General features: G+C 40.7%; 6 protein-coding genes across 6 annotated transcripts in view; 3 read left to right on the top strand and 3 right to left on the bottom strand.

Annotated features, from left to right (window-relative positions):
- The window catches only part of ldlrb (low density lipoprotein receptor b), a 19,484-nt gene extending 11,486 nt beyond the window's left edge, over positions 1 to 7,998 (top strand). Inside the window, exons 10-18 of the mRNA XM_089005803.1 lie at positions 1,242 to 1,469; positions 1,537 to 1,655; positions 1,735 to 1,874; positions 3,137 to 3,278; positions 3,353 to 3,505; positions 3,593 to 3,787; positions 4,952 to 5,026; positions 5,113 to 5,270; positions 6,576 to 7,998. Of these exons, the coding sequence (XP_088861929.1) occupies positions 1,242 to 1,469; positions 1,537 to 1,655; positions 1,735 to 1,874; positions 3,137 to 3,278; positions 3,353 to 3,505; positions 3,593 to 3,787; positions 4,952 to 5,026; positions 5,113 to 5,270; positions 6,576 to 6,614 (1,249 nt within the window). The 3' untranslated portion in view covers positions 6,615 to 7,998. The remainder of the gene's footprint in view (positions 1 to 1,241; positions 1,470 to 1,536; positions 1,656 to 1,734; positions 1,875 to 3,136; positions 3,279 to 3,352; positions 3,506 to 3,592; positions 3,788 to 4,951; positions 5,027 to 5,112; positions 5,271 to 6,575) is intronic.
- A 5,698-nt stretch (positions 7,999 to 13,696) lies between these two features.
- Positions 13,697 to 22,475, top strand: ap1m2 (adaptor related protein complex 1 subunit mu 2). The gene is made up of 12 exons (XM_089005785.1): positions 13,697 to 13,905; positions 15,361 to 15,517; positions 16,415 to 16,482; positions 16,578 to 16,708; positions 16,794 to 16,941; positions 18,162 to 18,288; positions 18,354 to 18,496; positions 19,823 to 19,894; positions 19,995 to 20,153; positions 21,370 to 21,495; positions 21,651 to 21,726; positions 22,273 to 22,475. The coding sequence occupies exons 1-12, from the start codon at positions 13,864 to 13,866 to the stop codon at positions 22,296 to 22,298; spliced, it is 1,275 nt and encodes a 424-aa protein (XP_088861911.1). The 5' UTR covers positions 13,697 to 13,863; the 3' UTR covers positions 22,299 to 22,475.
- Positions 22,476 to 23,076: 601 nt separating this feature from the next.
- cdkn2d (cyclin dependent kinase inhibitor 2D) lies at positions 23,077 to 27,189 on the top strand. Its single transcript, XM_089005923.1, has 3 exons — positions 23,077 to 23,231; positions 23,423 to 23,581; positions 26,332 to 27,189. Exons 2-3 carry the CDS (start codon positions 23,447 to 23,449, stop codon positions 26,683 to 26,685), a joined length of 489 nt encoding a protein of 162 aa, XP_088862049.1. The 5' UTR covers positions 23,077 to 23,231; positions 23,423 to 23,446; the 3' UTR covers positions 26,686 to 27,189.
- A 2,895-nt stretch (positions 27,190 to 30,084) lies between these two features.
- LOC148892741 (volume-regulated anion channel subunit LRRC8C) lies at positions 30,085 to 36,690 on the bottom strand. Its single transcript, XM_089006022.1, has 3 exons — positions 36,585 to 36,690; positions 34,977 to 35,135; positions 30,085 to 34,471 (listed from the first exon to the last, which is right to left on the bottom strand). Exons 2-3 carry the CDS (start codon positions 35,115 to 35,117, stop codon positions 32,183 to 32,185), a joined length of 2,430 nt encoding a protein of 809 aa, XP_088862148.1. The 5' UTR covers positions 35,118 to 35,135; positions 36,585 to 36,690; the 3' UTR covers positions 30,085 to 32,182.
- A 2,128-nt stretch (positions 36,691 to 38,818) lies between these two features.
- On the bottom strand, positions 38,819 to 52,690 carry keap1b (kelch-like ECH-associated protein 1b). Its single transcript, XM_089006035.1, has 7 exons — positions 52,599 to 52,690; positions 48,571 to 49,565; positions 45,453 to 45,698; positions 44,400 to 45,076; positions 42,892 to 43,097; positions 42,644 to 42,820; positions 38,819 to 41,471 (listed from the first exon to the last, which is right to left on the bottom strand). The coding sequence occupies exons 2-7, from the start codon at positions 48,874 to 48,876 to the stop codon at positions 41,257 to 41,259; spliced, it is 1,827 nt and encodes a 608-aa protein (XP_088862161.1). The 5' UTR covers positions 48,877 to 49,565; positions 52,599 to 52,690; the 3' UTR covers positions 38,819 to 41,256.
- A 2,284-nt stretch (positions 52,691 to 54,974) lies between these two features.
- On the bottom strand, positions 54,975 to 60,554 carry s1pr5b (sphingosine-1-phosphate receptor 5b). The gene is made up of 2 exons (XM_089006847.1): positions 60,420 to 60,554; positions 54,975 to 58,500 (listed from the first exon to the last, which is right to left on the bottom strand). Exon 2 carries the CDS (start codon positions 58,310 to 58,312, stop codon positions 57,080 to 57,082), a length of 1,233 nt encoding a protein of 410 aa, XP_088862973.1. The 5' UTR covers positions 58,313 to 58,500; positions 60,420 to 60,554; the 3' UTR covers positions 54,975 to 57,079.
- Between the last annotated feature and the right edge of the window lie 10,272 nt (positions 60,555 to 70,826).

Raw genomic sequence — 70,826 nt, 5'->3', positions numbered from 1 at the left:
TCTGCGTTGTACATCTTGGAAGTTTTGATATTGCAACAGCAACAGATGCAAGCAGACACATCATTAATAGCTGGTTGCCTTGCTTGTCTTTTAATTTCAAATTGAACTGATGGCTTTTGCGGGTTATTTGTGGAGCCTGATTGATGAGAATTTTAACCTTGCAGTCTACACTCTGCCTTTGAACTATCAAAGTTGAAACCAGTCCAAATTTCACTGTTCTCTATCCATTTTGTGACTCTTTGTCGTCTGCCTGTCTCTTTAATGTTTAAACCACCTCCCCTCACTGCTGCGTTCTTGACCAATCACGTGACTTTAAATGAAGACTGGGGGCGGGGAATAGAGGACAAAAAAAATGTCGGCAGCCATTTTCTTTTAGGTGAACGGGCTCGTTCGCGAACGACACATCACTCATTGTGGCAGCTCCGTGTGTGTCCCGAAAAATAGTTTGTATGCCAAGGTAAAATTTTCATAAATTTAACATTTGTAAACCGAAAAGTTCATAAGCCAAGGGGTTCGTAAACCGAGGTATCACTGTATTTTCCAACTTCTATATGGAAAACATATTTTCCATATAGAAGGTGCAAGGTCAGCATTTGAAAAAAAAATACAGTATTTTTTTTTAAACGAGCAATAAAATTACAATAACAAATATCAGCTTTATGAAAATGTTTTAGTCTTATAAGTCAGGTTTACATTAAAAAAATGGCGAAATGAACCACAAATTAACGCATTCACTGCCAGGAATTGAAAATATGACGTGGAGTGCCATTCCCGAATTCAGGTTTTTTTTTTTTTTTTTTTTTTTTTTCATGCTTAGGTGTCGATAAAGCACTGGCCATGGCCTCTGGCAATGTTTTTCCTTTCTACAAGGGGGCAGAATTTCCCTGTTTTCCATGTTAGCACTTTGTTTTACCTTCATCTGTTGTTAAAGCGCTATAGAAACCAATATATATTGCATTGTAAATTGGACAGCCCCCCTCATTTCAAGCTCATATAACTCCAGACCCATATAATTTAGGAATTACCTCTTTTTTAATGAAAGAAGAGAGTGTAAGGTTTCTTACGCTGCATTGAATGTTTATGTAGTCCTAAAACTCAATATTCTGCGGGCCCTGGGATTTGAGTGACAATGACAAAAGCAGTCAATGAGTTAATATGAAGGAGAAATTATCTTTTTCACTGCGATGTTGATTTGAGTTGAACAAATCGTTGAGCCACTTTCCCCCCACGCCCCCCTACAGCTCCGAGTTCGACGTGGGTGCCCACTCCTTCCAGCCCACTGTGGTCATCGACGATGGAATTGAAGCCCCGGAAGGCCTTGCCGTGGACTGGATCCACGGCAATATCTACTGGACCGACAGTTCTTTGCGGCACATCTCCGTGGCGACAACAGACGGCCACAAGAGAAAGACGCTGATCGCTGATAACCTTCAGAAACCGAGAGCCATCACGGTGGATCCCCTTAACAAGTGAGTGCGTTGAAGAGCTCCGTTGGGGAATGTTACCGAACACGATTCAAATCTTTGTCTTTGACAGCTTCATGTACTGGACCGACTGGGGAGAGAAGGCCAAGATAGAAAAGAGCGGCTTGAACGGAGCCGACCGCGTTGCCTTGGTAACAGACAACATTGCCTGGCCTAATGGAATCACCCTCGGTAAGCTTGCATCCATCGCTTGGTCACTTGAAGTGCGTTCAAATGAGCCAATCAAGATCAATCCAATGTTTCTGGTCAGACCTTGTCAACCAGCGTCTCTACTGGGTGGATTCAAAGATACACACCCTGTCCAGTGTGGATGTGAATGGCGGGACCAGACATACGCTCATTCTCAGTGAAGACAAGCTCTCTCATCCGCTCTCTTTGGCTGTTTTTGAGGTTTGTGAAGAATAGTTTGTTGACATTGTGCGGTTTTTTTCTGAGCTCACCACATAAAGAAGACCTCAGAGCCATTTTTACTTACTCCGACATAGGAAAATGCATCTTTGTTTTTATTTTATTTTGTTTTATTTTGTTTTTTATTTTTTTTTTGTATTTTTTTTTTTATTTTTGAATTTTAATTTATTTATTGGCCCCACATTTTATGAAATTCTATATTATATGACCCCCAAGAGAAATTGACTCTGTTTTTTTTTGTTTTTATTTTATTATTTGTTTTTATTATTTTTTTAAATTTTGTATTTTATTTTAATTTAATTTAATTGATTTGATATATTGGCCCCAAATTTTATGAAATTCTATATTGTATGACCACCAAGAGAAATTGACTGTTTCATTTTTATTTTTATATTTTATTTTTTGTTTGATTTGATTTTTTTTTTGGCCCCGAATTTTATGACATTTTGAATTATATGACCCAAAGGGAAATTGACTCTTTATTTTTTTGTTTTGTTTTTATTTTATTTTATTTTTTATTTTTTTATTTTTATTTTTTTAATATTTTATTTGATTAGATTTTTTTTTAGCCCCGAATTTTATGACATTTTAAATTATATGACACAAGAGAAGTTGACTCTGGTTTTGATTTGTTTGTATTTTATTTTATATCTATTTATTTATGGATTTTTAATTTAATTTAATACATTTTATTTATTGGCCCCAAAGTTTATGAAATTCTGTATTATGTGACCCCAAGAGAAATCGACTTTTTTATTTTTTTATTTGTATTTTTTTTATATTTTATTTGATTAGATTTTTTTTTAGCCCCGAATTTTATGACATTTTAAATTATATGACACAAGAGATGTTGACTTTATTAAATTCTAAATTGTATCACTCAAGGCAAATTGACTTTGGAAGTTAATTCGCATGTGCGTGATCCTTTTTTTTGTAGGGCCCATCTGTATGTAACATGCTTTCTTTCTTTTAACTTTTTTTTCCAGTGCCACTTGCTTATTCGTCTAATTTATAATTGAACTTTTGAGTTCTCTTTTTAGCCCATTTTTCATTTTCTTCAAATCCAGGACTTTCCACCCATGCCTCAATTTGATTACATACAATTTGATTAAATACAGAATGTGCACTACTACATCATTTGGTTCCATTTCAATACACTCCTAATGTTGTGATAACGTGTCAGCAGAGAGACGCACACGTAGTGGTTAAAACACTTTTTTTCTTGTGCTTTTATGACTGAATAGGATAAAGTATTTTGGACGGATACGGCCAACAATGCCGTATTCAGTGCCAACCGAGCGACGGGAGACGACATCACGATGCTGGCCGATGACCTGCATCAGCCAGAGGATATCGTGCTCTACCATAACCTCAAGCAACCAAGCGGTACACCTAAATCACCACGACACAAATAAACAACAACTTTTGTTCGGTTCCTTCAACTTTTTTCCCGCTTGTAGGTTACAACTGGTGCACAGAGAAGAACAGTATAAATGGGGGGTGTGAGTTCCTCTGCCTACCTGCTCCTGTCATCAACCAGCACTCGCCGAAATACACCTGCGCATGTCCTGATCACATGAGCATGGCGCCAGACATGAGAAAATGTGTTGCGGGTGGGTGTCTATTTTTAATTTCAAAACGCCTCAGTGGGTTGTGAACCAAATAGGCACAAAGTCTTATTTTGTCAATTTCTCTTCCAGCGCCAGGCTCAGTAAAGCCTCCAACCATAAGCAAGCAGAGTGAGCCAGACGACCAGGCCGTTACAACGACAACCTCAGCAATAACCACGACGACGGCGACTGCCAAAGCTGCTGAAACAACCATGACTACCTCAAGCATTCGACCCAGGAAACCCGACATCTCCCCTGCACCCCAGCCTTCTACTCCGGCTCAAGGTACACCACACCTACACACATGGTAGCTTCACTCATGTAACTCCTAAAGCACAGGTGTCAAAGCCAAGGCCCGTGGGCCAAATCTGGCCCGTCGCATCATATTATTCGGCCCGCAAAAGCAAATCAAGCGTGTCAAGTGCCATGATGCTCGCTAAAGTTGCTAAATTAGTTAAATTGTTGTATGTAAATTACAGTAACAGTCATTAAAACTTCAGCCTGGATGATCACCAGAACCTCATCCTTTCACCACATCACCCCCGTCCACCAAGAGCTCCACTGGCTCCCGGTCAAATTTAAAATTCTTCTTTATACATTTAAATCTATCCATAATCTGCCACCACCCATACCTATCTGACCTTATTCAAATTTCTATTCCCTCACCTTCCCTCAGATCCTCCCTCCACCTTTGTATGCTCCCCCCCCCCCTCGCCTGTCTCAGCACGATGGGGGACAGGGCTTTCAGCTGCTCTGCCCACAAATTCTGGAACACACTTCCACCCCACATTCGTAACGTCGATTCTCCTCCCATCTCAAACCCCCAAATTGCAATTTATGTGTAGCTCTTTCTCTTGTTTCTATTTATAACTGTATTTTATTTATTGTATTCTATTTTTGATTGTATTTTATTTATTATAATACCTATGCTTGTCTGTGACTGTAAAGTGTACTTGAGAGCTTTGATAGGCGCTTAAAATGAAATTTATTATTATTTTACTCTTGAAATTTGAAATCTAGTTATTCATTAATTTGTTCGGCGTTCTATATGTAATACATGGAGGGGATTAAACATTCTAATGGCTTTCTCAAATTCATAATTCATAAATTTCCTCGAGACAAAACCGTAATTTATAATGTGGCCCGCAGCAAAAAATGACTGACACCCCTGTTCTAAATAATACAATACATATTGATTTATATTGTACTTAAACAACAGCTAAAACTGTAACGAAGCACTTAAAAGCAATTAAATGGTAGAAACATGCAGACTAAACCCTGCCGTCAGGGTTTATGCAGATTATTATTATCATTTTTGTTTGTTTGTTTTTTGTTGGAGTGCGTTTGATGTGGATTGAATTGCTTTGAGCTAAATTTCACATCAAGATGAACACATCCCGAGATCCCAAATTTCATCGAACTGACAGTTTTGTTCTCTCACATTTTCAGTCAACAAACGCACAGATGTCCCTCCAGAGGCGCAGTCGTCTCACACTGCTGCTCTCTACATCGCAATTCCAATTGGTAATCATCGCATCCTACATGTCAATCGTCCCCTTCCCGTCTCACATTTCAAGCCTCTCCTTTCATGCTTTCTTTCCTCGCCGCAGTGGTTATGATCATGTTGGTGTTTGGAGCCGTGTTGTTATGGAGACACTGGCGACTGAGGAACACCAACTCCATTCACTTTATCAACCCCGTTTACCAGAAGACCACTGAGGACGAGATGCAAATCTGCAGAAACTCTGAAGGCTACGTCCATCTTCAGGTAATTCTCATGTTCATTTGAGTTGAAACCAGGAAGGGATAGTTGTATTTTTTTCCGACATTCGATTGCTCATGACTTTCTGTGGTGATAGAACATTGTTTTTTGTGTATGAGAGTGAATGACACGGTTAAATTTCACATAAATCGGAACTCAAATGACTTCAGTACACACCCCCTGGGTGTTTCCGACTTTAGATGCAGCATGTATTTCATTTCCTTTGAATGTACGGTATTTTCCGGATTATAAGGTGCACCCTTCATTTTCTTCAAAAGATGACAATGCGCCTTATATATGGGAAATCTTACAAATATATCATTCATTAAAGGTGCGCCTTATAATCCGATCTGCCGTATACAGTCAAACATCGGTTATCAAACGTTTGTTCTCGACCAATTTGGTTTTAGACTAAAATTTTGGTTTTTTATGTCTCGGTTTACAACCGAAAATCCTTTCTTTGTTCTTCTATTCCCCGCCCCCAGTCTTCAGTTAAAGCTGCGTGATTGGTCAAGAACGCAGCTGTAAATGGGGGTGGGGGGCGGTATACAGACAGACAGACAGACAGAGAGAGAGTTAAGCCATTCTCAAAAAAAGAAAATGGCAGCCGACATTTTTTTGGTTCTCTATTCTCCGCCCCCAGTCTTCGGTTAAAGCCACGTGATTGGTCAAGAAGGCAGCAGTGAGGGGAGGTGTTTTAAACATTAAAGAGACAGGCAGACGACAGCGAGAGAGTGACATAATGGATAGAAAACTGTGAAATTCAGTCTTGTTTCAACTTTGATAGTTCAAAGGCAGAGTGTAGACTGCAAGGTTAAAATTCCCATCAATCAGGCTCCACAAATAACCCGCACAAGCCATCTGTACACCTGATGCAAAAAGCTATCATCCCAGTTAAACAGAACACAATTGATGAGGAACTAGATAAAATTATCGCAGGGAAAGCACCTACAAGGGACTCCATTCCATCAAGCCATCAACGTCCATCACAAAGGTCAATAAAACCATTGTATTATCCAGTACAGTTTATTTATTTAATTGTAATACCATAGCATATGTATTATGCATAAAATAAGGTACAGTTTGTGTAGTTTTAAGGCTTAGAAAATTAGAAAGTAGAAAATTATGTTTTATGGGGACCTGGGAACGGATTATTCTCATTTTAATGGTTTCCTATGGAAAATTTATTTTTGGAATACACACTTTTCACCTTACACACTCTGTCTGGGAAGCAATTAAGTTTGTAAGCCAAGGTATCACTGTGTATGGAAAATATGGCAATTTTCTTTTTCTTTCTTGTTTTTTTTACAGCGCCAAATGCTGAATACGGAGGACATTGACATTGCTTGACCCCCAACGTGCTAAGGACATTCACTTTGACGGTTGGTTGATCGGTTGGTTGCTGATTTTTTTTCCAGCATGAAAATGAAGCTATTTTTGTTTTTCTGGCATTATTTTATCATTGTTGTCACTTTGTTTGTGACCTTCAGCACAATCCAAAGAAGCACTAGACATGAATGAATGAAGATAGGGGGGGGGGGGGTGACGCATGCCACCAAGTCAAACCTCAACGTATCATCAGAATCAAGAATTTCAGAAGACAAAGCTCTTACTTGCACATCTTTTATTTAGTGCGGATCTGAATGTAAAGAAAAAAAAAACACTTTTTGCAACTTTTTTTCATATTTATTCCTGACTGCTGCCTTATGCTACTGTAAATCACCTGATAACATTTTCAACACACAATTATGTCAATGTTGGGGTCCCATAGGATGTTGTGTTTAAATTCAGTTCTGGACAAAAGGGGGGGACACATTGGACAATGAGGTGGGGATGCAGAGAAAATCAATACCAAAATCCATTGCAAAAAGAGATCAACCCGACTTAATTAATCGGATTGGCCGGAAATGATATGGCTTTATGCTTACAGGATTCACACTACATGCGTGATTCAATTTTGAATTCAATTTTGAATTCAAATCAAATACATTATCGCGAAAATATAACCTTGAAACTGCTGAATGTGTACGTATGCAAAATATCCCTTTCAGGTTTTGTTTTGTGAGGTGTTAAGATCTCTTTGAATGAAGCGTAGGTGCTTTACATTCTGAATGCTTAAGCTGCTAAGTTTCCTTTTCACCAAAAAAAAAATGAAGAAATTGTTTTCTATTGAAGATGTCGAATATGACTGTTGGTAATGATAAAATAAGAGAAACTGTAAATCGTCTGGAATTATTTTATAAAGCACTGTTGCCTTTTCTGTGTGCACTAAATATGGGGAAATATTATTATTTATTAATGGGGTGGATATTTGAAGGTTTCTGAATGTTTGGTGTTGGCCATCTTGGCTTCCATATAGTCAAACTATAAATCTGTTATTTGATCTTTTCATAACTGCCTCTTTTTAAGAGAAAGTGCTGTGTGCAGGTACACTTTTTGAGGGGGGGGGGGTGTGATGACAATCATCAATTGTTGTGGATAGTTTTTTTTTTTGTATGACTGCGTTTTTCCCACTGTGAAAAGTCAAGCACGCGTGCTCAGTTGTAAAAGAGAATGTGTCAATTTGCCTATCGTTTACATTGCTTGTTGATTGCTATTATTCTTTGTTAGGTTGCATTTGTCTTTTTTTCAAACAATTCAAGAAGTGTCACTGAAGTAAAATTGTTTGTGTTAGTTTTGTGTGTGTGTGTGTTTTTGCCAGATAAAATTCGCGCTATAAAAAGTATCAAAGCTTTGACTGCATCTGTGAAATTGTTCTTTTTTTTAAAAAAAAGCTTCGGTTCCTCGTGTTCGTAACCAGGCACCACTTTGTGTGTGTGATGGTATGCATAGCATACATCAATGAGACGATTAAAGGACAACCGACACCATTTTTGTATCCTAACTGACATCAGAAAAACGTTTTATAGCATCTAAAATACCCAAAACACACAGGCTGATATTTTTAGTCAAATGCAAAACACCAATAAAAATGACTTGGTGTCCCAAAACTACAGTAAATTCTCGTTATATCGATATCGGATATATCGATAGTCCCGGTTATATCGATACTATTTCTATGCACGCACGGAGAAAATTACATGCAAACAGGGTCGGATATATCGATAGTCCCGGTTATATCGATATTTTTTCGGACTCCCTTGAATATCGATATAACGAGACTTTACTGTACTTCAAAATGACCTCGGAGATGGCGAGTTTCAGAAGGTCCCGCCCCCTTGTTCGTGACGTCACGTCAGGACGTCTTGCCTTGCTCTAGAATCAAAACAATGGCTTCAGATTCGGAGAAGTTGCTTTCTTGTTACTCATCAGTTATGAATATGATTCAAATAGTTTTGAAAAGGAAAGCATAAATGTTTGCAATCGATTAAAGAAGTCCTACTGCATCAATTCGAGCAGTCAGGACTCCAATGTAGCTCCCAGAAAATGCACGAGATGGCCCCCAAGCTCCGTTGGAAATGGGCTGATTTGTCTGCTGGGAATTTGTGTCAACTAGAATCAAATAGTAGTCTTGGTGCAACACACAACGATTCACCATAGCGTTATTTATGTGTTTTCCTTCTAATTTTGCCATCAATAAGGATAATAATTCCATAATTTGTAAAATCACTTCAGGAAACAAAAAAATGGTGTTGGTTGTCCTTTAATGTCATTTCAGTACCCAAATTGCCAAAACAATAGCCATTGCTGCCATAGTGACACAAGTCGATAACAGAATGCCCACTGTCTTAATTCTGCCATTTTCACACACATAACCAGCTTTCTTGTGTTTAATGAGGACTCTAAAGTGCTGGTACAGTACGTGGCAAAATAGTTACCCCCTGAGATGGTTTAAAAAAAAAAAAAGGAATTTTGCAGCTTTATTCATATTTGACAAATGCAATATAAATCAGCATACAGTGATGCCTTAGTTTACGAACCCCTTGGCTTACGAACCTTTCGGTTTGCGAATGTTAAATTTAGGAAAATGTTACCTTGACATACGAGCTTTTTTCGGGATACACACGGAGCCGCCTCAATGAGTGATGTCGTTCGTGAACGAGCCCGTTCTTCTAACAACAAAATGGCTGACGACTTTTTTTGTCCTCTATTCCCCACCCCCGGTCTTCGGTTAAAGCCACGTGATTGGTCAAGAACGCAACAGCGAAGGGAAGTGGTTTAAACATTAGAGACAGGCAGACGACAGTTAGAGAGTTTCAACTTTGATAGGTCAAAGGCAGAGTGTAGACTGCAAAGTTAAAATATCCCATCAATCAGGCTCCACAAACAAACCGCACAAGCCATCTGTACACTTGATGCAAAAAGCTATCCACCTAGCTAAACAGAACACAATTGATGAGGAACTACATAAAATTATCACAGAGAAAGCACCTACAAGGGATCATTCCTCAAGATGGTAGAAGGTGGTTACGTTCCTCATCAAGTGTTTAATGCTGAGGAAACCGGCCACTCCATTCCATCAATCCATTAACGACCATCACAAACGTTAATAAAATGACTTCATTATGCAGTACAGTTTATTTCTTTAATTATAATACCATAGCACATTTATTATACATAAAATAAGGTATATTTTGTGTAGTTTTAAGGCTGAGAAAAGTAGAACATTGTTTTATGGGGACCTGGGAATGGATTATTCTCATTTTAATGGTTTCCTATGGGAAATTAATTTTTGGGATACACACTTTTCGCCTTACACACTCTGTCTGGGAACCAATTAAGTTCGTAAGCCAAGGTATCACTGTATACTGTGTTTTCACTGTGTTTTCACTAGTCAAGCATATTGCTCAGGTATATTTGTTGTTAACTTCTCCTTGATAAAGGTTTTGTGCAATCTTGAGATCAAAATGTCACAATGAGGCAACACTTGATTCTGCAGACATGCCGCAAGTTATACAAGTTGGAATGGTGAGTGCATCCGTGCTATGTTGTCAGTCCGGATCCAGCATCCACATTCCACAACCGATTGTTATGCTACTAGATACAATTGACGATTTAAAAAAAAAATCCATATACTTCATTTAAACGTTTTGCACAAATGTGACCATGCATAATATAGGTGCAATGCAAAGCTTTGCTTTGCATCATGCAACTTGCGTGTGTGTGTTGACACATCCTAATGAGACTGTGATGTCATTCCCATGAGACAATGGGCAGATTCAAAGTATGCTTCACCTGCACCGCCCGCCAGCCCTCAACCTCACCTCATGTCGACGAAGACTCCCCATTGGCTGGCCGACTGGCGGAGTGGGAGGAGACTCATCTCACGCCACTGCGTCAACAAAGATGAAACGGTTGAAGGTCGGGATCTACGTACAATAGTAACAATTGTTCTAATTAGAAACTCACAATAGATGACTGTTTGGCATCCAATTGAGTTAATATGCTGTTTATTAACTCATTCACTGCCATCCCCGAATTTATTCATGAATTGAAAAGCATGACGTGGAGCGCCATGCCCAATTTTTTGGGGTTTTGTTCTCTCTTCTGTGGGTGGTGGGGGTGCGTTTGAAGCTTCGGTCAGACCTCTGGCAATATTTTTCCCATCCACAAGGGGTCATCATTTCCCTTTTTTCCCATGTTAGCACTGTGTTCCAGCTTCAGCTGTTGTTAAAGCCCTATATAAACCAATATGTATGTTTTGCATTGTATTTTGGACAGCTGCCCTCATTTCAAGCTCAGATAACTCCAGACCCATATAATTTAGGAATTAACTTTTTTTCCAGATGAAAAAAGAGAGTCTAAAGTTTCTTATGCTACATTGAATATTTATGTGCTGTAGTCCTAAAACTCAATATTCTGTGCGTCCTGCAATTTGAGTGAAAATGACAAAAACCCTGGCATTGGAGTGGACACATATTTGCACATCGTCTGGTAGTGAATGAGTTAAAAAGAGCCAAATGGGCAAAGGATTTCATAACGCACAGTATCAGCCGGTGGTGGTGAATGTTATTTCTGCATTGGTTTACAAGCTTTAAATGCCGTGCACTTCCGTTGTATTTAACGTTTAACTCATTCACTGCCATTCACAAATTTATTTGGGAATTGAAAGTATGACACAGACCGCCATTCCCGAATTTCTTCGGGTTTTGGTTTTTCATGTCGGGTGCCGATAAAGCGCTGGTCAGACCCCAGGCAATGTTTTTTTTTTTCGTTTCCACAGGGGGGGGGGCAGCATTTCCCTTTCTTCCATGTGAGTGCTTCAGCTGTTGTTCAAGCGCTATATAAACCAATATGTATGTATTGCATCGTATTTTGGACAGCCGCCCTCATTTCAAGCTCGGATAACTCCAGATTCATATAATTTAGGAATTAATTCTTTTTTTTCTGATTTAAGAAGAGAGTCTGAGGTTTCCTATGCTGCATCGTCGGCAGTGAATGAGTTAATACAATAAATGCAACCATTTGTTATCTTTTAGTATTTTTTTTTTTTTTTCATTTTTATGTGCAACATTTTATTATTTCTTTTCCATGCTGTATATTGTTACAGTGGCTTATCATACTAACAAATATATTTTTTTAGGGAAATTAAACTTTGGTTTATGAATCAATGGTGCAGCGGGAGGTGTTTTCGGTTATCAGCTAGTATCGGTTTCACAATGATGCAACATGCTAACATTAGCTTGTCTCACTTCAGCTGCTTTTAACAATGCAGTCTTTGAATAAATCGACTTCAATGCTGACTTCTGCTTCACACCTGTTCTGTTTGTCTTTGGACAGCATTCCTGTTCTCTGTCTTTTTTTCGGTTCATGTGTATTGGTTTTGAAAGAACTTAGAGAGCCTGGCAGCAGCCACACTCAACAGGTAAAATAAAATTTGTAACTAGACTTTAATTTTAAAAAAAGATAACACTATTTGCGTGAAAAGTAAATATTTCAGATGTTTCTAGTTCTATGAAATTAAATCAACAAAAATAAAATTCCGAATTATTGTTTAATTTATCAAAAGTAAATGATGAATCATGTTCTGTGTTTTTGATGACAAATATTCTGCCCCAGCCGGTTTCTCTAAAATAAAGGTGGAAAAAAAACATGATTCACTATTGCACTATTCAAGTCTTTAATCAATGTGTGTTTGTATACGTTTGTTAGTGTGTTTGTCTTATGTTGTCCCTTTTAATCGGAAAAACCTTCTTGCTTCCTCTTCTCTTCTGTTCAGAGCACCAGTTTAATGTGTAATCCGTGAGTTCGATAGGCCTGTTGTTTCTACATTATCTCCGATGAGCAACAGACCAATCCCATGTAGACACAAGGAGTGAGTGAGCAGGAAAGGCATCCATCTGGGCAAACACTCATGCGCCTTTTTATATCTTTATTTGGTGCTGTTGCTGCCTCACTCCATATAATGCTGATAAGGTGCTGGTGCTAAAACCGTGCTGCAGATTTACATCAACAGGATACAAAACTGAAGGTAAAGCACAACGTAAAAGCACATTTTTCTCGTTTAACCACTACAAAATGAAAGAAAAACTTTAATTTGTCTCTCAATGGAAAAAGAGAAGCCAAATTACAACAATCAATAATACAACAGACTTTAAATTTAAGATGGAGTCAAATGACAGGGAGAAACCGGAAGTCAAAACCTATCAAAATAAAACAACTGAGAGCACAAATGCAAAGGCGAATATAAAGTCCATTATGATACCAATCATACACCTCTGATAATAAAAAGCAAGTCATGAGCAGGAAGGATGTGTTTCATTTGTATTTAAGTGAAGAATTCCGATCATCTGTCATCACGGTGCTTATTATGTATGGTCTTCCATCACACCTCGCACTGTAAGAGAGCTGATTGTGTCCCCAACGCTTCACGCTTTTTATTGATGATATGTAGTCAATTCAATTGGAATGAAAGACTTGTGTGCCTATCAAAAGAAGTCACAGTGACATTTTCTTCTTTTTTATTGTTAGAGTTGTGTATGTTTTTTGATTTAAAGGTGGAGAAATGTACAGTATTTTCATAATGGGACATGTCATTCACCACTAGTGGTTGCTAAAATCTAATCAATACGGTCTGATCGTTTCAAAAACATGATTAATGCCATTTATTATGAATTTTGCTGAATCTTCTGAATCTCAAGACGACTAAACACAATTGGAAGTTGCGCTTGTACCATATTACTTATTTCGTTTTTTTCCCCTTGACTACTATCTATTTTTTCAGCTATCCAGAAGCTGAGGTGCATTGTGGTTGTTTATAGACTATATTCTCTTATTTTAAACCACATGGTATATTATTCCAGGTCTACCTGATTCATGCACTAAACAATGTATTTGTGTGTGTGTGTGTGTGTGTGGGTGGGGGGGGGGGGGGTACTGCCCTTAAGGTACTTGTGTTATTTGTGTGCAAGCAGCGTCCTCTAGTGGCCACCTTCAAGCAGGGAAGTCCCATCTGAGGCCCAGGTGAGCTTGGTCAATGTTTCACCTGGATACGATGACGTCGCGAGCCGTTTATGGGAAGCGCAGCCTTTCCGAGCAGTACGTCTAGCAAGCATTGATTGCTTCGATTTGGATATTTTTTCAGTTATGAGATCGATTTACTCACTGTTGTGGACACTGATTTGAAACTTTAAAACTATTTTGCCCGTGTTTGTGAACTATGTCTCTCTCGGCTGTGTTTGTGTTGGATTTGAAGGGGAAGGTAAGATTACATGTCCTTGTTTTGTGTATGTGTGTTATTCAACAAGTGTATTTAATACCAATGTGGCGAAAAATTCTTCGTCTAAAGTGTACGGTTTATGTCGTAACCATCACTTTAACTGTTAAATATTAACGGCGCAGTTAAAATTTAATTTAGCACTCAAAATATTCATTTAGCCTAATTTCTTAACTTCCGGGTTGAGATATAGGTGTCTGTGGAGAACGCCTGCGGCTGATACATCTGTTACACCTCAGACCTGTTAAATACACACCGGTAAACAGTTTGCTCATATTACATCCTAGAATTCTGTAATATAATCCAAACAATAACAAATTCAAAGTAAAAAATGTGATTTCCATTTTGACATAAATTCAAGTAGAGTTGAATAAAATAAAACACGACCTCTGTCATAAATCCCCCCAAAATGTCAAATTATTCCCATAATAATAATAATAATAATAATAATAATAATAATAATAATAATAATAATAGGTGACCCAATAGGCGAGTGGTTAGCACGCCGGCTTCACAGTACAGAGGTCGTGAGTTCAAAACCCGGTCCGACCTCACTGACTGGAGTGAGCATGTTCTCCCCGGGCCGCGTGGGTTTCCGTCGGGTCCACATTCCAAAAACATGCATAGCAGGCTGATTGAACTCTCTAAATTGTCCCTAGGTGTGAGTGTGAGAGTGACTGGTTGTTTGGCTCTGTGTGCCCTGCGATTGGCAGGTAACCAATTCAGGGTGTCCCCTGCCTAGTGCCCGACGATGGCTGGGATAGGCTCCAGCACCCCCCACAACCCAAATAAGGTTAATGCGGTCTGGGAAATGGATGGATTGATAATTAATATTATTATTGTTTACCCATCCATCCATTTTCCAGAAATAATAATACAATGTATGTCACAAAGAAACCAAGGGATGAAGGAAAATCCAGTAAATACTTCTGTCCACATCATCCAAGAATTGTGAGTTACAAAAAAGTCATTAAAATATACAGTGAATTCTTGCGCGTACAAAATTTCAGTGTGATTTCACCATTTCTACAGTGGTAGAATGTCCAAGTTTTCCTTTCTCTTTTTTCCTAACAAATGGAATCTTCTTGTTCTAAGTGTGGAGTTATTGTAGTTCAGTGGACAACTACATGTTTGTGATTCATCACCCTTGTATTCACATATTCCCACATTTGAAAAAAATAATAATCAGGTATTCTTGTTTTCCTCCCAATATGAATTAAATTGACTGTTTTTTTTGTGTATGTGTTTTATATTTTTGTTTTGATTTTCTTCTCATGTGTCTCAATGCAAATCAATTATACCCAGATTTTTCCCTAAACCCTGCAATGAGCCAGAGTCCACTCTCTGACATAAACCAATCAGGAATTCTTAAACATCTCCTCCCGATTTAAATGAAGTTGTCCATCCTGCGAAACCATCTGATATGCTTCTGTTGTTCAGGTGTTGATATGTCGCAATTACAAGGGCGATGTGGACATGGCGGAGATTGACCACTTCATGACTCTGCTCATGCAGCACGATGACGAAGGGCTTACGTGTCCTGTGATGTCACACGGCAACGTTCACTTCATGTGGATCAAACACAGCAACCTCTACCGTATCCTTCACAACCGCTTTTGTTCTATGAAGAACACATACATGTTCAACTGCGATGACTGTATATCAGCTCACGAGGTCCAATAAAAGACACTCTATGACTTAAAGGACAACCGACGCCTCTGGACAAGTTGTGTCCATAATTTGTAAAATCACTTCAAATGACTACTACTGAGCATATTTTACAAAGATTCCACCGCATATAGCTATATTTTACATTTTAATATTGGCGCTGAATATTCAGGAAGTCTTGTTTTTGAGTTGGTGACGATGTCTACCGTGACGTCACGTGTGGAACGAGTCCTGACGGCTCGAATTGATACGGGAGGACTCCTTTAATCGATTGCAAACATTTATGCTTTCCTCTTCAGAACTATTTGAATCATATTCACAAGTGGATGAGTAACAAGAAAGCATCTTCTCCGAATCTGAAGCCCTTGTTTTGATTCTAGAGAAAGGCGAAGACGTCCTGGCGCAATTTCCGGGGTCAAGTTTTGGGACACTTTAACTCATTTTTATTGATGTTTTGCATTTGACTAAAAATATCAGCCTGCGTGTTTTGGCCATTTTAGATGCTATAAAACGTTTTTCTGATGTCAGTTAGGAAACAAAAAAATGGTGTTAGTTGTCCTTTAAATGAACCAAAATCCTAAAACTACCTTTCAGTATGTTGCAGTACACTTCGACACTCTCCAAATGACAACTACAGCTGTTTTTTTTTTCATATACTCCATGCAATCAATGCATTCATCCAGATTCATTCACATAGAGAAATACTTGCTTTGTATGAGTTTACAGTACTTTGCCATGTACCACATGGTGTATTTTGAGTATGCAGTTGTCTCTATGGTAGGTAGCCAGCACTGTGTAAAAGCTCCTTGACTCAATGGTCCTGCAGTGGTGGCGACAACAAACAAGAATTCTAACGCTTCACTTGTGTACTCCTTCCTCTATAAACTTGTCGAGGTAATGTGCATTTCCATATTATTTGCTTTTGTTCTTTTCCCAGTCACATTGGAAAATCAACCAGAAAAGTGATTCAATGCGCACTGCACTTGCAGGTGTTTACCGAGTATTTTAAGGAGCTGGAGGAGGAGAGCATTCAGGACAACTTTGTGGTTGTCTACGAGCTCCTGGATGAATTGATGGATTTTGGATTTCCTCAGACGACAGACAGCAAAATCCTTCAGGAGTGAGGCTCAGCCAGTCATACGCGGATAATCTCTCGATTTACATTGCGTGACAATTGCAGTGGTCATCCTTGTCTTTTTGTGTAGATACATTACACAGGAAGGTGCCAAACTCGAGGTGGCACAGTCCAAAGTGCCGACCACGGTCACCAACGCTGTTTCCTGGAGGTCTGAAGGTATCAAATACAAGAAGAATGAAGTCTTTATCGATGTCATTGAGTCCATCAATGTGTTGGTGAGTTTCTATTTAAAAAAAAAAAAATACATGTGAAAATTAAAATGTAAGTAGAGACGCGCCCCAACTTACGAACTTTCGAGTTACGAACAACGGTACATACGAACATTTTTGCGGGTACGTTATGTCGAAAAATGTTAGGACAGAGATGCCATAAGTTAGTACAGTGATACCTCGGTTTATACACCTCTTTGTTTATTAAACCTTTCGGTTTACAAACATTACATTTATGAAAATTTTACCTTGGCATACGAACTTTTTCGTACACGGAGCTGCCTCAATGAGTGATGTGTCGTTCGCGAACGAGCCCATTCTTCTAACAACAAAATGGAAGTCGACTGTTTTGTCCTCTATTCCCCGCCCCCAGTCTTCGGTTAAAGCCACGGTTTAAGCATTAAAGAGACAGGCAGATGACAGTGAGAAAGTTTCAACTTTGATAGTGTAGACTGCAAGGTTAAAATATCCCATCAATCAGGCTCCACAAACAACCCGCACAAGCAATCTTTACACTTGATGCAAAAAGCTATCAACCCAGCTAAACAAAACACAATTGATGAGGGACTCGATACAATTATCACAGAGAAAGCACCTACAAGGGATCATTAGTCAAGATGGTGAAAGAAGAAGGTTACGTTCCTCATCAATTGTTTGATGCTGATGAAATCGGCCATTCCATTCCGTCAAGCCATCAACAACCGTCACAAAGGTAAATAAAACGACTTTATTATACTATACAGTTTATTCTTTAATTATAATACCATAGCACATTTATTATACATAAAATAAGGTATATTTTGTGTGGTTTTAAGGCTTCGAAAATTAGAAAGTAGAAAAGTATGTTTTATGGGGACCAGGGAACGGATTATTGTCATTTGAATGGTTTCCCATGGGAAATGAATTTTGGAATACACACTTTGCGCCTTACACACTCTGTCTGGGAACCAATTAAGTTCGTAAGCCAAGGTATCACTGTACCTCAGTCGATGTGAATTTATTTTACGACTGTTAGAGCGTCTGTGTTTTACACTTCCATATCCTTACACATCCATTCAGTGTTTGACTTAAACATACATTCCATACATCATATAGCACTATAGCGCATATAGAACTTACAAACAAATGAACCTTATGATCAACCGCTCTTAACGTACCTCGTTCGTAAGGTGGGGAGAGTCTGTACTTCTTTTTTAATCTTTTTATTCTCAACTTTCTGTGCTCAGGTGAATGCAAACGGCAGTGTGATGAGCAGCGACATTGTGGGCAGCATCAAGCTAAAGACCATGTTGTCAGGGATGCCCGAACTGCGACTCGGTCTCAACGATAGAGTACTTTTTGCGCTCACTGGACGTACGTACGCCTCGAAGGCCCTTGCGAATCCGCCGAATTATTTGACTGTATTGTCGTCTGTTTAGGTGACAAAGGCAAGTCGGTGGTGATGGAAGATGTAAAGTTCCATCAGTGCGTACGGCTGTCACGCTTTGAGAACGACCGCACCATTTCCTTTATTCCGCCGGATGGGGAGTCAGAGCTTATGTCCTACCGCATCAATACCCACGTTAGTGCCTTTCACAACCTCATAGAACACATACAGTAAAGTCTCGTTATATCGATATCGGATATATCGATAGTCCCGGTTATATCGATACTATTTCTATGCACGCACGGAGAAAATTACATGCAAAACAGGGTCGGATATATCGATAGTCCCGGTTATATCGATATTTTTTCGGACTCCCTTGAATATCGATATAACGAGACTTTACTGTATATGGAACATCTCCATTTTGGTTTTATTAAAAAAAAAAAACAGGAAATGGATAAGAGTCAAAATGTAACCATTGTATTTATTTTCTATGTATTTTATCCAGTCTACTTATTTAAAGGACAACCGACGCATCCGGACAAGTTGTGTCCATAATTTGTAAAATCACTTCAAATGACTTCTACTGCGCGTATTTTACAGAGATTCCACCGCATATAGCTATATTTTACGTTTTAAGACTCGCGCTGACCATTTAGGAATTCTTGTTTTTGAGTTGGTGACGTTTCCTGACGTGACATCACGTCTGGAACGCCACTGACCGAGAAAGTGACACACAATGCATTGTGGGTACTTAGTTTGGTCTGAAAACTTCGTGTTGATGGCGAAATTAGAAGGAAAATACATAAATAACGTGATGGTGAATCGTTGTGTGTTTCACCAAGACTACTATTTGATACTTGGACTACAAATCAGCCCATTTCCAACGGAGCTTGGGCGCCATCTTGTGCATTTTCTGGGACGCTACATTGGAGTCCTGACTGCTCGAATTGATGCAGTAGGACTTCTTTAATCGATTGCAAACATTTGTGCTTTCCTCTTCAGAACTATTTGAATCATAGTCAGAACTGGATGAGTAACAAGAAAGCATCTTCTCCGAATCTGAAGCCATTGTTTTGATTCTAGAGCAAGGCAAGACGTCCTGGCATGACGTCACGAACAAGGGGGCGGGACCTTCTGAAACTCGCCATCTCGAGGTCATTTTGAAGTAGTTTTGGGACACTAAGTCATTTTTATTGGTGTTTTGCATTTGACTAAAAATATCAGCCTGCGTGTTTTGGGTATTTTAGATGCTATAAAACGTTTTTCTGATGTCAGGAAACGAAAAAAAAAATGCGTCGTTGTCCTTTAAATCGAAAATTGCAGAACTGTGCCAGATTTGGTAAAATTGTTTTAAAAATATTTCTTATTTCAAGGTTTATATCGCAATGTCTGTGCTGTTCTCCTTCTTTAGTGAACGCTAAGAAGCCTTTTGTAAGAGGAATCTCGGTTTGTCATTATTTTTGTTTTGCTTTCTTTCTTTCTTTAAATGTTGACGTGTTCAATTGTCATCTGTCATAGGTGAAACCGCTTATCTGGATTGAATCAATCATCGAGAAGTTCTCTCATAGCCGAGTGGAAATCATGGTGAAGGTGCTTAGCCTGAAATCCTTTCAAATGTTTCCTGAGCTCGTCATGAAAAGCTTTTATTTCTCACGCCGTGCTGCATCATTCTTGTGATGTCATACTTTAGGCAAAGGGTCAGTTTAAAAAACAATCTGTGGCAAACAACGTGGAAGTGCGAGTTCCTGTCCCCAGTGATGCTGACTCTCCCAAGTTCAAAACTAGCACGGGCCATGCCAAATATGTGCCAGAGAAGAATTTGGTGGTGTGGACCATCAAATCTTTTCCAGTAAGAAATGTCTTTGATATTATTATTTGTGTATGTTTTTGTTTTAGTCGTGAATTATCAAAACTCTCTCAAGGACACGTTACAGTCACATGATAAATTTTGTCAAAGCTACATTCTCAAAAATGTCCTCACTACTTATGGTATAAAATCATGGTGGACCTCTTAAAAATAGCCATACAAACTCACGCGCGCACACACACACAAAACACTAACTCAAAGAATAACATTGAAATAATAATAATAATAATAATAATAATAATAATAATAATAATAATAATAATAATAATAATACCTTTCATTTGTAAGCGCCTTTCAAAACTCTCAAGGACACTTTACAGTCACAGGATATTGTTTTCTGGGGGTGAGCAGTGGCAGGCACACGCGCCAGTGTTCACTCAACCCCAAAGTAACAAAGTAAAAAAAAAAAAAAAACTAAATAACAAATAATATGACAACACAAAGACACATAGAGTCATTCATTCTTCAGCACTTTCTGTACTCTAAAAATATAAAAATGTAAAATATTGACGAGTATATCCCGTTCATGTCTCAATGGTCCACATTTTAGCTAAACTTTGTCTTCTAACATAAACATTCGGTCAATGGAGGTCCATGTTCTGCTACCATAAGCACTGCATGGATCTATAATAGTGCTTCCATTTCATTGCGAGATTCCAGTGTGAGATTCCTTTTCATGTTGTGGGACTGTGAAAAGACTTACGCTGACAAGTTGGAAGTTTTGGTGACCAGCGACTGTTAATGTCGCATGTCACGGAAGGAGATTCAACCATCTTGTATCCAGACTTGCACTGAAATGTCACGGATGCCATTTGCCCATATGGGGGCCGAGCACCCGAGGACACCTCAGCATTTTCGATTTTAATGTCGACACAGTTAACCTTGACACAAACAGGAATAAATAAACAATAACATCGATGAGAAGGTTTCTTCAGCCTTACACAGACGTAAACAATAACATTCAAATAAAGTAAAACTACTCACCGTTTGAGGACAATGCAGCTGTTAACAAAGACATAAATCCTTTTCTACACTTAGGATCACCGGTAGTCAGTAATTAACACCAGTAGTATACTGTGTATGAAAATATGAAACAGTCCAAATGTGGACATAAAAGGCCTGACAGTGATGATGTTTTATTCGAATCTACTTTTTTTTTCCAATTTGGCTTTCACAAAAACTTTGTCCATCTCTATAGGGAGGCAAAGAGTTTCTAATGAGGGCCCACTTTGGTCTACCCAGTGTGGAGAATGATGAGCTCGAGGGCAAACCTCCCATTACCGTCAAATTTGAAATCCCTTACTTCACAGTTTCTGGGATACAGGTATGCTTTTAAATTGATATAAATCACCTGAATGCGAAGTAGTGTACACTCGCTAAACACTTTGTCGTTGAATCTGGACCCACAGATGAAATGGCATGAAAATGGAATTCAATTACAAACCTAAGCGCAGTATGTTTCATTTACGTTTTGAACAGGTGCGATACATGAAGATTATCGAAAAAAGTGGTTACCAAGCCTTGCCATGGGTCCGTTACATTACACGAAGCGGAGGTAATTGAGTATTTTATTTATTCATTTAAAAAGATAAAGCTCTTTTTATGTATTGAATTGGATTATTGTCTAGTGTTTAGAGCAGGGCTCACCAAGGTGTTTGGAACTGAGTGATACTTCTGGGCTACTGATGAGTGCACAGTAGAGTGTGTCATTCAACAACTAATTGACAAGTGATCACACAATTAATTCACACCTATTTTGAGAATTGATTGATTGATTCTGAGTTATTGTTTTGCTTAAAATGTTTGAAATTCTTTGATTTCATCCTCACAAAAGACAAATATAAACAAGACATTTGCATACATCTACTCTGACTTTGGAAAAACAACAACAAACAAATTAAGTCAAAGTCAGCTTTATTGTCAAATATGCTAATATGCAAGCTATACAGCACAGATAACACTTTTTTTCACGTTACAGAGCACACCAGTGATGAACCTAGTTTGTGACTCCTGTGTTCGATATTAAGATATTCAGCCAAATATAATGAGTATTTGTATCTATATATGTTTATATATATCATATCTATATATGTTTTTTTAGATTACCAGCTGCGGACCAATCTGTAAAAGAAGAAGAGCAGTTAATACAAGTAATCCCATGAACTCTTTGACAGAGAGACTGCCTTTTCAATTTCAACTGAGCAATTTAGTGTCTATGATCTTGTTGATTATTGAAGGAAGTGGATTTTAATTGTGTTGAAGACTGAAAGCTTCTAAAAAAATAAAGTATTTGAATTCAAATGATTCATGTTGTAATCAGTACTATTTGAACTATCGGCTATCAGTATTCATGTCATTGACATTGATTATTGAGATCTATGTGGATGGGGTTTTTTATTATTCTGGGTGTCAAAGCTTAATTTAAAAAAAAATCAGAATGTTTTCAAGATTACTTTTCCTCATTAAGGTTGCACTATGATCTGATTTTGGGGTGGGAAGCAAGGGTACTGGTCGCCAGTCACTTGCATGGCAGACAGAGAACCATTCATATTCTCATTCACAAAATATTGAAATGGAATCGCTTTATTGCATGCTACTTTGAGTTTCCAACATATATTGCGGGTAATATTGCAGCTTTGCGGTATTGCACCGTGTTTTTTAACTGGTGGAATTTCAAGATTGCCCGTCTTGTGTCAAAGGCCAGAAATGAATGAAGTTCCTCCACAAACATTAACGAACACGAATCGGCGGCTTACTTCAAACCGGGTTGCAATTGGCCGACTCCCACAGTTGCCACGGTGATAGTGTAGTAACGGATCCTTGGCCCCACCTCTTTACCATATATGGTAAAACCACACCCTCTGAGTGAACCGTGATTGGTCGACGCGTGGGACTCTTTACTGTTTGTAAAGAAACGAGACGAAACTGTGTGGCGCAAATGTATTTTCCGAACGTTCATCAACATTTACCGGTCGTCTTACATTTCATTAATAACCGTGCTTGAGGACGTACGACGAGGAGAGCTCGGCGACGTCGACAACCTCAAAACAATCCACCAAGGTAGGCTTTTAAAGCCCCTCTTCGCCGTTCTCCTTTATGTTAGCCGTTAGCTTGCGAGCTAATCGCCGTCATAGATTCCGTTGACGTGCCACCGCTGCGATAGGGACGGAAGGAGCCCAACCAAAGTTATTCTCGGACCGAGTTCATATGTTTGAGACGTCTCTCATTCCTTCCTCGTCTGCTCTCCATAGAGTAGACGCGAATACGAGGCCGACATGGTTCAGATGCACGGCGCCCGAGGGTTGACCGGAGCGGCGGCCAGGGGGAACCTCGGCGAGGTGCGCAGGATCCTTGAGGAATGCAGGTTGCATCCCGATACTGTCAACGAGTTCGGCAGGACGGCGCTACAGGTGAAGTACAGAACGTGCTGGCGTTTTGGTATAAGTACTGCGGCTTTTCCCATATCTTAGTTGAAGCGTTTATTGTTGTCGTTGAGATCTAGTTTAAGTTCCACGTACTCGTGTAACGCGCCCTAGTGTAACGAAAGTCTGTAAAACTATAGTTTGTACTGTTGTGATCGCTTCTAGTTTTACAGTATTTCAAAAGCAAAGTAACTAAATATTGATGACACTCCATTGGATGAAGTTCTACAAGGAGCCCTGAACAAAAGAGTGAAAAATGCACATTTCCAAGCAATGACATTTTATTACAAAAATCTAAACAAACAACATTTGCAAAGTGACTTCTGACAATGATACGAAGTTGATGTACACCTAAAGATTTATATGACTGATGCAATGATTCTACATTCTGGTCCATTGTGGCTGTCCTGAGACTCTAGACCAGAGGTCCCCAACCCCCGCGCCGCGGACCGGTACCGGTCCGTGGGTCATTTGGTACCGGGCCGCGCAGAAAGAATAAATAATTTACATAATTTCCGGTTTATTTATTATCTGAGTCCGAACAATGTTTTATTTTGAAAAATGAAAAATTACCTGATTATATCCGTCCGTCTGTGACTTACTCTTGACGCATGTCAAAACACTTGTCTAGGTTACGTGATACATACTGCTAAAATTTGCCCAGCGTAAGCTAGCAAAACGAGTAAAAAACAAAATTGTCTGACATTAAACCGGTCTGTGGAGAAAAAAAGGTTGGGGACCATTGCTCTAGACCAGTGTTTTTCAACCTTTTTTGAACCAGGGCACATTTTTTTACATTGGAATTTTTTGAAGCGGCACACCACGAACCATCTCGCAGGAAAGAGGCAATCAGTGACGTGTTGCCACACGGACGAATATTAAATTACTATCTCAGTCTTTTCAGCACGGACACAGGACAATGACATAATACTGGCAGAAAATGATTAATAAATGTTTGTAAAATTTTAAATTTGAGAAAGGGGCATTGGATAATTTCTCACGGCACACCTGACAATCTCTCACGGCACAGTGGTTGAAAATCACTGCTCTAGACCACATGTGTCAAAGTCAAGGTCCAGGGGCCAGATCTGGTCCGCCACATCATTTCATTCGGCCCGCAAAAGCGAATTAAGCATGTCAAGTTCCATGATGCTTGCTAAATTCCCAAGCAAAATTTCAAATTATCCCATGTAAATCACGATAACAGTCATCATTCTTGACTTTAGATTTGAAAACTAGTTATTCATCAATTTGTTGTGCACCCTGTATATAATATGTGGAGGGGATGAAACATTTTTATGGCTTCCCCAAATTCATAACAGCCTTCGAGAGGAAACTGTAACTACAATGTGGCCTGCAGCAAAAAATACAAAACAGTTTAGTCTTCTCAATGAATAATTCATCCCTCTGGGCAGGTGTACATAAAGTACACCTACACAAGCTGAGGAAGAGCATACAAAGTAAAACATGAAGGCTGCAACTGAAATTTGAATCCAGAATCTGAGAACTGTTAGGAAGACGTGGCCTCACTTTGCTGCAGTCGTGACTCAATGCCAAATTTTCCAATGGCAAATGGAAAATGTTACCAGAGTAAAAATGTCGCCACCATAAAACAGTATGTGATATTTTATATTTTATAACTTTTTAACTCATTCACTGCCATTCATTTATTTATTCAGGAATTGAATGACGTCATAATAAGATAAAATATATTTTGTGACATTTATGAATGAAAAGCATTGGATTCAGCAAAGAGTGGATTTTTGGGTGGGAGGTTGACGTGTCATAGCTATACAATAAAAGTCAAGGTATATTCGGTGCTGCACATCAAATATAAAAACAGGAAAACGAAAATGTCTGAAAAAGCTTGTAAAGGTAAATAATTTTTAAAAATCTATATCGTAAATAAATGTCTGTACACAAAACAATTTCTGATTAGAATTTGTTGCCAACTGGTGCAAATTAACTCATGAACTGCCAGAAATGTGCAAAGATGTGTCCACTCCAGTGCCGGGGTTTTTGTCATTGTCACTTGAATTCCAGGACCCACAGAATATTGAGTTTTACGATGACATAAACATTCAATGCATTCCTTACTCTCTTCTTTCATCAGAATAAAAAGAGTTAATTCCTGAATTATATAGGTCTGGAGTTGTATGAGCTTGAAATGAGGGCGGCTGTCCAAAATACAATGCAATACATACAAATTGGCTTATATAGCGAATGAACAAGAGCGGAAGCTGCAACAAAGGGCTAGTATGAAAAAAAGGAAATGCTGCCCCCTTGTGCAAAAAAAAAAAACATTGCCAGAGGCAATGGCCGGCGCTTTATCGGCATCCAAGCATGAAAAAAGAAAACCCGAACAAATTTGGGAGTGGCGCTCTATATCAGGTCATTTTGAAGTAGTTTTGGGACACTTTAACTCATTTTTAATTGGGTTTTGCATTTCACTAAAAATATCAGCCTGCATGTTTTGGGTATTTTAGATGCTATAAAAAGTTTTTCTGATTAGTTAGGAAACAAAAAAAAAATGGTGTCGGTTGTCCTTTAAGCTCTTTCTGTACCGTCTTTGTGACATGAAGCAGTCCTAGATTGAAAGAGGAGAGGATCCAAGTTTCTTATCCTGTCTCTGATCGAGAAGACACACAGGAGTTGTGGCAGGTCGACTCGGTGTTGTGACACAGGCACGAAAAAAAGAAAGAAAAGGAAAGCGTCACGCAGTGTTGTCTGCCGCGCAGGTAATGATGATGGGCAACACCAAGGTAGCCCGCTTACTCCTGGAACGAGGAGCCGATCCCAACGTCCAAGATGCCGGCGGCACCGCTCCGGTCCACGACGCCGCCCGCACGGGCTTCGTGGAAACGCTGAAGGTCCTGGTAGAGCACGGCGCCTCGGTGAACGTGGCGGACCACGGCGGCGCCCTACCCATCCACTTGGCCATCCGGGAGGGCCACCATCTCGCCGTGGAGTTCCTGGCGCCGCTCTCCGACCTGGGCCGCGCCAACGCACGCGGCCAAACGGCCGTAGACTTGGCCCGGGCGGCTCACCGCCCCGACATGATCCGTTTGCTGTTCGCTCACATCCATTCGTAGTTTGAGCCGCACGTCTTCCTTTTCCTGTTCAAACCTGGTGACTTGAATTCATTGGCATCTATGTAAGTTTTTTTGTTGTTCATTTTTCTTAGCTTGACGTTCAGACATGATGCACTTGTTATGTGGTCATGGCAGCTACTTTTCAGTTGGTTCTTTTGCACAGTGCAATGTAGGCACCTTATTATTTACTAAAAACATTTATCTCTTTTGAATTGGGAGCGCACATTAGTTTTGATCTCCTCCCAATGGTTTGTGTTTATTTGTAACAATTGTAACAATTGATTTGTTTGTCTTTTTTCGTGTGTTAATGTTATGAAACTTGAAATGAATTTACACTCCTTGCATGAAATTAGATGAGTTTAGACCTTAAATTATTTATTGTTGTTGATATAGCGGCGATGATTTGTTTGAATCTTGTTTGTTTGGGGGGGGGGATGTTATTTATACTTTATACTAAGACAATGGCCAAGTGAAAGAATTTCAGTTTGTTGTTTGAAGACGAAAGCACAAAATAAAAGAACTTTTGAAGTCAAAACCACCCTGTGAGCTGCATGTTTCACTTCAGTTACAGTGATACCTCGGTTTACGGCTTACGAACCTTTCGGTTTACGGACATTACATTTATGAAAATTTTACCTTGGCATACAAACTTTTTTTTCGTACACGGAGCTGCCTCTGAGTGATGTGTCTTTCGCGAACGAGCCCGTTCTTCTAATAACAACATGGCAACCGACTGTTTTTGTCCTCTATTCCCCGGCCCCAGTCTTCGGTTAAAGCCACGTGATTGGTCAAGAATGCAGCAGTGAGGGAGTTGGTTTAAATATTCAAGAGACAGGCAGATGACAGTGAGAGAGTTTCAACTTTGATAGTTCAAAGGCAGAGTGTAGACTGCGAGGTTAAAATATCCCATCAATCAGGCTCCACGAACAACCCGCACAAGCCATCTGTACACTTGATGCAAAAAGCTATCAACCCAGCTAAACAGAACACAATTGATGAGGAACTAGATAAAATTATCACAAAGAAAGCACCTACCAGGGATCATTCCTCAATATGGTGAAAGAAGTGTTTAATGCTGAGGAAACCGGCCACTCCATTCCATCAAGCCATCAACGACCATCACAAAAGTAAATAAAACGACTTTATTCTACAGTACAGTTTATTTCTTTAATTATAATACCATAGCACATTTATTATACATAAAATAAGGTATATTTTGTGTAGTTCTAAGGCTTAGAAAATTAGAAAGTAGAAAATTATGTTTTATGGGGACCTGGGAACGGATTATTCTCATTTTAATTGTTTCCTATGGGAAAATATTTTTTGGGATACACACTTCTCGCCTTACACACTTTGTCTGGGAACCAATTAAGTTTGTAAGCCAAGGTATCACTGTATTTGATAACGTGTACAAAATAAGGACAACAAACCGCCAATATCAAAACAAAAAGTAATCACTGTCACTTGTGTAGTTATTTTTTCTTCCCCTGCAAGGCATTCAGAGCGCTTCCCGCCGACTTCTCCTCCACCATTGATGACATCATGAGCGACAGGGAGGTTTGATGTTTTGCTACAGGACACTTTGACATGCTCTCAAGGACCTGGGCTGGGAGATGACCATTCTATCCCCGAGCCACGAATAAAGTTGTCTCTTCTAATCGTAAAGATTGATCCGAATACAACAGCGGACAAGGAGAACGTGTAAGTAGACTTCACTTTCGGTAACGACCAAAAAGGTGCACTAGGTAGAACCGTGTGACTTCACAGTGGTGTTGCAAGCATACTTGGTTGTGTGTAAACATGCTCTGGATAAACAGTTTTGCGGTTTCTCCTGCATGTTCGTCACGTCACGCACCAGAATTGCTCAAACAAAATGTTGTCTGTGAGGTTACGCTTTGTCATCCGTATGGGACCGTGTCAAAGGCGGGCAATGACGGACATGTATCTTTTTATTTCATGTCTGCTCATGTTTTTTTTTAATTCATTCACTGCCATTCACAAATTTAATCAGGGATTGAAAACATGACGTAAAGCGCCATTCCCGAATTTGTTTTTTTTTTCTTGCTTGGGTGCCGATAAAGCGCTTGCCATGGCCTCTGGCAATGTTTTTTCCCTTCCACAAGGGAAAAACTGTTGAAAGAACTATATAAACCAATATGTATGTATCACATTGTATTTTGGACAGCCGCCCTCATTTCAAGCTCATATAACTCCAGACCAAAATAATTTAGGAATTAACTTTTTTTCTGATGAAAGACAGTCTAAAGTTTCTTACGCTGCGTTGAGTGTTTATGTCGTCCTATAACTCAATATACTGTTAGTCCTGGAATTCAAGTGACGAAAACCCTGGCACTGGAGTGGACACATTTTTTCGAATCATCATGGCAGTGAATGAGTTAATCTATCTAAACCCTTTCAGGGGCAGCAGTTACTACAGTGGACATTTTACCATGTTATGCAGGTAACCCAGGTTGCAAGGTTCATGAAAGGGTTAATATAGCCAAGATACCGTAAAAAAAAAAATCAGTCTTACTTGCACAAAAAATAAAATGAAACAGGTCACCTTTAACCTATAGCGGTGCCTGACGTGCGTTAGCACTTAGCACTCTGCAATTGCAGAGCTGTTGCGACGTAGCTTTTCTTCTTTTGTTTTGTTATTATTATTATTATTAGGTACATTTTATTGATAATATTCACAAAAAATGGCAATCTGGAGCCCAAGAGAAGCATTTTAAAAAGGTTTGGATGAGCTACGCTACTTAAAATGCTGAAAACCCACCTACTGTATTTAAAAATGCATATTCTGTGTCGCTTTATCTCTTGTTTATATTTATAATTGTATTTTATTTATTATTGTATCTGGTTTATTTTTTTCTATGCTTGTCTGTGACTATAAAGTGTCCTTGAGAGCTTTGAAAGGCGCTTGAAAAGAAAATGTATTGTTATTATTACTATAAAAAGTGCGTCACGTGGGTCAGGTCTCACCACATATGTAGGCAGGAAATCTTTGGCATCAATTCATGTTGTCTACTTCATTTTTCCGGTTTCATTCATCTTTGGAGCCGTTATGGCTGTTGCTCATCACCCATGCGTGTATAAGGGTGAGTAATTGCGTTAATGGGAGGGGAAGGGAGGGGGGTGATTAACTAACTGACTGACTACATTGTAGAAAATTGCCATAACTTCAATGTTGTCCCAAGAAAATATATGAAATATTTACCAAGACCTGAAGGGTTTCCAGTTGGCCTGCTTATTTTTGTGAGATACTATACGAGATAGACAAACAACCCCCCCAACACATGGCTGACAAGGAAAGGTAACATATATAACAATTATAGTCACACCTTATCTGTCTTATTTTCACAGAAAAACAAGAACGTTCACGATGAGAACATCGGGCGCAGTGTACGACTTTACTGTATTCCTGAGGTATGCTTGAAAACAAGTCACAACATGACTGTGCTGCACCCTCGACTGAATACGCAGAAACCCAAAGTTCTGGTTTGATTCCGGTGACGCATGATAACATCAATAACAACGTAGACATCTTGTAGTTCGTTATGGAAAGGGGCACATGCTCAATGTGAATAGTGGAAAAACTGTTTTTTTTTTTTCAAAATATACAATTCCGTAGGTAGTAAATGACAAAACAGATTGCAAACCAATTTGCTCTGTGGCATTTAAAGGACAACCGACATCTCCGGACAAGTTGTGTCCATAATTTGTAAAATGTCTTCAAATGACTTCTACTGAGCGGATTTTACAAAGATTCCACCGCATATAGCTTTATTTTACGTTTTAAGACTGGCGCTGAATATTCCGGAAGTCTTGTTTTTGAGTTGGTGACGAGTCCGTACGTTACGTCACTGAAGGAACGCCCCTGACCGAAAAAAGGACACATTGTAGCAGTCCTTCAATCACGTCAATGCATTTTGCTGTACTTTGGTCTGAAAACGTCATGTAGGACCAAAATGGGGCAGAAGAGGGCGACAAAGCTCCATGTAAGGAATTAAATCCGCCTGTGGAAACCAGCTGATTAATTCCTTACACAGCTTTGTCGCCATGTTCTGCCTTTTTTGGGTGCGACATTTCCCACCCCTGATGCCTCAAAATAACACGGAATAAATTCCTTAATCGATTGCAAACATGTATGCTTTCTTCTTCAGAACTATTTGAATCATATTCATAACTGGATGAGTCACAAGAAAGCATATTCTCAGAATCTGAAGCCATTGTTTTGATTCTCGAGCAAGGCAAGACGTCTTGCCGTGACACAACGAACATGGGGGCGGGACCTTCTGAAACTGGCCACTCCGCTTTCAAATTGAAGTACTTTTTAGACACTTTAACTCATTTTTATTGGCGTTTTGCATTTGACTAAAAATATCGTACTGCGTGTTTTGGGTATTTTAAATGCTATAAAACGTTTTTCTGATGTCAGTTAGGAAACAAAAAAAGTGACGTCGGTTGTCCTTTAATGGATACAAAAACTAGATAATCTACATCTTGATAGAAATGAGGCTAGTTACCAAAAAAAGTTGTTTGCTATAAGACAATTGATCAGTAATTTTTGCTCAATGTTGACATTGGTGGAAGTTTGTGGGCTTATTTTTTTTTAAGGTGTGTGAATTGTGTCCTTCCTCTGCCCGGTTAAACAGAAGAACACATTCTGTATTATTTCATGCAAAGAAAAGCTCCCTTCACGGTTTCACTCCGCTTGTTTGCCACCTGGAAGGCGGCAATGTGACACTGTGGGAAACACTCATTGCCCCCACCTCAACCTCCAAAAGACCCCACACAGTTTAAAAATGGTGCTTTGCTCTTGCAAAGTCAAGGGCATAACAATCAGAACAGTGTGTTTTGCTTTTGTATTCAACTGAGGCAACTTTTGGGTCATTTCAAATTGTAAACAAATAACCAGTCAAAATATTATGCTCATTTTACATTTAAACAAAAGTGTTGATACTTGGTACATATAAATCGCTCTCTCTCACTCTCTCTGTGTCTACTGTATCTATCGAGCGGGCTACCTAGCTAGCTCAGTAGCTAGCTCTCTCGCTCTCTCTGTCTAATGTATCAATCGAGCAGGCTAGCTACCTAGCTAGCTCTGTCTGGCTAGCTGCATAGCAAGCTCTCTTTGTCTAATATATCTATCAAGCGGGCTCGCTACCTAACTAGCTGTCTGGCTAGCTACATAGCTAGCTCACTCTCTCTCTGTCTAATGTATCTATTGAGCGGGCTAGCTATCTAGCTAGCTCTGTTTGGCGAGCTACATAGCTTTCCCTCTCTGTTTTTCTACTGTATCTATCGAGCGGGCTAGCTACCAAGCTAGCTCTGTCTAGCTAGCTACATAGCTAGCTAGTACTCTCTATCTCTCTGTCTCTCTCTTTCTCTGACAGAAAAATCAAGTGTACACCGCGATTAAGTAAATAATTGGGCACATGTACGTGCTGTGTAAATCCATCCCAAATGAATGATGTTGGTCCTTTGAATCGACTCAGGTACTAGTCAACCTTGTGCGGACATGCGATGGGAACAACTCCAGCAGGTTTTCCTCCGCGATGAGCCCACTGGTTGTCAACAGTGGACAATCTGCTACCTCCTCAGGTAAAGCCTCCAGGCGATTTCCTTTGAGCTCCAGTCGGATGAGTTGGGTCAAGTTGGCCACCCTGGAGCTAAGGTAGAACAAGCAGTTGTTTCCGAGAATCAAAGTTTTTAGTCTTTTACAGGAGAACAGCTCATCCGGTAGGGTCTCTAACGAGTTGAAAGCAGCAGAGAAGAAGTGGAGGCCCTGCAGGATGCCCACCTCGGGTGGGATGGCGGTGAGTTGGTTGTGCGAGACGTCCAAGTGCCTCAGCTTGGTGCAGTAGAACAATCGCGGTGACAGCTTTCGTAGTTTATTCCAGCTGATGTCCAGAGTCTCCAGAGTGTGCAACTTGCTGATGTGATCGGGGATGTAGGTGATCTTGTTGTGCCACAGGCGCAGGGTCACCAACCGCTGGCAGTGCTGCAGGCTGAGGATCTCTTCCACGGTGGTCAGCTTGTTTTCCTTCAAGTCCAACTCTTGCAGATTGTTGAGGCTGAAGACAGCGCTCGGTATACGCTCCAACTCGCAGCCCACCAACTCCAGTGAGACTAAGTTGGTCAGTTTCTTCAGGCTGCTGAAGCCTTGGATCTTAGTGCCTTCGTTGTAGATGCTCAAGCGCTGCAGCTGGTGGGCCACATCACAGATGCTTGTTGGGATCTTGGTCAGGTTAGAGCGCAGAGTGAGGGTCCTGAGGGCTGCGAGGTCTCGAAGGGAGTCCAAGGTGGCACTACGAGCTACCTCGTTACTAAGCGGGCCATTCAGATGTAGCTCCTCCAGTCTTTGCAGGTGGTACATCCATTCAGGAACCTCATCTAGACTTTGAAAACTCAAGCGCAGGTACTTCAAATGTTCTTTGAGGTGGTTTAAGGCTGGCAGCTGGACCTTAGCCTGGCAGTATATCAGCGATAGATCCTGAAGACTCTCAAGCTTAGCCACGCTGGAGGAAATGGAGACATTTTTCACCTGCTCCAATTTCAGCGACTCAATCTCTGTCAGTTCATAAACCGTATCTGGAAGTCCTGGCAACAGAACCAGGTGGAGCTCCTGTCGGTCATTGGCATTCTTGGCCAGACGGGCGCGCAGCTTTTTGGCAGTCCACTCATAGTTGAGGTTGAGCTGATGGAGTCGGCTCTCGCTCACCTCGGATAGAAAGAAAGCAAATCGTTTGGCGTAGAGGTCGTCGTATTGGTCCACCAGGTGGAGAAGGAAGGCAAAATCATTCTTCACGTCCGGTATGTCATTGATGCCTGTCTCCAGCCTGACGTGCTCAAAGGAGTAGATCCTCAATGGGCGGTGGAACTGCCAGTACAGCGTGTAGATGCATAAAATCCCATAGACGGCCACAAAGCAAATATAGCAATAGGCCAGTTTGGAGAAGAGGTGAGCTTTGTTGTGGTTACAGCAGTAGATGTCGAAACCGGTCAGCTCAGGTGGAACCAAACAGCGCACCACAATCTCAATGTTTGGAGACAGCGCCGCGGTGTAGGTGATGATTAAAAGAAACTTAAAGACCTTGAGGGACGTTTGCAGCACATACATAATGTACAAGATGTCCGCCTCCTCCACGTGAGTTCGGAACTTTTTTACTTTCTCAAACAGGGCCTTAGCCTGCTCTCCTTCCTTTTTATCCAACACGGAAGGAGCTGACTGGGATTCTTGAGCCTTCTTATCTGGATTAGACCTGCAGGAGGTGGACCGTTGAAGCAAAGTGGTCTCCTCCTCATCGGCTCGTCTCTCTGTGGAATCTTTGGATACGGTATTTCTCCTCCAGCTGACCAACTTTTCCTCGCCCCTTTCCTCAGAAACCTCACTCAAGGCCCTGGTGGTCCAGGGGGAGTCGAAGCATTTTCCCAGGATGGTGACAAAGAGGTCCAGTTTGGAGGACGTCCCGGGGAACTTGAACCAAAAGCTGCTGGTTATCATAAAAATCATGGTGTGGATCACCACCAGGTATGGGAAATATTTCGCATACCAATGCACAAAGCGCTCGTAGCAGTAATGGTTGATGAAGACATACTGGTGGATGTCCAGGTCGTTCTTGCGACCGAGCACCTCCCGTATGACGGGATGGCTTGGTTTTAAATTGAGGCTCTCCCACGTCTGGTTCTTGCCGTAGGTGCGGATGTGACTGCAGTCGATGGCGCTCGGCGTCGGACTGGTGAATGGACTCGGCAGGCAAGCGATCTTCTCTTGGGTGAGCTGAAGAGAACGGACGGGAGGATTATTAGGTGAAGGGGAACAGCAACCCAGTCAAAGTAAGTGTCAATATCCATATTTTGTATCTGTTCTTGCAATCATCAAGCTATTTTCTGACTGCAGACCTCGTGAAATGCTTTCTGATCTTTAAAATGATAGACAGCCCGTTGAAATTATGTGGAAGATTCACCGAGCCAGTGGTCGCTTCATTGGACTCTCTCTGGCAAAATTGGTCAATTTTCCCATAAAGACTGAATTTATGCGGATATCCTGTTATTGTGGTTTACGTGGGTCAATTTGAAATTATGGTTTGGCCCGGGGGTTAGCACAACAACTTCACAGTCCAGAGATACCAGGTTCGATTTCAGCTCCGACTTCCCTGTGTGGAGTTAGCATGTTCTCCCAGGGCCAACGTGGGTTTTCTCCGGGTCCTCCCATACTCCAAATACATGCAGGGGCAGGCTGATTGCAAATTTTCACAATTCAGACTTTTGTGAGCGCCGCTCACCTGCAGGGTGCAGCCAAAGACTCCGATCATGAGCATGGCGACACAAAGGTACTCTGAGAAAACATCCCACCACGGCTTAAGGACGCGGTATTTGGAGTTCTGCTCGATGCCGATGTTTCGGAATTCTCCCACTGGGATCATACTGGCTGCCGGTCCACACTGAAGGGAAGAAACAAGACTAAGGTTAGTCTTGTGTGTCTTTGTGGGCTCTCAGTCGTACAGGAATGCTCCATTGATGAAAAGGTTTCTTCAGCTGTCATCTGTACTTCTTTGAAGGTGTGGGACATTTCACTCCTCATCCGAAGGGCTTCGTCAGCAAACTAACATTGTGCTGGTAACTCTGGCCCTATACATGTATCCCTAATGGAAAGAGGTGGTGGTGCCAGGCCTCTGCTCTAATAGGTCCCTGCTCTAAAGTAGGGGGAGCAGTGGACTACTCATTAAAGCTAATCTGATTACTTCTTTTCTTCTGTCTGATTACCTCTAATGTTCTATTCCTGGCCCTGATTGCCCAATTAGCTCTGGTATCACCTCATCAGCATGACTAAGCTTACGTGGTAATGACTTAAGAAGTCTGTTGTAAGCGTGATCTAAATTAAACCTCAAACCCCTTCACTAAATCGCCATGGTGGTTGCTGGTGAGGTGATACCAGAGTTAATGGGGTAATCAGAGCCAGGCTCTAAGGTCCCTGCTCTAAGATTGAGGGAGCAATGGGCTACTCCCTGAAGCTAATCTAATTACTTCTTTTGGTCTGTTCATTAGGGATAGATATAGGGCCAGAGGTACCAGCATAACTTTAGTTCGCTGACGAAGCTCTTCGGATGAGGAGCGAAACGTCCGACACCTTCAAAGAAGTACAGATGACAGCTGACGAAACCTTTTCATCGTTATGCTTGTGTGTTTTCAAAGTCCTGCGGCCGACAGTGTGCCTCGATTTTGCATGGCGACCTGAGCATTGTTGTTGTTGTTTTTTTTGCCTATGTGTCTGCTAAAATGGACTGGTCACCAATCCATATCTTTGGCTACCAGCTTCTCTTCAGCTTTTCTTTTACTTAGTTAGATGAAATTGCCTTAATTTAACACCAGTTAAGATTGTCAGTGTTGTTTGCAATAAATAGTTTATGACAAAAAGTATCAACATTATTGTTGTTATTGTTGCCTTTGAACAGAGTGTGTACACGAAACTCGGAGGAAAGTTCAGTTCGGGTGTGTTCCTACTGGCTCAACCTGTTTGACAACACTGTGTCAGTCACCAATTCCCCAGCTTCACACGTACTCTTAATGTATGTACAGTATACGGTTTGCACTTGTTCCATGTACATTCCGGATTGATATGCTGAGAGAGGAGTTATAGTTTGAATAAACAGCAATTGTTTGGTGCAGTCCATTTGTTGTTGTGTGAGTAGAAGAGTCAACGTCGAGACAGTCATCTCAGGTGCCCGACCAAAAAAAAAAAAAGTTGCGAAATCACCAACATTTCCTTCAAGTCTTTCAACCTGACAAACGGACGGACACTTTAAACCCAAGATTCTGTGGTTTGTTTAAAAAAAAAATTAAACAATCACGGGTACACTTCAAAACAGACACATCTAAAATATTGAACTTACCCTGTGTCGTGAACAGTACCTGCGGTGTATCAGGTCGGTGTCGGGAGGCTGTTTTCATGAATTCAAAAGAAGAGCGCACCGGTGTCAAGTGGCACAGACTTGCTGCTTACGCAAAATGACGTTTCAAAAATAAAGGCGCGTTCCACAATTTAACACTTCAAAATAAGATGTATTATTATTATATTATTATTTAGTTTTTAAAGGTTATTTTTTTCAAAGGTTAAAGTTGTTAAAGTACAGGAAGTTGTTTGTTCATAGCTTGCGGGAATAATTCGCACTGTGCAATAGATAGCTTTGTGCTTTTATTTATGATATTATAATTTACAAATCTGTGCTCGGTTGGAGCAGGTGTAAGATTGTTTGGCATGCCCACTTCACAGTGCAGAGGTTTCGAGTTTGATTCTAGCCACCGGTCTTCCAGTGTGGCGTTTGAATGTTCTCCCTTTGTCTGCGTGAGTTTTTTTTCGGGTATTCTGATTTCCTCTCACATTAAAAAAAACATTATTGATAGGTTACAATACAATACAATCTAATACTGTACTGTCCGTGGTTGTTATTCGCGTATTTGAGGGCGAGGCTGGGCGAAAGGGCGTGACGTGCCATACAGAAGGGAGGTGCCTAAAACAAAACAAAAAAATAAATACAAATAAAAAGTAGTCTGCTTGAGCAGTCTGAGTGAGGAAACGAGTGTGAGCTGTGGTTTACAGCAACTCTTGTATGTATGTGCTAACTGCTATGTTTGTTTATTAAAAAAACTGACTCGCTAAACCAGAGACTGTGCGCATACTTTATCACGCTGAGTGGCATTACAATACATTTAAATTGCACATTCATAAGAGCTGTAACAAAGCATTTAATTCACAAAACATTGAAAGTAAAATAATAAACACAACACATAGCATAAAAACACAGACTGCTGTGCTATTTTAGCCACTTTTCCCTCGTAGTTTTGTTGTTTGAGATCGCCCGTTAGCACGTGAACTGGGCTAAAGCCGATCACGGGGGTCAATAGAAAAAATAGATTTAAAAAATGTGTTTGTGGGATTTAATCAATATTCAATATTTTTTTCTATCAACCTGTCAGGTTGACTTCCTCCCAAACAGTTTGAAAAAATGAAATAATATAACAAAGCAGGTCACCTTTTACATCCGGCGGTGCGTGACAAGCATCCCCGGAAGTTGTTCGCATTCTGCAATTTCAGATTACCAATACAGATGTTGCCTTATATCTTTTGAATTTTTATATGTAATTTAACGACCGCGCTGGCAGAGAATGAGAATCTTCAGTACCAGGAGAGAGGAAAAAAAACGGAAACCATACACGTGAGATACGATAGTGACGTTGCCAAAATGCGTCCCATGCCGCTGGTCAGGTAAGAACTTATTCGTTTTTAAAAACTCACAAGCTGTTGTATCGATTTTAGTGTTTTGTTTTCATGTTCGTGGCATGAGTGTGGGTATTGGTGCTCGTGCGGTGGTGGGTCTATTGAGTTTCGGTCAAAAACCAGCATCCACGCTCTCAATCTAAAACTGTGAGTGTGAATGGTCATGTGTTGCCAGCAACTCGTTCAGGGTGTACCGCGTCTACTACCAAAAACTAGCTGGGAAAGGCTACAGAATGTCCATATCACCCGTGAGCATAAGTGAAACAGAAAATAGAACTTTGCCAGTTAAAAAAAAACTTAAAGTACAGGTGTCAGTGCCCGAGGACCAGTTCGGACCCACTACGTCATTTTATGTGGCCCAACTTCCTCGATTTTTTTGCTTTAATCTGTCCTAAAATCTCAAATTGTCACACGTAATAGATAACGGTAAAACTTCCCAATAAATTTGTTCACCTGTTTATAGTACCATGAGAAAAAATTGATCAAATATTTGACTGATTTCAAAACGAGTGAGACATATTTGTTTGTGTGTAAAAGTACAATGATTTGTAAAAGTAAAATAAAATGATTTGATGATTAAACATGTATGTGGTTTGACTCATTGTGCACCGTTTGTAACTCCGAAGACTGACACGTCAAGTTTATCATAAACTGACGACATCCAAACATTGGTAGAAGGAAGAAAAAAATCAATTGCAGTCTACACAAGTGCAGATAAATTTTGTCGAGTAGTTTGTCTCCCTCTGTTGGTTTCATTTTTTCCTCTGGTTCTCGGATTGAAACTGTTGGCTGAAATTCGATGTGACTTTCAGTGATTATTCAGTTTCCATACAACAGGACACCACACAATACAATAAACATTTTACTATACAATTCTTGTACAGACAGGTTTTAGTTGGAAAAATGTACAAAGCAGATTTTTTAAATACTTAAAATTTCCAACCTAGCTACAGATGAACAACAAAATCCCTTTCAAAGTGAACATAATTCTTTCCAAACACCCCCCCCCAAATCAATCAATTCAGAGGAACCATGAAAAGCAAATTAACGAACAAATAAAAAAACGAGCGTTTCAATTTTTGTACAAGAATTATTTGGATCAACACTGTACAAAACATCACATAGAAACCTTTGTAGCTTAAACGGCTGTTACAAACATTTTTTTTCTTTTTGTCCTTCGTGTTCAATTGTTAGAGCGCTTGGACAATTTTTTTTAGATCTGGTGGAAGAATGAGAAAAGTCAAGTTTCTAGTGAGAAATCAGTATTTTAAACTCAAAAGCTACAGTATTAAATTTCCTCATCAAATCATAATTCTTAAATCTTGGCACTTTCATTCAAGAACAGGTTTTACCCATTCAATACATTGGGGCTCATCTTGAATCAAAATGTTATACTTTTATACTTTTTAGATTGATTTTTTTTAATGGATGTAGAATCTACTGTTGAGGAACTTTCAGGAATAAAGGAGGTTAAATTGTTTTTTTTTTATGATGTTTTGGTGACCTGGTCTTCATATAAAGTTATGCACTTCTTAAAATGTTCTTATTTTTGAGCTCTGTCCATGGGCCAAATTAAAACTTCTGAGAAATAGTAAAAAAAAAAAACAATAACATTTACCCCACACATTCTTGTAATATACATAAATAAACGTTTGTCCAATCAATAGTTACAATATACTGATCGTGGTCCTTCAAAGGACAACCGACATCTAATGTAAAATGTCTTCAAATGACTTCTACTGAGTGTATTTTACAAAGATTCCACAGCATATAGCTATATTTTACGTTTTAAGACTCGTGCTGAATATTCCGGAAGTCGTTTTTGAGTTGGTCACAAGTCCATACGTGACGTCACTGAAGGAACGCCCCTGACCGAAAAAAGGACACATTATAGCAGTCCTTCCATCACGTCAATGCATTTTGCTGTACTTTGGTCTGAAAACGTCGTGTAGGACCAAGAAGAGGGCGACAAAGCTCCGTGTAAGGAATTAATCAGCCTGTGGAAACGGGTTGATTAATTCCTTACATGGCTTTGTCGCCATGTTCTGCCTTTTTTGGGTGCGACATTTCCCACCCCTGATGCCTCAAAATGACATGGAATAAATTCTTAAAACGATTGCAAACATGTATGCTTTCTCCTTCAGAACTATTTGAATCATATTCATAATTGGATGAGTAACAAGAAAGCATATTCTCTGAATCTGAAGCCATTGTTTTGATTCTCGATTCTCGTATTTTACAAAGATTCCACCGCATATAGCTATTTTACGTTTTAAGACTTGCGCTGAATATTCAGGAATCTTGTTTTTGAGTTGGTGACGATTCCTGACGTGACGTCACGTCTGGAACGCCCCTGACCGAGAAACCGACACACAAGGCATTTTGGGTACTTTGTTTGGTCTGAAAACTGTTGATCCGTGTTAATGGCAAAATTTGAAGGAAAACACAGAAATAATGCGATGGTGAATCGTTGTGTGTTGCACCAAGACTACTATTTGACAGTAGTTGACAAACATTCCCAGCAGACAAATCAGCCCATTTCCAACGGAGCTTGGGCGCCATCTTGTGCATTTTCTGGGACGCTACATTGGAGTCCTGACTAAAAATATCAGCCTGCACGTTTTGGGTATTTTAGATGCTATAAAACGTTTTTGTGATGTCAGCTAGGAAACAAAAAAAAATGGCGTCGGTTGTCCTTGAAGGACTTGCGAAAACTCAAATGCCCCCCTTTTTCAACAATTAGAAAACGTTTCCCACTCCCACTTTCGATGCTTTGCATCAATTCTAACTCAATTCTGAGTTAATGACAAATAACTAACGTTTCATGATCTTTTGTTGTCCACAGTTATGTTCAGTTATGAATTTGGATTTGCTGATTCGGGATTAGAAAGTCTTTTAATTAGAGACCCCTGTTATCATGTGAAGCTTTTATCTTGCCCTTCAGTACACTCACGTGAACATGCATGATACTGGCACTTAAAACAGCGACGTTGAATTAGATGAGACGGTTTCAACAATATTTTGCCCACAAGATGCGTTGCAGCCCTTTTTCATCCAATCTGGAAGATTCAGCTCCGTTGGTGGACTTTGAACGCCAGAAGTGAGCACAGAGACGGCTTGGGGTCTCGCTGGGTTTGGCAGAAAACAAATCAGGTTCCAAAGAAGGTCGCCATTGATTAGACCACCGCCGACAGTGGACTTCAGACCTTTCAAGTTATAATACTGATTTGGTATTAGCTCCAGAATTGATGTGTGCGTGAAGTGGGAAACGGTGAGGGGAAGGGGGGTTACAGTGTGCTGTACTGCCGATTGTGTGGTGAAACTTCGTCGGGCTCCTGCTCGGGTGTGGGATACTGAGGCAGGTCCTTTTGGCAAGGTTCCATGGTGACGGCCACGCCAACGCCGCTGCGGCCTGATGTCATGTGCGTTACTTCCGACCAAGTGTCTTTCTCGGGGTCGTAACACTCCACGCTGTCAAGGAACGTGCTGCCGTCGTAGCCTCCTGACAACGTAAACAATGTTTTTTATCATTCTTCAATATATTTGTTTAGAAGGGAGACTTAAAAATATTGCTGTCCTGATTACATTTTTTTGATTGATTTTTGATACCAAGTACAGACCCGGATTTAGCAATGTATTAAAAATAAAGAAATACAGTGATACCTTGGCTTACGAACTTAATTGGTTCCCAGACAGAGTGTGTAAGGCGAAAAGTGTGTATCTCAAAAAAAAAAATCCCATAGGAAACCATTAAAATGAGAATAATCCATTCCCAGGTCCCCATAAATCATAATTTCCTACTTTCTAATTTTCTAAGCCTGAAAACTACACAAAATATACCTTATTTTATGTATAATAAATATGCTATGGTATTATAATTAAAGAAATAAACTGTACTGTATAATAAAGTCGTTTTATTGACCTTTGTGATGGTCGTTGATGGCTTGATGGAATGGAGTGGCCGGTTTCATCAGCATTAAACACTTGATGAGGAACGTAGCCTTCTTCTTTCAGCATCTTGAGGAATGATCCCTTGGAGGTGCTTCCTTTGCGATAATTTTACCTTTTTCCTCATCTATTGTGTTCTGTTTAGCTGGGTTGATAGCTTTTGGCATCAAGTGTACAGATGGCTTGTGTGGGTTATTTGTGGAGCCTGATTGATGGGATATTTTAACCTTGCAGTCTACACTCTGCTTTTGAACTACCAAAGTTGAAACAAGTCCAAATTTCACTGTTTTCTATCCATTTTCTCACCATTTCACTTTTTTTTCCCTTTTGTTTTTTTTTGTTTCAAGCTCTGTCGTCTCCCTTTTGTGTGTGTTTTCTCACTCTCTCTCTGTCATCCGCCTGTCTCTTTAATATTTAACCCCCTGCCCCCCGCTGCGTTCTTGACCAATCACGTGGCTTTAACCGAAGACTGGGGGCGGGGAATAGAGGACAAAACAGTCGGCCGCCACTTTGTTGTTAGAATGGGCTCGTTCGCGAACGACACATCACTGATTGTGGCAGTTCTGTGTGTATCCCGAAAAATAGTTCGTATGCCAAGGTAAAATTTTCATAAATGTAACGTTCGTAAGCCGAAAAGTTCGTAAGCCAAGGGGTTCGTAAACCGAGGTATCACTGTATTTTGTATTTTAAAAAAAGAGGTAATTCTATGCCTGTGGTGCTCCTCACCCAAAACATAGATGCGTCCGTGTAAAGCGGTGACTCCCAGAGCACTGCGTCGGTGCCGCATCGAGGCAGCAAAGCTCCACGTATCCGTTTCCACGCTGTACCGTTCCACCGTGTTCAGTTGGTTTGTGCCATCATACCCGCCCATCACAAAGATATAATTGCCCAGAGCGCAAACACCTGTGAGGAGGATTTATGTTGGTCAATAATCGTCTTTTGCGAAGAGACGCTAACTTGAGTTTGATACCCACCGGCACCCGACCGCATGGTGTTCATTGAGGCCATGGTCTTCCACTCGTCTTTCTCTGGGTTGTAGCACTCGCATGAGCTGAGCCGGCTGGCCCCGTCGAAACCACCCACGGCGTACAGTAGCCTGTTGATAACGGCCACGCCCACCCCGATACGCCGAGTCAACATGGGGGCAACTAGGTGCCACTGGTCTTTTTCTGGATCGTACCTAGCGAGAGGATAAAGCGCATGCTAATTATCTTACCTGTGTTATTGTTCTCTGTGAATCATATTATTGCAGCAAGCCGCTAGCAACAAATGCAGGTTTATTGTTAACTTGTGTTTTAATGACATGCAAAATGCAAATGTTCACTGGCCAATTGGCATGCACACCCACTTTATTTTGAGCCTTGTATAAAGCCGTGCTATACAATTTCCGCATGTACTGTATTTTCCGCACTATATTTCCTAAAGCTGACCATGCGCCTTATAATCTAGTGGACCTTATATATGGAAAAAGTTTGAACTCAATCACTGCCATTCACAAATTAATTCGGTAATTGAAAACATGACATAGAGCACCATTCCCGAATTTGTTCGTGTTTTGTTTTTTCATGCATTGGTGCCTATAAAGCACTGGCTACGGCCTCTGGCAATGTTTTTTCTTTTCCACAATGGGGCAGCATTTCCTGTTTTTCCCTGTTAGCGCTTTGTTCCAGCTTCAACTGTTGTTAACTCATTTACTGCCACACAAGCAAAAATATGTCCACTCCAGTGCCAGGGTTTTTGTCATTGTCACTTGAATTCCAGGACCCACAGAATATTGAGTTTTGGGACGACATAAACATTCAATACAGCGTTACAAACTAGCGTTAGACTCTCTTCTTTCATCCAAAATAAGAGAGTTAATTCCTAAATTATATGGGTCTGGAATTATATGAGCTTGAAATGAGGGTGGCTGTCCAAAATAAAATGCAATACATAAATATTGGTTTATATAGCGAGCGCTTTAACAATAGCCGAAGCTGGAACAAAGCGCTAACATGGAAAAAGAGAAACGCTGCCCCCTTGTGTAAAGGAAAATTTATTGCCAGAGCCCATGGCCAGCGCTTTATCGGCACCCAAGCATGATAAAACAAAACCCAAACAAAATCGGCAATTTCCGAATAAATTTGTCGATGGCAGTGAATGAGTTAAAACGTATCATTCATTGAAGGTGCACCTTTTATATGGAAAGGTTAAAAATACAGTAAATTCTCGTTATATCGATATCGGATATATCGATAGTCCCTGGTTATATCGATACTATTTCTATGCACGCACGGAGAAAATTACATGCAAACAGGGTCGGATATATCGATAGTCCCGGTTATATCGATATTTTTTCGGACTCCCTTGAATATCGATATAACGAGACTTTACTGTATATCATTTATTGAAGGTGCGCCTTATAATCTGCCTCTTAGTCCAGAAAATACAGTATTATGTCTGGTATGTTGAGCGACATACTGTATGAGCACTGTGAACTGACCTTTCGACACTGTTGTGATGAATGCACCCGTGCGATCCACCCACCGCATATATCATGCAGTCAATGACTCCCACCCCTATTCGGTTTCTGGGCACGCTCATGGGCGCACATGGCAACCAGCAGTTGTTCATGGGGTTGTAGCAGTCCAGTGAATTGGAGTCCATGTTGCCATCGGGGGCGTTGTTTCTCCCACCCACCGCATAGAAAAGCCCACTGATGACACAAGCTGCCAGGCCGCTGCGAGGGACCTGGAGGTCTGCGAGCCTGAGCCAGGACCCCGCGCCGGGATTGTACGCCTCCAGGTAGCTGAGAGATTGCTGGAAGTAGCCCCCGGCTGTGTAGATGAGCTGTGGCACCTTGGGGGTTCGGCAAGAGTTGACTTTGGTGGGCTTGTGCAGGGTGAGGTCCTGGAAGATTTGTGCAAGGTAGTCTTTACACTGGGGGTCCCAGTCGACAGACTGGAGCTGCGCCTTCAGGAAGTTGGGGGTGAGGGAATGGCAGCGGACAGCATGGAGTAAGGCCTGGACGTACGGCCGACGGTTCTCCCGGTCGTAGCGCACCCACGCCTCGCACGCTCGGAAGACTTCAGACTCGCAGCGCACGTTGAGCTCGTCGCGGCTGATGAGGTTGACCAGCTGGCAGTGGGACAAGTTAAAAAACTCCTCTTGTGTTGCCACCTGGAAAAGAGGACCATGGAGACAACTTTGAACTCGGGCTGCAAAAATCAGTCCATTCCGAATCAACATGACAATGCACGTTTCAAATTCCAAAATGTTGCAAGGCAAGTTTGTTTAAAAAATGTTGGCGCACCAGAAAATGGATGATGCTAAACGTTTTGGGTAGAATTCCAAGTTCTATTGCCTTTGTTTTAGCAGTCTAAATTGTAATATTAACTCATTCACTGCCAGATGATGTGCAAATATGTGTCCACTCCAGTGCCAGGGTTTTTGTCATTTTCACTAAAATTGCAGGACCCACAGAATATTAAATTTTAGGACCAAGTACATCAACATTCAATGCGGCGTAAGAAACCTTACTCTATTCTTTCAGTACCTGGCTGAAGTTCATGTAGATGTATTCCCGAGCCTTCTGGTGAAGCTCCGTGCAGCCGATTTGCTCAGCGAAAGTAGCGATGCCGATGGCGTTACTAGGGTCGAGTTGCTGGACCAGGAAGTCACAGCAGGCCTTGACGACGCTATCTATCTGGTACATGACGGCACCGTTCATCACGTGGATCACGCACTTTTCCCCAACGGAGATACTGGCTGTGTAGGCAAACTCGATCAGTCGGTTCATCACCTGTAGAACCAGAAGGACAGAACATGAGGCATATTTGGGAAAGGGAATCATTTGGCTCAGTCAAGCTTAAGGAGCATCGTGGTTAGCCACAGAAGTCGATTTTCATAAAATTTGGAGACCAACCAAATTGGTCTGAAATCGGCGAGTCAAATAAAACCACAACGGCAAATTTCCCAAGTGTGAACGTCTCAATGATTAACCAGTGCTTCACAATGCCATCACAGGGTACGCGGTTATAACCACACATTTGAGCTGTCGCCACAATAAAACTGCACGTCTGTCGTTTTTCGTAACATTTTAACACTGTCACTAGAAATGCAAAAACAAAGTTAACCATTGTTAAATGTGGTGGAGAGGAAGGCTTTGGTGAAGGCCAAGTCGATTAATGATTTGCCCTTACAAACAATCTTAACGCTAAAATGTTTTACGTAAACACTGTCCAGTAAACCTGCACGAAACTGCAGTACACAGGGGGTCCTCGGTGAATACCGATCTTATGTACGATGTCATTTTGAAGTAACAAACAGCATAGGAACACATCGTCGTCCAGGATAAGAAGGCAAATTCATTTACAACACAGGTGTCAAAGTCAAGGACCGGGGGCCAAATCTGGCCCGCCACATCATTTTATTCAGCCCGTCAAAGCAAATCAAACGTGAAATTCCATGATGCTTTCTAAAGTCCGAAGCACATTTCATATTGCCCCATGTAAACCACAATAAGTCATTATTTTTTACTTCAAATTGTTGAAAACTAGTTACATTAACTCATTCACTGCCATTCACAAATTTATTCAGGAATTGAAAATACGACGTAGAGCGCCATTCCCGAATTTGTTCGGGTTTTGCTTTTTTCTTGTTTGGGTGCAGATAAAGCGCTGACCATGGCCTCTGGCAATGTTTTTCCTTTCCACAAGGGGGCAGCATTTACCCTTTTTTTCCATGATAGCACTTTGTTCCAAATTCAACTGTTGTTAAAGCGCTATATCAACCAATATGTATGTATCGCATCGTATTTTGGACAGCCACCCTCATTTCAAGCTCATATAGCTCCAGACCCATATAATTTAGGAATTAACTCATTTTTTCTGATGAAAGAAGAGAGTCTAAGGTTTCTTACGCTGAATGGAATGTTTATGTAGTCCTAAAACTCAATATTCTGTGGGTCCTGGAATTTGAGTGACAATGACAAAAACCCTCGAACTGGAGTGGACACATTTTTGCACGTCTGGCAGTGAATGACTTAATTTGTTGTGCACTCTTTATGTAATAAGTCGAGGATATTTTCAAATTCATAACGGCCTCCGAGAGGAAACTAATGGGTTGCAGGAAATCCAAAACGTAAACAAACGATGCAAAAGAGATGTTTGTATAGCGAATTACTCCAACAGAAACTGTAAGTATGTGGCCTGTGGACAAAAAAATGAGTTTGACACCCTTTATTTACACGGTACTTTGTTCGTGTCTTTAATATTTATAGTTGATAAGTGTTTTTATCCAAATATAGCAATTTTGATTTCAAGACTGCGTTGATATAGGCTAAATATAAATGACAAGTTTAGCAAAAATTTGTGTTTGGAATGCGTTTGTCAACCAAAACCCTGCGCTGGCTGCGGCATAGTTCAGTGCCCGGATGCTGAGTGCAGTGTACAGCAATATAATGAAGGTTCGAAGGTATGAATGGTGGCCCAATGGCCCATTGCCACAATGTCACTGCACGTCAGCCTCACAGTGCAGAGGTGCAAGGTCCTATTCCGGCTCCGTGTGGAGTTTGCATGTTCTTCCCGCACTCACGCGGGTTTTGTCTGGGTACTCCGCTTTCCTCCCACATTCTCAAAAACATGAATGGCAAGTTAAAGGACAACCAGCACCATTTTTTTGGTTTCTTAACTGACATCAGAAAAACGTTTTAGAGCATCTAAAATACCCAAAACACGCAGGCTGATATTTTTAGTCAAATGCAAAACAACAATAAAAATTAGTTAAAGTGTCCCAAAACGACATCAAAATGACCCCGGAAATGGCGAGTTTCAGAATGTCCCACCCCCTTGTTCGTGACGTCACGCCAGGACGTCTTGCCTTGCTCGAAAATCAAAACAATGGCTTCAGATTCGGAGAAGATGTTTTCTTGTTACTCATCCAGTTATGAATATGATTCAAATAGTTCTGAAGAGGAAAGCATCAATATTTGCAATTGATTAAAGAGGTCCTTCCATACCAATTCGAGCCGTTAGGAATCCAATATAGCGTCCCAGAAAATGCACAAGACGGTGCCCAAGCTCCGTTGGAAATGGGCTGATTTGTAGTCCTTGTATCAAATAGTAGTCTTGGTGCAACACACGATTCACCATCGCTTAATGTGTTTTCGTTCTAATTTTGCCATGAACACGGACCAACACGCAGTTTTCAGACCAAACAAAGTACCCAAAATGCATTATGTGTCGCTTTCTCGGTCAGGGGCGTTTCCTGACGTGACGTCACATCAGGAATCGTCACCAACTCGAAAACAAGACTTCCTGAATATTCAGCGCGAGTCTTAAAACGTAAAATATAGTTATATGCGGTGGAATCTTTGTAAAATACGCTCAGTAGAAGTCATTTCAAGTGATTTTACAAATTGCGGACACAACTTCTCCGGATGCGTTGGTTCTCCTTTAATGGAACACTCCATATTGTCCACAAGTGTCAGCGCTACATATGCTCTGGGATTGGCTCTCCAAATGTCCGAACACAGATAGGATAGGTTCCAGCACAACCACAACTTTTATGAGTATAAGCAGATTTGAAAATGGACGGATCCAGGTGACCTCACCATTCACCGCATCTCACGTGTCAAATCAAACATGATCTGTATTAGGGTTGAGGTGTCTCACCTTGGGATGGATGCCCTCGATGGGCACCAGTTCCATGCCGCACTCCTTCAGGCCGTTTGTGAACATGGCCCTGAAGACTGGTGATGACGACGCCAACACCACTTTGTGAGCCACAAAATCCACAGCCTCCAGATCCCGGTAGCGCACGCGTAGAGTCACGTCGCAGAGCTGGCGCTCCAGACGCAGCTCGTTCATGATGGCAAAGGCGGCGGCCGTGTGGCTCTCGAGCGTGTAGCTGAAGACGCGGTGGCCGTTGCGCGTGGACGGAGTCACCAGCGCTTTGCATTCTGTCAGACACTCTGACATTTCCTTCCTTGTCACCTCCTCAGTCTCTCGCACAAGAAAATGTTGGCGGTATCATGGCACCCAATGGGCGAGCGTGGGTGAAATTAGGAGGGCCTTGTGGTTTTAGCTGACTTTGCAGCAAATTTATGGAGCAACAGTGACTCTTTTGTTTAGTTTAGTACCTGTGTCAAGCTTTATGACTCATTCCGGAGTTACCTGAGACCTCGCAGGTGCTTGGAACCGCTACGTGACTGAGTTCCAACATACCGGTAATTGAACTTGAGAATTCCATTGACCAGCGAGGAAAAAAGTGGCCGGAAAATGTCAGCAAAATCAACAGGCTTGAATGGGAACGACTTTAGACTATTTGTGCCATCAAAACAACTTTGCAAACAAGTTTTTTAACTCTGATGGGAAAAGACAATGTAGTCCAATGTTTGTAAAATGAACTTTTTCTCCTTCTTGACAACCCATTTAACCGGTTTGGTGGAAAGTTTTCAATCAACAAACTAGAAAACAGTAATATCTGAAAAGGTAGGGGAGGAAAGGAATTTGGGCGTCTCTTCACAGAAACAAGGAAAAAATGTGTCCCAAATGGTGTTGAAGGAATAACATTTTCTGAAATGGAAGTCAGGGAGAAGCTATTCGTTTTGTAATCCTTCTGGTGCAGTGGCTTGCGGGTAACAGGGAAAAGTCCGCTCAACTAACACCTGGAAAGAGAGAGAAGAAAGTGAATACAAATACATGGAGTATTTGTTCACTTACTACGGTGTCAAAATACACCTTTTGTGCGCTTTACCAAATGCCAATGAACACAATCTGATGTTGCCAGTACTACATGACACAGCACAAGCTCATCTACGCAAGTTATTCCGAGTACGATCGACACTTTCTTCTTATCATGACGCACAAGCCACCTGAAGTCATCGCGGCACAGATTATAAACTCCGTTCTCACACATGCGACATAGCTCAGGCGTGTTAGTTGAAGGTGACGTGGATGAGACCGGGAGAAAAAAACAACAACACAAAGCACTCTGGACCAAGTAAAACAGGTTTTTACAGTCTTCTTCATGAACATGGATACAAATAAAATTGAAAAGTGAAATGAATCAATGATGCTGAATGATTTAATGTCACAGCGGTGGTTTACAGGAGACTGTATTCAAAAAATATAACCGCGTAAGCGACAACCACGTGTAACTGCAAATAGAATGATCATTTGGAACACAACGTATTACAATGTCCAATCATGGTGGGACTTAATCCATATTTATTTTATTAAACACCCAAAAAACCAGAATAAATTTTTTTAACTTTTGGGTCCTGCGCACAGTAGTAAATAAAATGTTTTACAGCTTTTGGTTGTTCCTTAACTATATATTTTCTAAAAAATGGCTTAACAAATGCATGCATACTTTGGAAGTTAAACATTGGGTGTGACTGAAATTAAGTCACACTCTGCATGACTCAGTCTTTTAATTTGCATTGTGTGAAATACTAAAAATAAATAATGAATGCGAGCCAAAATGTATTTGCTTTTACCCAACTGCAGTGCTTAGTGGTAAACCAGGTGTACTTTTTTGGGTCACAACTGGTATTCAACCAGTAAAAATCCATTACGCAGCAGGAGCACTTGACCAACATAACTTAAAAAAAAAGGTAAAATGTAAACGCTGTTGATCTGACAGTCATGGCCAAGAGATTTCTGATCTTTATATGGAATCAAGCGCTGAAAAATCAGTTGGCCGCAGAGCTCATTGGGACAGAGAATGAAAGCGAATCACAAGTGTGTTTTCAAACCTGGCAACTTTAATTTGAAGTACCCTACGAGAAGACTAAAAAAGCTGAATTGTCTGTGGTACGATTCTATTTTGTTTTTTCTACTTCTTCCTTTCCTTTACTCTACCTTCCATAACTTTGCTGCTGTGACATGTAAATATCTCTACTGCAAGTCTAATAAAGGCTATTCCAATCCAATCCAAATAGTTCCATTAACACATTATAGTGATATAAACCATGCTGGCTGAACACTTAATATGTGATTCACAATGAGCAGAAAACATGGAAAATGTACATATTCATTTTTGAGGCAAATATTTTGATATGTCAGGCAAAAGTGTGATCCAGTTATGTGTGACACACTTACTATATTGCCGATTGTTTCTGAATTTATGAGCTAATTGTCTCATTTGCCTTAATGACGTATGAGTCAACTCCCCCCCCCAAAACCTGATGATTCAAAGGCAGAAACAAACATTGAGTTAGAGTTTTATTATAATATTGCACCACACAGGAGATCCCTTCTTAAAATATGTTCAAGATTTCAGCATTGAGTTTGGGTGTTACAATGTATGTCTTGCTAAATTGTATACTTTTGGCAGAAATCTGATCTTAGGTTCCTGTTCTATTAATAAAGATATCACAGGTATTATTTCATCAAGTCCCTTCCTTGATAAGTGACATTATTTTTAATGAATTGTAATTTCAGTCTATTTAGGGAAATGTACCGTACAGGCATATGTAATAAAAATACAATTATACATTTATGTATTTATATAGTCATAATTACCCTCTGAGTGAAATTGTGACTACAAAGTGGCCACTGATGAAAACACACTTTTACAGCGCTGGACAGAAGGATCCTATTTGGAGTATTTTGAGAAGCTTTAGTAGATCATACATGTTAATCTCACGATTTGGTCGGGAGACTCACAATTTTCATCGCAATACTCACTTTATAAAGCAACTATTGACACAATACAGACAGTTTATTTGTAAGGTGAAACAAAAGAATATGTTTATACTAATTGAATGTATAAATAAGCAATGAAAGCATTTTTGTTTTTATGTACTTCTAGTTTTCACTTTTGTAATGATCACATTATTTTAACATGCACCACAGAGTCGCGAGTACGAAAATCTCCCGATTTATGATTTCTGAAACTTAACATGTATGGTAGATGTATTCCCGAAGTTGAACCCTGTTTATGATTCTCACTTCGTGTCCCTCAGCCCAGTTCAACACAGTTCATTATTCCCACTTTGTGTCTTTAAACCCAGTTCCACGATAGCCTCTACAGCACTCTACAGTCTTCCTCTGATAAATCCACAACAATGCAGTGGTTGGAGTTCGAGGCGCCGACTCTAAATGGTCAAACGAGGACAAGCCCCCTCAAATGGGAAACGTTTGATCACTGGCGTATTGGCAACGAGTTACTGGGTGACTCATCCTGAACTCTTGACGGTGAAACTGAATGTACTAAAATATGACCCACGAGTGAAGCCAGCTCTTACATAATGAATTTACACAGAATGGGGCTACGCGTACTCGATACACACCATTCATTGCTTCTGCTCTATTCATTTTTTTAATTCATCCACATCCGCGTCCACATGCTGCATTTTGGCGCTCGATTTGCTCCTAAACAACAGCGGGAAAGCGCGGAAAATCAAGATGCAGCGAAATTAAAGCAAAATTTAATGAAGCCTGAATGCAGCGACGAATATCCCCTACTCGTCTCTGACAGCACGGGCAAGGGTTCGCTGTTCAGTTTAATCCAAGTGTACGAGCTACCTTCTGATAACAACAGACGGTAGCTAGCGGGTTTGAATCGCTTCAAAAACAAGCACGCAAAATCGGGTCCAACTAGTCGTGTTGTTATAGTATAATAATCACCTCGTTTTATGTAATAGCTACATTAGGGTCAACCCTGAGTTTAAATCTATCAAAAAATTACTCACGTCGCGTAGCCGAGTTCCACCATGATAAACTGAGCCACATAAGAAAGGGGGGCGGAGAAGAGGGACTGTACGTGTGGGGGAAGCGGTAACTCACCATGACTAAGCATTGTATGAGGGCCTCTTATCCCCTTCACAATAAGAGCGATCGGCCGTGGCCTCAGTTGACGCGCAATGACAGTCAATTAGATCTAATAGATAAAAGCTTTTATTGACAAAGGATTGAGTCAGGTGAAAGTACTGGACTGGAAAACTGCCAGCGCAGTCAAATTCGCAAATGAGGGGAATGTTCAACAAGACACCCTCGACAAACACAGCCAATTAACTTTGGTTGTATGTAGTTATATAATTGTCTTTTTATTTGTAAAGGTGTTGGAATGCAGAGCTACGTACACACAAAAAAAAAAAAAAAAAAAAAAACTTAGAGCGGGGGCCTATCAGGGCAGAGGTCTGGCTCCGCCACCTCTGGACAGGAGGTATATATACAGTAAAGTCTCGTTATATCGATATTCTCGGGAGTCCGAAAAGATATCGATATAACCGACCCTGCGCGCATGTAATTTTCTCCTTGCGTTCATAGAAATAGTATCATAATAAGCGGTACTAGCGATATAACCGATATCGATATAACGAGACTTCACTGTATATATAGGGCCAAAACTACCAGCTACTTCTAGTTCACTGACGAAGCCTCTTGGATTGACAAGCGAAACGTCCAGATGACTGCTGAAGAAACCTTTTCATTGATGGACCACTCCTGTATGACTGCGAGCTTACACAGACATGCACAAATAAAGTAAAAGTGCCCTACTCCCAAAAAAGGGCAGATTTCATGTTAACAAACCTGGTGTCAAACTCCTGGGGGGTGACGACCCGCCTGTTTTCCATCTCTTTTTGTTGCAACACACCTGACTGAAATAATCGGAACTGCAGCAGGCTGATATGATTCCTGTTTATTTGAATCAGATATTAAATCAGGTGCCTCAGCTATGTTGTATTATTTATGTTGTGTTCCCCACAATTTTACACGATCAACATTGAGCATCTTGGCATCCGCAGGAGAATATTGTAAACATGTTCATTGGGAATTATGATACATTTTTATGTCATGATAAACTTTTTCCCCCAAATATTCATTTAGTGGCCCTTAATTCCCCCCGACCGTTGTCGTATACACAACTGTGTATTCTACTTACAACCACAAGGTGGCAAGAAACACTGTAAATACACGGACATGCGGGCAACTCGCATTCATTTGTATCACAGCACAGACAGTGAGGCTTATGCGACATGATCTCATTGTGCTTGGCATTTTATCCTTCTAATCTTAGCTTTTCTCTTTTTCTCTTTCCAAAACATTGTGTTTGCCTCAGTGACATGATGCACTGCTTATTAAACACATCATTCTATCCTTCCATTTTCTAATTTGGACTGGAGCCTATCACAATAGCCTTCGGGCAGTAAGCGGGGTACTCCCTGAGCCGATTGCTAGCCAATCTTAGTTGGTTGAACACATGACTTACAAAGTGTAATATGAATCGAAACAAAGCAATGATACGATCTGACAATTAATTTCATCTGTGCTGTATGTTATGCATATTAGCATATTTGACAATAAAGCTGTCTTTGACTATTGACAAGCCTTGAAAAGGCCTTTCCTTCAAATTCCTTCCTCAGTTGATTGCCCAAATCTGCTTTTCCTTCCACTCAATTGATCCAAGTTGCCTATGGGGCCTTCTTGTAGACATATTTTTCCAGTTCATTATTCCAAGGCTGCCCTGAGATACGTTTGGTGTAATCTTTTGTGTTATAAATATCAAGTTGCTGAATAATTGTTCCAGAGGGCAGTTGAGTCTTTTGTAAATATGACTTTCTGACCTTGGTCTGTTTCGTTAGTTGCACCTGTTTTCTGAAGATGAGCCATGACTGTTTGTTACCTGAGCCCTGAGCAACTGTGATGTCATTTTCAGTTGACAGCAAGTAGCAAAATGGCCACCCGTTGCGATGTACTAAAACAAATAGATTTAACTGCTAAACTCATGTTACGCAATCACACCATTAATCAGATTGTCACGTTAAGATGGTTAGGGCAAAGTATGTTAAAAAATAACATTTGCATATTAAAAAAAATAATTTTGGTTGACATCTCCTTCAACCTTTTGGTTGGGTAATTAAGTGGGGAAATGAACTGTGTATATGGTCACCCCTGGAATAAAAGGTGCGTTATATGGCGTGTGTAAAAGGTGTCAATGTAATGTAGGTCAATGCCCTTACCAGATGTGAGACGGAAGGAGCTCACTTCCGGTCGTGCCGCTTGTCGTTCTTCAAAAAGGCATCATACACAAATTAAGACAAAATCCAAATAAACTGAACGCCAGAAACATTTTAAGAACTTTATTTAAAAAAAACAATCAATATCATACGCTGTTACAAAATGTATTTAATTTACTATACAACAGTAATTACAAGTTTTTACCCAAATGTTTCACAAAATAAATGACAGTATTAAAACAAACCAGCTACATCATACATTTGTCAATTAAAGGACAACCGACGCCTCCGGACAAGTTGTGTCCATAATTTGTAAAATCACTTTAAATGACTTCTACTGAGAGTATTTTACAAAGATTCCACCACATATAGCTATATTTTACGTTTTAAGACTGGCATTGAATATTCAGGAAGTCTTGTTTTTGAGTTGGTGACGATACCTACCGTGACGTCACGTCTGGAACGGCCCTGACAGAGAAAGCGACACACAATGCATTTTGGGTACTTTGTTTGGTCTTTAAACTTCGTGTTGATCTGTGTTGATGGTGTAATTAGAAGGAAAACACAAGTAACGCAATGGTGAAGCATTGTGTGTTGCACTAAGACTACTATTTGATACTAGTTGACACAAATTGCCAGCAGACAAATCAGCCCATTTCCAAAGGAGCTTGGGCGCCATATTGTGCATATTCTGAGACGCTACATTGGAGTCCTGACGGCTCAAATTGATACGGGAGGACTTCTTTAATCGATTGCAAACATGTATGCTTTCCTCTTCAGAACTATTAGAATCATATTCATAACTGGATGAGTAACAAGAAAGCATCTTCTCCGAATCTGAAGCCATTGTTTTGATTCTAGAGCAAGGCAAGACGTTCTGGCGTGACGTAATGAACAAGGCGGCGGGACCTTCTGAAACTCGGCATCTCCGAGGTCATATTGAAGTAGTTTTGGGACACTTTAACTCATTTTTATTGGTGTTTTGCATTTGACTAAAAATATCAGCCTGCGTGGTTTGACTATTTTAGATGCTATAAAACGTTTTTCTGATGTCAGATAGGAAACAAAAAATGGTATCGGTTGTCCTTTAAGGTTCTGTCAGAGGACATAAAAATATGGATAAAAGTCTAATGCCAAACATGAGATAATCGAAAAGATGTGTTGAGTCTTTCGCTGTATCCAAATACAACATTGTGCTTGTGTGGTTGAGCTTTTCGGTCAGACTGACATTTAACACCAAAACCGACAGATTTTCCACTGGGCACACGATGACTTCACTGTCATTTCAAAACAGTTTCTGCGTTTCTCTACCACGCAATACATTGAAACTATCTGTGGTTGACTCTGATGTATGCGATTCTCTTTCTTGTTCGTTTTCACCTTGTGTGACAAACACGGTCAGCCAGACAGTCTTTTAGAGATGTTTCACTTCTTATCTACGGCCTTCGATCCAGCGAAATCCATATGTTTACGGCAGTACGAAATTCTGTGTATCTGCTGAAATGATGAGAAACCACACCAAGGCTTTGGGGAAAGCCATTCAATGAAAGTCTGAACGCAATATTTACATTAGTCAGTCATTGGTTTCATCAAAGTATTCTTCCAGGCTTGGATTCGAACCACAGAACCACATGAGTGCAAGCCAATTTCTCTCTTCTCTTTGATATCTTTGTGCAAATTAGTTCACAAGTCGCCTTGTTCATATTTGGGTGGCCTTGTCTCATTGTGCAAGTACATGTTATGGTTGTCAACATGGGTACCAGTAATGAGTCTATAACAGGAATAGTTTAGATTCTTTTTGTGTTGGATTCTTGCATTTTTCGGCCACGGCTCGTCCTTGCATTGGGAAAAGGGGGTATTTATCCTCCAAAAGCTGTGCTACATGTCTGCTCTGTGTAGGCTTTCAGTCGTACGGGAGTGGTCCATCAATGAAAAGGTTTCTTCAGCCGTCATCTGTGCTTCTTTGAAGGTGTCGGACGTTTCGCTTCTTGTCCGAAGAGCTTCGTCAGCGATCTAAAGTTGTGCTGGTAACTCTGGCCCTATATATATCCTTAATGGACAGAGGTGGCGGTGCCAGATCTCTGCTCTGATAGGTCCCTGCTCAAAGGTTGCGGGAGCACCGACTACTCCCTGAAGCTAATCTGATTACTTTTGTTCTGTCTGATTAATCAGATACATGTCCGGTGTTAAGTGAAAGCTAAGCCAAAATAGTCTTAAGGCTTGAATAGTTTTGGATAGAGGGTCTTGATAGGAGACGAACCGGTGATGACATTCCCAGAGGAAATGGTTGTCTCCACCCCCGCCTCTAACTTCTGGGAGGGCACCTCTGTCTTACTGAAGCTACACTCCAAAAAGGGCATACCAATCTTCTTCACCTGGCCGTCCCTGGTCATGAGACACGGCCGACACAGCAGCCTCAAAATGGCTCTCCTCATGTCCTTGCTGGTCAGGGTGTAGATGATGGGGTTAAGCAGCGAGTTGACCATCGCGACTCCAAGGAAGTAGTCGGCCTTGAAGAGCAAGCGGCAGCTGCGAGTTGGACAGAAGAAATCCAAGAGAAGGAGGAGAAAGAGAGGCAGCCAACACGCGATGAAGACTCCCAACACGATGGTGACGGTCTTGAGGAGGGCGATGTACTTTTGGGATTTTCGGGCCAAACCCTTTCTCATGCTACTTGACAAACCTAATCGCTGCCGCTGCGTATTAGTACGGACGATGCGGAAGACTCTGGCGTACAGGACCACGATGGCGAGGAGAACTGCACTAAAAACTGATACGCAGAATAGGATGTAGCTCTTGGCGTAAAGAGGAAGCACGGTAGAGCATTGGTCCAGTCTATGAATGCAGTTCCATCCCAGGATTGGGAGGACTCCCAAAAAAGCCGCCAGAGCCCAACTCGCACAGATCAGCGCCAACATCCGCCCCCGCTTTGCGCCGTGGTACGGCCTCATCGTCACCATGGTTACATGGCGTTCAATGGCAATGGCCAGCAGACTGATGACCGAGGCGGCCAGAGTGATGAAAACTCCTCCCTCCCTCAGGAACCACAGCAACGGCGTCAGTTGTAAAGTCTTTGGCCCGGACATGATGATATTGGCCATGTAAGTAATCCCGGCCAGGAGATCTGACAGAGTCAGATTTCCTAAGAGGTAGTACATGGGCAAGTGGAACTTCTTGTTCCTCCAGATCGCCAGAAGAACCACGGCGTTCTCCAGTACGATGAGCAGACACACCACCAGGAAGGCGATGCCCTCGGGTCGAAGGCCGTCACGGTAACGGTCCCCCTGCAGTTTACCCGTGTAGTTGTAATGGTCCATAATGACGGACTTGTCCTGATAATGCCAAAAGAACTGTAGATAGCCAGAAGAGGAGAAAGTGGCGGAGGATGGGTGCACGTCGGGCGCAGTTGGGAAAATCCCAGCAAGAGCAGGACTTGAAGCCTCCATAGTTTATGATCCTTCTGCTTGAGGTGAAGTGGCTATAAAGTCATTTCAGTTGACGTGGTTTTGGCCAGCATTGTGGAAAAGGGTCCTTCAACAACACACAGGAGGATACAATGATATTCATCTTTATTTTCGGTTGTTTTTAGTTTTACCACAAGAGGAAGCTATTGAGACCGTTTTTTTCCAGGTCACTGCAGGGGGGGAAAAGAGAGACATATTAAAGTTGTTAAAAATTCAACAAAGTATGACATAAATACAAACGCGCTGTTGTCATTTAATATGACAGTCTGACCAAAAAGCATTATTCTGGAAGAAAAATACATTTTAAGACCATCGTGTGCTTTAAATCAACCAACATTTAAATCATTGTGGTGTGGTGCCTTTTTTGTGCCATGAGAGATCATCCGGTGTACTACAAATTGTTCAACCATTGATACAAATGGCAGAGTGAAAGCCTGAACAAATACATATGAACTCATTCACGAATTTATTCAGGAATTGAAAATATGACTTGGGATCCCAAATTTGTTCGGGTTTGGTTTTTTTCATGCTTGGGTGCTGATAAAGTGCTGCCCATGACCTCAGGCAATGTTTTTTTTTTCTTTTCCACAAGGGAGCAGCATTTCCCTTCCTTCCATGTTAGCGCTGTGTGCCAGCTTCAGCTGTCATTCAAGCGCTACATAAACCAATATGTATGTATTGCATTGCATTTTAGACAGCCACCCTCATTTCAAGCTCCTATAACTGCAGACCCATGTAATTTAGGAATTAACTTTTTTTTTCTGGTGAAACAAGAGAGTCTAAGGCACAGGTGTCAAAGTCAAGGCCCGGGGGCCAAATCCGGCCCGCCAAATCATTTTTTTCGGCCCACAAAAGCAAATCAAACTTGTGAAATTGCATGATGCTTGCTAAAATCTTAACCCAAATTTCGTATTTTTGGATGTAAACCACAATATTAGTCATTATTCTTGACTTCAGATTTGAAAACTAGTTATTCATTAATTTGTTGTGCGCTCCATATGTAATATGTGCAGAGGATTAAACATTCTAATGGCTTCCCCCAAATTCATAACGGCCCTCGAGAGGAAATCATAACTACAATGTGGGCCGTGGCAAAAATGACTTTGACACCACTGGTCTAAGGTTTCTAATGCTGTACTGAATGTTGATGTAGTCCTAAAAGTCAATATTTTGTGGGTTCTGGAATTCAAGTGACAATGACAAAAACCCTGGCACTGGAGTGGACACATTTTTGCACAAGTCTGGCAGTGAATGAGTTCATCTGAATGTTCACTTGTTGAGGTATTTTTGTTCGATCTGTTCAAAATTGAAAAGGCTGGTAAATGCTGCTTCAAATGGTTATTGTTGTTCAAGTGTCACCTTTTGGTCATGTTGATGTCAACCCCAATGTTGAGTCTCAAGTCTCAGTGTCACTTTAGGAACATGTCAGTCCACTCCACATGTGCACCCAATTTCAAAGAATGCAGCTGCATTGGCCGAAACACATCCACATCCAACTTTTATTGTATAGATGAGGTGTGTTTGAAGTTAAGGCACATCGTAAATGTGTTTTATCCATCAGTGCCAAAGCACATAAGCAAACCATTATCATAAATCCGTCACATATTTGCGCTTAAATTGTTATAGGCAGTGAAATTAACGTCAATCAAAGATAATTACGTTTGCATTCCTCAGGCTCCTTGTAAGAATTCCTTCATGTCATATGTTAACGTTTATTGTTTGGGGAGAGCACACACCTTTAATTTAGTCTGCTTCTTATTGGTTGGAACCCAATCGGAAGTGATTCGTAATATGAATAAATTATGCACTTAAGTCAAATGACTAAATTACTCATTAAAGATGTGTGCACTGAATCAGACGTTTTGCTCATCAGGATGCTGTGTAAAAATAATAGTTAGTAGTTTCATAGAGAATCTCATTCATTAGTGAGCAGTCGACATCACAACATTATTTTTCGTATTTATTTCAAATATTTCCCAAACTGTCAAGGTGACTATTCTACGTACACAACATATGAAAAGTAAAACTACTGCGAAAGACGTGTAATTTAACAAATTAAATGAGCAAAGTAAGCTAAGGGAATCGGTACCTTTCAAAGTTTCTTTTCAGAAGTACAGAATCCAAACACGAACATCCATCGAATGAGTCAAACTGACAAGCTTGCAGCGGGGTGGGAAGTAAGACTTTAGTCTAAACATGCAACAGCTCGAGGGGCTGGTCTAGCCCCTCTCTTTCTCTCTCTCTCTCTCTCTCTCTCTCTCTCTCTCTCTCTCTCTCTCTCTCTCTCTCTCTCTCTCTCTCTCTCTCTCTCTCTCTCTCTCTCTCTCTCTCTCTCTCTCTCTCTCTCTCTCTCCTTCTCTCTGTTTCCCAACTGACCACCGCACACCCTCCACCCCCTTTGCTCTCTTGGCCCTTACTATCAGATTAGGCTTCCTAAAGAACAGATAAACCACTGAAAACCCCCTTAAAACTATTTGAACAAAGGAAGAAATAAAGAGGAATGATAGTGGCCAGGGCCAAACTATCATCGGGTAAATTTAGATGGATAACGGTTCGTAAAGTGACTGTAAAGTGTCCTTAAGAGTTTTGAAAGGCGCTTAGAAATGAAATGTATTATTATTTTTATTAGTTAAAAACGTTTTATAGCATCTAAAATACCCAAAACATACAGGCTGATGTTTTTTAGTCAAATGCTAAACACCAATCTAATCCAAAATGGTCGCCTGTCAATCAGAAGGGACATACCAATAAATAATCATACACACTCACAACTGTGGACAATTTAGAATCTTCAACAAACAGAATTCAAGCATAGGCAGGACCCAAGATTCCAACCCTGAAACGTGCTAACCGCTAGCCCACAACTATTTTATTTTATTTTTCCGTAATAATTCTTTGTTGGTGTTTTCTGGGCAAAAACGGTTTTGAAAAGGAAATTGCTTGGAAGCGATTCCAAAGCAAACATGCACAAAGAGCAATCGAATTGACCTCTGTCCAAGCTAAACTTATTCCTGCTATGATTATTAACTGTAAAACGCATTCTTTACACATCCAATGTGCCGCATGAATGGGACTCCCGTGGGATTCAAAGCGGCTTCCTTCCCTTCTTCTCATGGGAGGATTTCATCATGCCGTAACACGGTCACTGTACATGTTTGTGGATTATCCCCTTAAAGTGCCTGCGGAATATTTACAAAGACACTACAGAATGAATCTTTTCAATAGTAATTTCAAAGAGATTCTTGTGAAACGCTGTCAATGACATACATCTTTTGAGAACATGTGACAGCAAGCACATCCGAGCTTATTTATTTGTGTATAGAAAAGCAGCTCTCCTTTCCCACCCTCTGCGTTTTGACATCCGAAATGCTTCATAGAGTAGAACTAACCAAACAGAAGCTTGTGCCAATGAACCGCATTTCAGGATTGCCTCTCAGATTATGAACAAGAGCAACAAGTTTTCCAGTATTTGTACCTTTATCATCTTTCATTGCAGAATGTCTAATTATACTCTCGTGTGTGTGTTTTTCGTCCATGTTAAAAGAGTGTTTGTTTGACGGGGGTCAAGGGGGCCTTCTAAGTTTTGATAGTGTCAATGAGTGGGTCTGTTGACATATTTAAAGGACAACCGACGCCTCCATTGGAGTCGTGACGGCTCGAATTGATACGGGAGGACTTTTTTAATTGATTGCAAACATTTATGCTTTCCTCTTCAGAACTATTTGAATCATATTCATAACTGGATGAGTAACAAGAAAGCATCTTCTCCGAATCTGAAGCCATTGTTTTGATTCTAGAGCAAGGCAAGACGTTTTGGCGTGACGTCACGAACAAGGGGGCGGGACCTTCTGAAAATCACCATCTCCGAGGTCATTTTGAAGTAGTTTTGGGACACTTTAACTCATTTTTATTGATGTTTTGCAATTGACTTAAAATATCAGCCTGCGTGTTTTGGGTATTTTAGATGCTGTGAAACGTTTTTCTGATGTCAGTTAGGAAACAAAAAATGGTGTCGGTTGTCCTTTAAGCTTCAAATACCAGTGAAGGACTTGGAGATTTCTGGACAGAACTTCCTTCCTTCAACTCCAGTCTATGTTTTTGTAACGTTAAATGTCTCCCGACACTCCTCGCTGTCTGCATGCCATCGTGCGCTCGTTTGAGGACACCCGTTCGGAGGTCATTAGAGAGTAATATCCTGTCGGGGGTGATGCAGAGGCCTCACTTCAAAGCTTCAAATATATAGAAAAGGCCGTCTGACGCACCGGTAGGAGTAGTCTAACAGAAAAATGGAACAGAGGTAACCCCGGACAGGAAGGTCATGTTACCCCTTTTTCATCTTAGACATGTGCTCAGGAGGTTTTTTTTTCTTGGAAGAATGAAGCAAAATCAAAGCAGGAAAAAGGAGGGGAGAAAAATGAAACAATAATATACATTTTACTAATAAGCGCCTTTAGAAACTCTCAAGGACACTTTATAGTCACAGGATGACTTTTTATGTGTGGTTGTCGGCACCTGTTATGAAATGCACAATATCACCACTTAAAGGACAACCGACGTCTCCGGACAAGTTGTGTCCATAATTTGTCAAATGGCTTCAAATGACTTCTACTGGGCGTATTTTAACAAGATTCCACCGCATATAGCTATATTTTACATATTAAGACTCGCTCTGAACATTCAGGAAGTCTTTTTTTGAGTTGGTGACGAGTCCTCACGTGACGTCAGAAAAGGACCGCCTCCTCACCGTAAAAAAGACGCATTGTAGCGTCTTTCCATCACGTCCATGTATTTTGCTGTACTGTTTTTTTTGAGACCCTTGTTACATCCAAAAGCCGCCAGCAGAGGGAGTCCAAGCTCCATGGAAGGAATGTATCAGCCTGTGGAAACGGGCTGCTTCATTCCTCACAGCTCGGTGGCCATTTTATTGCCTCTTTTTGGGTGAGACATTCCTCCCCGCCTGTTCGCCTCAAAATGACATGGAATAAATTCTTTTATCGATTGTAAACATGTATGCTTTCCTCTTCAGAACTATTTGAATCATATTCATAACTAGATGTGTAACAAGAAAGCATATTATCCGAATCTGAAGCCATTATTTTGATTCTCCAGCAATGCAAGACGTCTTGGCGTGACATCACGAACTGGGGGCGGGACTTTCTGAAAATGCCCAATTCGCAGCTCATTTTTTTTGCAGATTTTGGACACTTTAAGTCATTTTTATTGGTGTTTTGCATTTGACTAAAAATATCATACTGCGTGTTTTGGGTATTTTAGATGCTATAAAACGTTTTTCTGATGTCAGTTAAAAAACAAAAAAGTGACGTCGGTTGCCCTTTAAAGAACAAAAGTGCAATTGTACAAGATTCGAGGCCTGCAATCTACTTTTTTTGTCTCTCCTCTCTTCATTAAACCCCATGTTTGTCTTTTCCCGCTCTACTTTAATTTACATCAACAATAGAACTGGGATTTTTATTTTTGCCCGCACGCACATTCACTCCCTCACACCGCTCTGACGCTAAACAAGCTGAACGTGGATGTGAAACCAATATTGACCTTGACGGACCGGCAATGAGTCCAACAGGAACCGTTTATAGAGCTGAGAGTGTATATTTTGACTCTGCACCACAGCCGCCATACGTTAGCGATTCCACCAATGGTATAGCTTGTGTATGCAAAACATCCTCTTTGGATGAAACATCCTCCCTGCGTGATATTTGTCCGTGTGTGCGGTAAGGAGTGGATGTCAGGAGGCTGCATATGAGGACCACCTAGCGAGGAAAAGAGAAGATTTAGTCGTCTATGTCTGTTGTTTCTCAGACATGTGAAGAAGCAAGAGTATGGTAGACAAAAAGAAAAAAAGGAACATGAGGGCCATTATGCCGACGGAAGGTATAAACAGGATTACAAATTGCAGGGCATTCTTTGTAGCTGTAATAGCACTAAGCCCTCCATCTGTTTTCAACAATGATTGTCCTTATTAGGGTTGGGATGAGCTGGAGACGATTCTGGTTGACTTTGGCATTTATAGTATATCACCATAGGGAGCCTTCGAAACGTCACCGTTTCACCTCCCCCCACCCCCTAAAACGTTTGATTTTCCATTCAAATTCAATTGTCCTTGTATTAACTAGATGTTATGTTATTCAATTTCCCAGACTTTTCTTTGTCAATAAATTAGCTATCCCAAGACAACGTTCATGCAGATCCCAAAATATCTGAGTTTGCTGAGAGCGTGGGCATTTTTGTCTAAAGTTAACATTTCATGAGGAAGCAGCCTTCACTTTGAGATATAGTTACATAAGCGAATGGGCATCACTCCAACAGCATTTTTTTTTAAGTCGCGTGCGTTCAGTCACAGTCATATATTTTGTCATGTAAAAGTTGAGGATGGCAACGCAAAGTACAGTAATACCTCGGTTACAGAAATGTGTTTGAAAACCAAAGTGTTCAAAAACCGAATCAGCACCTCTCATAATAATCAATGTAAAACATTTTAATTTGTTCCAAGTCCAGAAAACAAATTTTGGCACTAGTTTCCCACTTCCGTTGGTGTTTTTTTTGCAAAAGCAAAAGCAACAGTCGGGTATTCCGAAGTTTTCACCAAACACGTATGTTTTTTTTTCCCCCTTCTTTCTTGAACACTCGTCTGCTAACAATGGACGCTAGACGATGAAGGGTCTCACCAAACACGGCTGCTTTTAAAATGTCTGCTACCAATGTAACACGATAACAAGTCCGATTCGCTGAGATCTCAACCGGAAACGTTTTTTTTTAATCAATTTTGAAGAATACAAACGCGCCTGCTCACAATGGAACGCTACACGAGAATAACTTCTGATTTGAACACATTACCAAACACATCTGCTTCTTCGTTAAAAAAATCCTTGATTCAACAATACAAATGCATCGGTCACAATGAGGAAGACACGACACAAGATGACATATAAGGAAGTGATGTATAAGAAGTGCAGGGTCATTGAGTGGCGCATTCAGGTGCGCTCAGTTTGGTTGAGAACTGAATTTCGGTCGTATACGGAGGCATAAAAACCCCAACATTTTTGGTTGAAAACTGAATAGGACGAGAACCGAGATGTTCGAAAACCGAGGTTTAACTGGAAACAAAACTACTGCTAGTATTGTGATTATGTATGTGTAAAGCTAACATTTTTAATATCAATAAAACTAACACAATGCAAGTCAGATTTGTTTACGGTGAGAGTCAAATTCTGCCAAGGCTGACCTTTGACCCTAGCCCTGGTTTTGGTCATGACTATGAATAGAAATTTGAGGTGCAGCTTATGCTTTGAAGCGTTTACAGTTTGGCGGCCCGACAAATTTGGCTCTGCTTTTCGCAGATGATCTGACTCGTTCAGGAGGCAATCTTACACAGTTCTTGCTGGCCTTATGTGAAGTTGAAATGAAAATCAGAATCTCCAAATCTGAGGCCATGGGTCCGAGTTGGAAAAGAACATGTTGAGTGCCCTCCCCAGATCCGGGTTTTGATCCTGCCCCAAAGTCATGGAGTTCATGTATTTTGAAAAACCCCTCCCCAGTGAGGTGTTCCAGGCATGTCCAGCTTCGGTCTTCACCGGCCACTGTCGCGCCTGTTATCCATCACACTCTTACTGAAACATACCAGATTACAAGGATCAACTCATTAGCAAGCTCTGAAGAAGCATGAGAACGACCCTCATCATTTGAATCAGATGCGATGCAGCAGAGTATGATGGAAAACAGATAGGACGCCCGGTCCTTGGGGGCCGAGTTTGGGAGAGAAACAGTCTGGACTTCTCTGCTAAAAATGCTGACCCCATGGATGGACGTATGCGATATAAATTTCATTTCTACTTAAAGGACAACCGACACCTCCGGAAAGGTTGTGTCCCTAATTTGTAAAATCGCTTCGAATGACTTCTACTGAGCGTATTTTACAAGGATTCCACCGCATATAGCGATATTTTACGTTTTAAGACTCGCGCTGAATATTCAGGAAGTCTTGTTTTTGAGTTGGTGACAATTCCAGACGTGACGTCACATCAGGAACGCCCCTGACCGAGAAAGCGACACACAATGCATTTTGGGTACTTTGTTTGGTCTGAAAATGTCATGTTGATGGCGAAATTAGAAGGAAAACATAAATAACGCAATGGTGAATCGTTGTGTGTTGCACCAAGACTACTATTTGATACTAGTTGACACAAATTCCCAGCAGACAATTCAGCCCATTTCCAACGGAGCATGGGCACCATATTGTGCATTTTCTGGGACGCTACATTGGAGTCCTGACCGCTCGAATTTATACGGAAGGACTTCTTTAACGATTGCAAACATTTATGCTTTCCTCTTCAGAACTATTTGAATCATATTCATAACTGGATGAGTAACAAGAAAGCATCTTCTCCGAATCTGAAACCATTGTTTTGATTCTAGACCAAGGCTAGAACAAGAGGATGGAACCTTCTGCAATTCGCCATCTCCAAGGTCATTTTGAAGTAGTTTTGGGACACTTGAACTCATTTTGATTGATGTTTTCCATTTAACTAAAAACATCAGCCTGCGTGTTTTAGATGCTATAAAACATTTTTCTGATGTCAGTTAGGAAACAAAAAATGGTGTCGGTTGTCCTTTAAAACAAAATCTCATTCTTCCCATCAGTTCTTACGTTAATTCATGTTAGTTTGCCCACCTCCTAACTTAAATAATTACGTCCCTGGAGTTTCGCAGTTTATCACACTCCTCCTGTCATCTATTACCACTCAATTGTCTGTCCAACGCGCCCGATAAGACCCCATCATCAGGACAGCCGGCCCACACTAACATCGGTGATGATAAGAAAACATTCCTCAATCTTTGCACTTGCAATGGCTTAACATTTGGTGTATTTTCCCAACTCTTCCGTCACATACATTTTCTTGACATTTGCATTGTGTGAACTTTTCACTATTGGATTATAGAATGATGAATCAGCCTGAAAATGGTTGCTGTGTGGTTTCACTTTCATTTGAGTGATGGCGTAAATCTAAAGATGTCTGTCTTTTCGACACGCCTTGTGATTGAACTGCTTCCAGATTAATAGCAACCCTGACCTGGTTAAAGGTGTAGAAAATGGAAGGATTGATGAAAATGGGTGTGAAAATGGATGTCACTGAAATTTGACCTGCGACCTATATTTAGACCTCGACCCTAAACTTGGGAAATAGCAAGCGTCTGCAGTGACAGTGATGAACCGGCTGTCTGTTGATTTACTACAAGTCCACTTGCCCATTAGCCAGGAAATAACTGACCGACTTTTCTTAATGTCATCTATTCTTGAAAAGTCCGTCTTGAAAATGGCTTTAACAGTAAATCTCCAACCAAATCCATTTATTCTTCTCCTTCAGCGATTTGTGGGTTGACAAAACTGCTACTAAATCAACCGATCTACCGATACAGCAGGGGTGTCAAAGTCATTTTTTGCCGCGGGCCACATTGTAGTTATGGTTTCCTCGAGGGCCGTTATGAATTTGGGGAACCCATTAGAATGTTTAAATCCCTTGAAATATTACATATAGAGCACACAGCAAATTAATGAATAACTGGTTTTCAAATCTGAAGTCAAGAATAATGACTTTTATTGTGGTTGACATCCAAAAATATGAAATTTTGGCTCAGATTTTAGAAATCATCATGGAATTTAACAAGTTGATTTGCTTTTGCAGGCCGAAAAAAAATGATGTGACGGGCCGGATTTGGCCCGCGGGCCTTGATTTTGACACTTGTGCGATACAGTATGCTAGCTGTGGCCAGTATGCTCTTGTTACTAGCAGCTAGTAATAAGATCAGTTTTCTGAAACTATGACGTTGACCAGCTCCTTCAAGAAGGCGTTGAGGTCCATTTAGGGTTGCCAACTTGAAATCTGATTGGTTAAAGCACAGGTGTCAAATTCAAGGCCCATGATGATTGCTAAAATCTGAGCCAAAATTTCATATTTTTGGATGTCAACCACAATAAAAGTCATTATTCTTGACTTCAGATTTGAAAACGACTTATTCATTAATTTGCTGTGTGCTCTATATGTAATATTTGAAGGGATTTAAACATTCTAATGGTTCCCCAAATTCATAACGGCCCTCGAGAGGAAACCATAACTACAATGTGGCTCGCGGCAAAAAATGACTTTGACACCCCTGGGTTAAAGCAACAGTTTGATCGACACATTTGATGTGATAGGGCCCGCAGAAATGATTGTGAAGGCGTTCAGGTAGATTTCTGACCCTGGTAACAAATGATGGCTGAAATGTGATTGGTTACATTCTTAAATACGAAAACACATCTGGAAGCAGCGCAACAGGAGAAAAGTAATGAAAGCAAGCTGAAAGACAATTTGTAATTATTTAATAAAAAGTCATGGAAAAAATATAATGAACATCAGTCTGTGATTCAGATATTTTTAGGCCAGCAGAGAAGGCTTTGCAGGCCTTGACGGTCCGCCACTGTGTCCTACCATGTATAACCTGACAGCTAACAAAGTATTCATTTAATAAATAACGATTTTGGATTTAAATCATTTGAATGTTAGAAAAAAGGGGCAAACCCTTCTCACCCCTTCCCCCCAAAAATCATAGCTCGCAACAGTTAATATTCTCAGATTTCTGTAGCCCGATATGACAGCCGATTTCTAATCTTTTGATGAGTCTGTCACGTTTTGTTTTGCTATCGAGTGGCACTGTCGGGACCCGCCTGCAGCTGCACAGGTGTTGGTTGGTTTAATCAGTGGTAATTAAAATGACTCCTGGCATGACCATTCGCTGTCGGGTCATTGTTTGTTTCACCCTGTCAGGTTTGATTCGTCTTGTCACGTTTCACTCATGGTTTTGTTTGCTACTTTGGACATTTTTTTGTTCTTTGAGCTTTTGTTCCTGCTTACTTTATTTAATACAATTTGTCAAATACACCCTGAACCTTCCTCCTGCCTGCATTTGTGGGGTCAGCACCACCTTCCAAATCGTGACAGGATCTAAACAAAACACATTTTCGGGCAAAAAAAAGGAGGCACTTTTTCTGCCCATTTTCTGACATTTTATGGACCAAAACAGAAATTGAATCATAATTTATGTTTGTACATTTCATGTGCTGTCAATTTGAAATATACAGTTTTTTTTTTGTATTGCGATAGGCATTTCAATTGTGCTTTTGAATCCAATTCGTCTATTTTTAGCAAGAAAGACGTTCCTTTTTTTCCATGACAAATTTACGATGCACCGCTTGGTGAGTGCGTGGACTCTGGATAAAAAGTTATGAGAGGATGCGGAAAAGGGAGTTTGGGGCTATCCGTCATCTCCCTGCTGGCAGAAAGAGAAGCAATGACTCATCATCTCATCTCAATTAGGATTATTTTTTTTCCGTTCAGGAAATGGCTCCTGATAGCTGAAATTAGGGTGATAACAACCAATCACACCTTCAACAAAAAGCCACCGAGGCCATTTTTGGAGGGGGGGGGGGGAAAGGTGTGTGCGTATGTGTGTGCATCCACATCTGGGTTGTGTGTATTATTTCATGGAGTCCAGACAGAAGACATCCAATCGGCTCATCGAGGTTTCCATTCTCTGCTGGATACTGGGGTCCAGGTCAGCCAACATGCTATTGGTGATGTGGTCTATTTCTTTTGGCTTGGCTGGGTTTCAATGATGGAGCTTTTTTTTTGGGGGGGGGGAGGTGTGTGTGCATAAAGTCTGGATTTGTTCATCCAGCAATGGCAGACAAAGGGGGGTCTAACTCGATCCAGATTTTAGTCAAAATGCTTTGAGAGTGTGAATGTGACACCAGATTCTTTGAGCCTTGGAATGACGCGTTCATTCTTGCCATGCCTCCATCAAGACACCATGCCACACTAAGTCCTACTTAAAATCTGTACTTGAGCTGCTGAATGCTGGATTGAAGATTTCTTTTTTCCCTTCGTAAAAACAAATGTTGTGGCTGGAAACAATGAAAAACATCAAGATATTATCTTATCATTTTGTTGTTTTTCATTCCAAACTAAGTGATGTGTATATGACTGTTCAACAACATCATACCACATTTATAGCTAAGTATTGTAAATTGCATAAAAAAATAAATATTCAGAAAGAGTGTTCCATGGAATTAAGGGAATGTCGAGAATTGTATGGGAATTAATAAGACCAAAACATAAATACAAAGCTTTGAATAAAGTGATACCTTGGCTTACGAACTTAATTGGTTCCCAGACAGAGTGTGTAAGGCGAACAGTGTGTATCCCAAAAATTTATTTCCCATAGGAAACCATTAAAATGAGAATAATCCGTTCCCAGGTCCCCATAAATTTTATGGCTTAGAAAATTAGAAAGTACAAATTTATGTTTTATGGCATAAAACATAAATTTGTACTTTCGAATTTTCTAAGCCTTAAAACTACACAAAAATATACCTTATTTTATGTATAATGAATGTGCTGTGGTATTATAATTAAATTTATTTAATTACAATACAACATTATCG

The sequence above is a fragment of the Hippocampus bargibanti genome, linkage group LG10 (genome assembly GCF_051943395.1).
Source record: "Hippocampus bargibanti isolate YZ-2025 linkage group LG10, ASM5194339v1, whole genome shotgun sequence".
Classification (NCBI taxonomy): Eukaryota; Metazoa; Chordata; class Actinopteri; order Syngnathiformes; family Syngnathidae; genus Hippocampus; species Hippocampus bargibanti.
The sequence above is the reverse complement of the archived record's forward strand: the minus strand, read 5'-3'. Positions and strand labels throughout refer to the sequence as shown.

What these genes read in the sequence shown, in the direction of transcription:
- LOC148892741 (XM_089006022.1), bottom strand. Translation starts at nt 35,117, where the DNA reads ATGATCCCAGTGGGAGAATTCCGAAACATCGGCATCGAGCAGAACTCC. An exon ending in TCTTTGGCTGCACCCTGCAG is followed by an intron (nt 34,472 to 34,976) that starts GTGAGCGGCGCT and finishes CGTTCTCTTCAG; the next exon opens with CTCACCCAAGAGAAGATCGC.
- ap1m2 (XM_089005785.1), top strand. Translation starts at nt 13,864, where the DNA reads ATGTCTCTCTCGGCTGTGTTTGTGTTGGATTTGAAGGGGAAG. An exon ending in CAAACACAGCAACCTCTACC is followed by an intron (nt 15,518 to 16,414) that starts GTATCCTTCACA and finishes ATGGTCCTGCAG; the next exon opens with TGGTGGCGACAACAAACAAG. An exon ending in GACAGCAAAATCCTTCAGGA is followed by an intron (nt 16,709 to 16,793) that starts GTGAGGCTCAGC and finishes CTTTTTGTGTAG; the next exon opens with ATACATTACACAGGAAGGTG.
- cdkn2d (XM_089005923.1), top strand. Translation starts at nt 23,447, where the DNA reads ATGGTTCAGATGCACGGCGCCCGAGGGTTGACCGGAGCGGCGGCCAGG. An exon ending in TCGGCAGGACGGCGCTACAG is followed by an intron (nt 23,582 to 26,331) that starts GTGAAGTACAGA and finishes TCTGCCGCGCAG; the next exon opens with GTAATGATGATGGGCAACAC.
- keap1b (XM_089006035.1), bottom strand. Translation starts at nt 48,876, where the DNA reads ATGTCAGAGTGTCTGACAGAATGCAAAGCGCTGGTGACTCCGTCCACG. An exon ending in CATCACAACAGTGTCGAAAG is followed by an intron (nt 43,098 to 44,399) that starts GTCAGTTCACAG and finishes TCCTCTCGCTAG; the next exon opens with GTACGATCCAGAAAAAGACC. An exon ending in CACCATGCGGTCGGGTGCCG is followed by an intron (nt 42,821 to 42,891) that starts GTGGGTATCAAA and finishes TCCTCCTCACAG; the next exon opens with GTGTTTGCGCTCTGGGCAAT.
- s1pr5b (XM_089006847.1), bottom strand. Translation starts at nt 58,312, where the DNA reads ATGGAGGCTTCAAGTCCTGCTCTTGCTGGGATTTTCCCAACTGCGCCC.